At 44.1% G+C, this 72,089-nt stretch overlaps 1 protein-coding gene across 2 annotated transcripts; it reads right to left on the reverse strand.

Annotated features, from left to right (window-relative positions):
- Positions 1–5,639: 5,639 nt before the first annotated feature.
- LOC144599932 (coiled-coil domain-containing protein 69-like) lies at positions 5,640–53,500 on the reverse strand. Of its 2 annotated transcripts, XM_078411199.1 has the most exons (9): positions 53,400–53,500; positions 38,468–38,531; positions 21,070–21,281; positions 17,075–17,174; positions 12,929–13,002; positions 11,104–11,205; positions 8,544–8,663; positions 8,308–8,405; positions 5,640–6,260 (listed from the first exon to the last, which is right to left on the reverse strand). In XM_078411199.1, exons 1-9 carry the CDS (start codon positions 53,445–53,447, stop codon positions 6,077–6,079), a joined length of 1,002 nt encoding a protein of 333 aa, XP_078267325.1. In that variant the 5' UTR covers positions 53,448–53,500; the 3' UTR covers positions 5,640–6,076. The 2 variants fall into 2 exon arrangements, with proteins under 2 accessions (XP_078267325.1, XP_078267324.1); XM_078411198.1 differs by having other exon boundaries at positions 8,308–8,663.
- Between the last annotated feature and the right edge of the window lie 18,589 nt (positions 53,501–72,089).

Here is a 72,089-nt window from a genome sequence, read left to right on the forward strand (position 1 = left end):
GTGGATGTATTTCAATTGCAGCTTTCGCACGTTAAAAAAACATGAAAATCAAAAAATCTGAAACATAAAAACAGAAAATTATGGAGTTACTCAACAGGTCAGGTTGCAGTTTAGTTTAGTTTAGAGATACAGCATGGAAACAAGCCCTTGGAAACCGAGTCCAAGCAGGACCATTGATCACCCATTCACACTTTCTCACCCACTCACTGCACAATAGGGGAAATTTTACAGAGGCCAATTAACCGCACATCTTTGGGATTTGGGAGCATTTGGAGGAAACCCATGGAATCACAGGGAGAATGTGTGGGAGAATCACAGGGAGAACCACATAGACAGTACGCAAGGTCAGGATCGAACCCGGATCTCTGGCGCTGTGAGGCAGCAGCTCTACTAGCTGCCACAGTTGTGGGAAGAGAACCAGAATTAACGTTTCAGGTTGGAGACAACTTCATCAGCATAATAGCCCTTTTAACAATACAGCTCTGTCTGTACATTTTACTCAAGTATCATCACAATAACAAACTTAGGCACAAAGAACTGTAGATACTTTGTTACTTTGTCAGCACCCTTTATGTGGTGACTATTTGCATATCTTGGGTATGCAAACAAAGAATTTCACTGTGACTTGTCATATGTGACAATAAAGTATTCATTCATTCGTTCATGCTGGAATCTTGAGCAAAATAACAAAGGTTTGGATAACCCTGTGGATCAGACAGCATCCCAAAAAACATGGATATGCGCTTTTTTGTGTCATACAACATGGGAACAGGCCCTTCAGCCCAACTTGCCTATGCCGACCAACATGTACCATCTACACTAGTTCCACTAGCCTGCATTTGACCCATATCCCTCTGAACCTGTCCTATCCATGTACCTGACTAAATGTTTCTTAAATTTTGCAGGACCCTTCTCCAGACTATGTTCCCCCGAGATGCTGTCTGACCTGCTGAATTACTCCAAGACTTTGTTCTTTGCTCAAGTAAGGAGCTGGTCAGGTTTTGAATCGCGTGGCCTCTTGATTCAAGACTACCATGTACACTGACCATCTGTGAGCGATTATGGTTTCTGCTTTATTAGACCATAATTACATTTCATGAATCAATTTTGATATCTGAAGTATGAAAAATGCCCATGATTACATTCAAAGGAAGGGCTAACCACCGAGCCCCTGAAACCTGGCCTATCCTACAATTAGGTCATAGCTAGTCTGTATTTAAATCCCTAGCTAAAGAACACAGGAAGCATCAGAAGTGAAAACCAGAAGGTCTATCCCAATCTCTTCTGCAATCTTGGAAGTAACATATTTCAAAGATCGTGGAGTTTCTGACTAATTAGAGCAACCTTCATCCCTTTATCAATTATTGCAGAATAGAACCAAAGAATTTTAGTTTTCTCAACTGGGTCTTATTTGATAATTGGATGCAGCATCGCTGGAGAACATGGATACTTGGCCTTTCATAATCGAGACCCTTCTTCACACAAATAACAGTTGACACTTAACAGTTAGCTGAAGCAAGTTAGTTTGCTCTTACATAACTGACTTTTTTTTTCAATAGTCTGATGTTTCTTTCATAATTTTATGACAAGAATTTGCAAATACAACTTTGTGGCACCGCCTGAGTGTTTGGCCACTCCCTGATCGAACCCTCGGCACGGAGATTACGAGGGGCGGGTTTTGGTGATAAGGTGACAAGGTCACGAGAAGTGTGTGAGGAGAGAGGGTGCTTTGGGTTTGCTGTTCGTTTGCTGTGAAAATAAAACCTTCCTAACCACTAACCATTCAATAGACAATAGGTGCAGGAGGAGGCCATTCGGCCCTTCGAGCCAGCACCGCCATTCAATGTGATCATGGCTGATCATTCTCAATCAGTACCCCGTTCCTGCCTTCTCCCCACACCCCCTGACTCCGCTATCCTTAAGAGCTCTATCCAGCTCTCTCTTGAATGCAATCAAGGCGTCTAGCTTAATTCTGAGCTGGACCGTACCGAGTCCCGCCACAACTTTTGATTTAAGGTGCCTGAGGTAATGAGACACTGTTTGTAACAAAAAAAATGTATATGCCATGAACTAAAATCAGAAGAATTGATATTCTCAGCGGCCATACGAGACCCTTCATGGGATAATACCGACTGGCGACATATGAAAGAGAAGCAGAAGTAATGGCACCCTATGCCTTTTCTGCCATTTGGTTCGATCATAGTTCAGCTTTTCTTTGGATTCCAAACAAAATTTCATAGCCAATCCTCATACCAATTCCCATTCCGTCCAGTAACTTACTGCAGTCATGGGGTGTGGTAGGGGAGATCCCACACCAGACACGTGCTCCATACAGTCCCCTCTTTTTGCTGCTCTACCATTCCCCTTGATGGCCATTACAGCCAACATCACTGAACCTTTCATAACTAATTGGAGTGAACGACCTTGCCCCGAGGTAATGCTATTGGGATTATAAAATGTTCAAGCACATTTAACCACTGGATAAATAAAAATTAAATACAATCAAACCAGTTGCTGCTAGCAGTGAACTTTATCTTTGAATTGTTTTGGCATTCAAATATTTTAAATATGCATCATAGAAACATAGAAAATAGGTGCAGGAGTAGGCCATTCGGCCCTTCGAGCCTGCACCGCCATTCAATATGATCATGGCTGATCATCCAACTCAGTATCCCGTACCTGCCTTCTCTCCATACCCCCTGATCCCTTTAGCCACAAGGGCCACATCTAACTCCCTCTTAAATATAGCAAATGAACTGGCCTCAACTACCTTCTGTGGCAGAGAATTCCACAGATTCATCACTCTCTGTGTGAAAAAAACGTTCTCATCTCGGTCCTAAAAGACTTCCCCCTTATCCTTAAACTGTGACCCCTTGTTCTGGACTTCCCCAACATCGGGAACAATCTTCCTGCATCTAGCATGTGCAACCCCTTAAGAATTTTGTAAGTTTCTATCAGTGACAATCAAAATTGAATATCATGTTCTTCGGTTCACAAGGCAATAAAGTGCAATTATTTCAAATGTATCTGTTACATTAGTTTTACTGAGACATCCCTGTACCTTTTTGACTGTCAGTTACCTTACTGAATGGTGCTGTGGTATCTGAGAGTTGCCAGTCAGCATTCAGTTTGAATATTGTGCTAGGCAACTGCAGCACCATTTGTGTAGGAATATCTGAAGGGTCCCGACCCGAAACGTCAGCCATTCCTTCTCTCCAGAGATGCTGCCTGTCCCGCTGAGTTACTCCAGCATTTTGTGTCTATCTGCAGCACCATTTGCTCTGGTGTGAGTTTTTTTCTTAATAAACGTCAATACATTTTTTACGATAAAGCTCATGGAAGAGTCAAGGGACATTTACACTTCAGACTGCAGACGGTATAAAAGTTGAAAGTCACATTTTGTATTTCGCAGATAGACTGAGAGGATGTTTGCAACTTCAATTGATATCACAATCCACACACTGGATAATTGCACTGTTTTATGAATGAAGCTGATGGTTTGGGTTGTTCAGGACTCGCAAATACATAAGCTCACAGCACTCTCTCTCGAGTTTGTTCCCTACAAGCTTAAATTGTTTCCTTGGACCCAAAATATTCTTATTATATCCCAATACATGGGGAAAATGTAAAGTGTGGATGTCTTTTGGAAATTGAGCTACCTGAGCAAAATGTTTATTGTAAAAAAAATTGTGATAACTGGGTTTTGAGGAACCCACCTGAAGTCACACATTATGCGGAATACCGTGTATAAGTCTCGTCTCCATACCCAAGGAACGATACATTTGTGACAGTAGGACTGCAACAAACGTTTAGCAGATTCATGCCTGCAATGTGGGGATAGCCCACTGAAGAAAGATAAGACAGACCTGACCTCTATTCTCCAGATTAGTTTAGTTTACAGATACAGCCCATAAGCAGGCCCTTCGGTCCACGTCGACCAGCAATCCCCCAGCACTAGCACTATCTGACACACTAGGGACAGTTTACAAATTTTACCGAAGCCAATTAACCTACAAAGCGTTAGGCTTTTGGAGCGTGGGAGGAAACCGGAGCACCCGGGGAAAACCCACGCAGATCATGGGGATAATGTACAAACCTATACAGACCACACCCGTTGTCAGGATTGTACCCAGTCTCTACCACTGTGTCACCATGCCACCCAAATTTAGCAGAATGAGAGATTGAAATATGTACTTTTTTAATGACAGCGTAGATGCAGCGTTAATAGTCCCCTGCCTCAATGCAACAGGTTACCCATTCAACACTGAGATCAAGAGAAATTTCTTCCTCCAGATAGTGGTGTAGCTTTGAAATTCTCTACTAAATCAACTGCAAGAAAGGATTTCATTGTTATAGACAATAGGTGCAGGAGGAGGCCATTCGGCCCTTCGAGCTAGCACCGCCATTCAATGTGATCATGGCTGATCATTCTCAATCAGTACCCCGTTCCTGCCTTCTCCCCATAACCCCTAACTCCGCTATCCTTAAGAGCTCTATCTAGCTCTCTCTTGAATGCATTCAGAGAATTGGCCTCCACTGCCTTCTGAGGCAGAGAATTCCACAGATTCACAACTCTCTGACTGAAAAGGTTCTTCCTCATCTCAGGTCTAAATGGCCTACCCCTTATTCTTAAACTGTGGCCCCTTGTTCTGGACTCCCCCAACATTGGGAACATGTTTCCTGCCTCTAACCTGTCCAACCCCTTAATAATCTTATACGTTTCGATAAGATGTCCTCTCATCCTTCTAAATTCCAGTGTATACAAGCCAGATTGTTCTATCTGGGACATGACAATAAAACACTCTCGACCCTCACCACCAGTAGGTACTAGGGCAGGATGATCCTCACCACCAGTAGGTACAAGGGCAGCATGATCATGTGCCCACCACTGGCTGCAGACTTCCCTCCATAATCACACATTATTTTGATTCAGAAATAAATTACTGTTTCTTCACCGTCATCGAGTCAAAATTGGGGAACTCTCCACCCAACAAAATTGCAGGCATATCAAGGATAAGGGCAGTGAGAGACCAGTAATGAATATTGAGTTTGCCCATATATCACAAAATACTGAAAATTGAATAGGTAAATAAACAACCCAGAGGGCTGTGGAGACTTTGCCACTGAATTGACCGATATTTGTAAATGAAGGGGACTGAGGGATACGGCCTTAGTATAAGAAAGTGGCACAGAGGGAAAGGATCTTCTATGATCTGACTGCATGGCAGAGGAGGTGCAAGGGGTTGAATTGCCTACTCTTGCTTCTATTTCTTATGTTCATATAAATAACACTTCTGATGCATCATGATTTGGCCTATTCTACAAATTGTGTTTTTCTTCCAAATGAAATCTGTTTATTACATTTTATATTGTGCTTGTGGATAATGCCAGTTTTCACTTTATAATATTTTAAGATATTAATATACAATATTTCACATATGGATATCATTTTCTCCACAGCCAATGAATAGACAACCTAGAGGATGTTTATTGAATACTCCTGCAGTCAGAATGCACGAATCACTAAACTATTGTCATGATCTATTCCATTGTTGTCGGTCCCAGAACCTAACTGGTCTGAATAATAAACAAAAGTAAACTCAGGTTGTTTTTTTTTAATGTCAGAATGACAGCTTGTGTCAGGGAAGACAAATCGCACAAAATAGCACAGATGTTGCCATTTTGATGAAACCAAGAAATCTTTCCAGCATAATTATGAAGAAACAAAACAACACCTTTTAATAAGTCATTTCAGAGGCAAGATCCACAGCACTTTCTTCAACAAACATCGGTTCCTGAACGTGGACCATGTTGGATCCATTTCAACTCTTCTCTCTTCCAACTCTGTCTTTCCAAAACTTCATCAGAAAAATGCCGATACATTAGTAATGTATTCTTTAAAGATACAGTGCAGCTTCACTTCTAAAGTTCAACTCTGGCCTTTAGTTAGCTCAGCTCCCAAATCCGCTGACCCAAGAGACCAAGCAAGCTGAGGTAGACGCTTCCAGCTCCTCTCAGACAATACAAAAGGCGATCGAGTTCTGTCTAAACGTTCCTGTTCTTCCATTGATTACTGTCACGTTAATGATGTTTCCATCGACTCGGAGTGAAGCTGCCTCCATGGAGCTTCCCCAGTCGGCGAGCCATCTCCATTCTGCAGTTTCCAGACCAACTCTTCTTTCTCGTGAAAAAGTCTATCCTTCATCATAGCTTCCTTCTCCAAAGTGTGCTGCAGGCTCTCGTGTTCCATTGATAATTGCCTAAAGAATAACATATGCAATCATTTAAGGCACATTTTAATTACATGCATTTCAGATTATTAGTCCGAGGTTAAATGTACTTTTTAAACCATCCACGCACATGCATTCACAAGGAATACCCTTTTTATGCTTCCTTTGCTTTTCCCATTTCGTTCACAGAGTCATAGAGTGATACAGTGTGGAAATAGGCCCTTCGTCCCAACTTGCCCACACCGGCCAACTTGTCCCAACTACTCTAGTTCCACCTGCTCGCGTTTGATCCATATCCCTCCAAACCTGTCCTATCCATCCACCGATTCCTGAAGTTTCATTGGTGCCACTAGCTTTCTGCTATCCTTGATAAACATATTACAGTTTTGCTGCCAAGGCACGGAACAATAACAGGCCATCATTTAAGGCGGCATTTACGGGCAGCACGGTGATCGAGTTGCTGCCTTACAGCGCCAGAGATCCGGGTTCAATCCTCACTATGCTGACGTGTCTGTACGTTCTCCGTATGAATTCGGTTTTCTCGTGGATCTCCAGTTTCCTCCCACACTCCAAAGAGTGGGGCAGCGGTAGAGTTGCTGCCTTACAGCGCTTGCAGCGCCAGAAACCCGGGTTCTATCCCGACTACGGGTGTTGCCTGTACGTTCTCCCCATGACCTGCGTGGGTTTTCTCCGAGATGTTCAGTTTCCTCCCACACTCCAAAGACATGCAGGTTTGTAGGTTAATTGGCTTGATATAAATGTAAATTGTCCCTAGTGTGTGTAGGATGGTGTTAATATGCGGGGATCGCTGGTCGGCATGGACCCAGTGGGCCGAACGGCCTATTTTCACACTGTATCTCTAAACTAAACTAAAACATACTGGTTTACAGGTTAATTGGCTTGGTATAATTTTAAATCGTCTCTAGTGTGTGTAGGATAATGTTAGTGTGTGGGGATCGCTGGTCGGCGTGGACTCAAACGGCCCATTTTCACACTATCTCTAAACTAAACTAAAAGGGAAAGATAATAAAAAGCCCTAATCTGACCTCTGACTCCACACATACACTTTGCAGCAGAAGTTACTAGATAGCAATTGGGGGCAGGAAATCTCCTAGGATAGCTTCTAAAAATCTCCATGGTGTAACATCTGTGATTACTTACTGCAGACAGTAAAACAGTTATTGCATTCCCAGCAGCTATAGTCCACTCCCTCATATGTTTGTATTATCCCCAGAACCTCAATATTCCCTCTCCACACCACCCTCCCCAAGTCCTACTTCAGCTTGTGGTACAGAGACTGCTTACTAGAATTACCAGCAGCAAAAGCTAATTTAACAGAATCCTTACTCTGCAGCTTAACAATTTGCAACTCTTCAATCCTTTCATCGCACAACTTCCGTCTTTTCATCTCTGGCCTTCGTCCACAATCTGCCTTTAAAAAAACCCTCAACTGTATCAATCTTTTACATGTGTAGAAAGGAACTGCAGATGCTGGTTTAAACCGAAGACAGACACAAATTGCTGGAGTAATTCAGCGGGACAGACAGCATCTCTGGAGAGAAGGAAAGAAAGGGTGACGTTTCAGGTCAAGACCCTTCTTCAGACTCGAAGTTTCGGGTCGAGACCCTTCTTCAAATGAGCTTTTGCTACTGGTAATTCCAGTCTGATGAAGGGTCTCGACCCGAAACATCAACTCCTTCTCTCCAGAGATGCTGCCTGAGTTACTCAAGCATTTTGAAACTATCTTCAATCTATTACCTGCTTGGGCTTGTCCTGCGCCGCCTGTTTTCCGGCTTTCTTTACTCTTCCCACCCCCACAATCAGTCTGAAGAAGGGTTTCAACCCGAAACGTCACCTATCTATTCCCTCTAGAGATGCTGCCTGATCTGCTGAGTTACCCCAGCACTGTGTATTTCTTTTGCATCTGCAGATTCTTGTATCCACCTCAAAATGTATCATGTGCTGTTGCATAGTTTTCATCGCCTTGGATGCTGCATCAAATCCCATCCTACACCTCCAGAGTGCCCACATGCCCATCCAACAGAGACATTCTGTTACCAATGAACAATGCCAGTACCTTGAAAAGGCCTGTTGATTTTGCAGGCGAGCTTTCAAGTCTTCATTTTCTTGCTGAAGGGTTTTAACTCTCTCCTGAAGTACGATATTCACTTCAACCTGGCAGGAGAGGCAAGGGAGAGAAGAGATAAATCTTTGTTTTAGTAATAAAATTGAACCACAGCAAAAACTAAATATTAAACTCAGGGCTCGGGTCAAACCGTAATTGTGCCAGTATTGATGGACAGCCGAATGTACCAGATTCTTCATCTGCAACACTTGCTTATCCAGATGGTGAATCCTTTCATTCTTCATCTCCACCACAAAGTGTAAGCTCTCCAGCTCCTGCTCCCAGAACAGTGTTGGCGGGCGCGAATTCTGCAATATAAAGCACAAAGAACAAGGTCACCTGTTTTTAAATAATTCAAAGGAAACCATGAGGCAGTTTTGTTTCCTGGGTGTACGTCACTTTAGAGAATCCCAAAAAGCCTTTACTACTCTGGTCTCCCTGCATCTTCCTACATTTGGAGAGAATTCTCCCGCAGTTTTTCCACCCTCGGACTATCCTTGATCGGACTTTGTTTAGGAAGGAACTGCAGATGCTGGTTTACGCTGACGGAAGACTATTGCTATTGAGGGCGTGCAGCGTAGGTTTACTAGGTTAATTCCCGGAATGGCAGGACTGTCATATGTTGAAAGACTGGAGCGACTAGGCTGGTATACACTGGAATTTAGAAGGATGAGAGGAGATCTTATCGAAACGTATAAGATTATTAAGGGGTTGGACACGTTAGAGGCAGGAAACATGTTCCCAATGTTGGGGGAGTCCAGAACAAGGGGCCACAGTTTAAGAATAAGGGGTAGGCCATTTAGAACTGAGATGAGGAAAAACTTTTTCAGTCAGAGAGTTGTGAATCTGTGGAATTCTCTGCCTCAGAAGGCAGTGGAGGCCAATTCTCTGAATGCATTCAAGAGAGAGCTAGATAGAGCTCTTAAGGATAGCGGGGTCAGGGGGTATGGGGAGAAGGCAGGAACGGGGTACTGATCGAGCATGATCAGCCATGATCACATTGAATGGCGGTGCTGGCTCGAAGGGCCGAATGGCCTCCTCCTGCACCTATTGTCTATAAGACACAAAATGCTGGAGTAACTCAGCAGGACAGGCAGCATCTCTGGAAAGAAGGAATGGGTGACGTTTCGGGTCGAGACCCTTCTTCAGACTGAGAGTCAGGGGAGAGGGAGACACAGAGATAAGGAAAGATAAGGTGTGAAAACAAGACAAAGGGGATGGGGTTCAAGGAAAAGGTAGAATAGATCATTGTTAACTCGAGCAAAATTAATCCAGCATTTTGAGTCCATCTTGATCAGACTTTGCTGGCTTTACCTTACACTAAACGTTATTCCCTTATACACAGTAAATGGCTCGATTGTAATCATGTATTGTCTTTCTGCTGACACCGGTTAGCACGCAACAAAAGCTTTTTACTGTACCTCAGTACAAGTGACAATCAACTAAATGGACTACATACTACACAATCAATTTTTCACTGATTCCTATGAGGCAGCATAGCCAGAGAATGGAGACACAAAAAAGACGGAAATGCTGGATTTTTTTTAACAAATCAACTGCTGGAGGAACTTGGAGGTCAGGCAGCCTCTATGGAGGATGGCCAATATTTTGGGTCAAAGTCCTGCAGCCAGAGAATTATTAAGCATCACCTCAACAGCGTTTCCTTTCCAAATCCTATTGCAAGGAACATTCCATAGATGAGAATGGATTTACTTGCATGTTGGGAATAGTGATATGAACAAAGGAAATACTGGAAAAAGATGACACAAACATAATTTCTAATTCATGTTAGTCAGAAGATACAATAATAATATTGGTGATTCATTGCAATCAATCCCTCTCAACTTGTCTAAGTGGAGCAAATGCATGTCAGAAATGGACAAACTTCATTGCTAAGGACAGGCACAGAAGTGCAGCTGGTAGTGCCTGACCTCGCATGCTGTCTATATGGAGTCTGCACGTTCTACTTGTGACCACGTGGGTTTCCTCTGGGTGCTCTGGTTTCCTCTCATATCCAAGGAATTTGTGTAGGTTTATAGGTTAATTGGCTGCTGTAATTGCCAGAGTGTGAATGTAAAAGTCAGATAACATAGAACTAGTGTGAACTTGCGGCATGCTGGAATTATATTTCACCACACCTTCCTGCTTCTGGTGAGAAGACCAGAATGATACTCGCAAATTTTTTGGAAACATAAAGTTAAATTAATGTAAGCAAAATGAGTGTGTAATGGTGGTAATATAATGTTACACTTTTGTACAGGATTGGAGCATTTAGCGTTATAAAAGCAGAGAACGTGACATTGGGTCAGATGGAATTTTTTCACCCAGAGTATCGTTGGAGTCTGGAGCACACTGCCTGAAGGAGAGTGGAGGCAGGTACTCTGATGAATCACCAAGGCATTGAAGCTACAACCCACAGTGGACAAATGGGATTAGTGTACACAGGTGCAATGGATAGCATGGACATATTTTAAATAGGCACACGTATGTGTGGGGAATAAGGAATGTGGATCTCACACAGGCAGAGATTTGTTTAATTTGTTATCATGTTCAGTGTAGACATTGTGGGCCAAATGGCCTGTTCCTGTGCTGTACTGTTCTATGTTCCATGACATGCAGTGGGCCCAAAAGCCAATTTCTGTGCTACACAGTTCTAAGACGTTAAAGTTTGCTAATTAGAAGTTAGACCCCGAGATATAACAGGTTTTAGTCAGATCTACCAATTTAGGCATTAATAACTCTAAGTACCTTATTGTCCCGGTGGAGATCTCTTCTTAAAATTGCATCTTCAATTTTCTTGGTCTTCATTTGAAATGAGTTGACTTGGGTAGTAAGTTCCTCTATTCTTTCCTTATAGGAATATTAATAGTAAATTAGAGCACCATATCGTCTTAGTAAAGAACAAACACCAGACAAGATTATTTCAGATATTCAAACTAAAGTGAATTTAAAATTGTTTTTTATAATTTAAAATAATCCTGTTCAGGTGTATCATGAAGTGAAAGCCCAGGAGGAACTAACAAGGAGCAGAAGAATAGATAGGGTAAATACACAGTCTTTTACCCAGAGTAGGGGAAATCATTACCAGAGGTTTAAGGTGAGGGGGGGGGGGGGGGGGGGGAGATTTAATAGGAACATGACAGGCATCTTTTATTATTATTATTTTTTTAATACACAAAGGGTGGTGTGTATATGGAACAAGCTAACAGAGGAGATGGTTGAGGCAGGTACTATAACCATGTTTAAAAGACATTTGGACAGGTACATAGATAGGATAAATTTAGAAGAATTTGGGCCAAATGCAGGCAGGTGGGACTAGTGTAGATGAGGCACATTAGCCAACATTGACAAGTTGGGCTGAAGGCCTGTTTCCATGCAGTATCATTCTCGCCAACAGTCTGTCTGTCCCTTCCTCTGTTGTTTTTTAGTATGTGTTAAGTGTATGTTTTAGTGTTCTTTAGCTTGTTTTATGTGGGGGCGTGTGGGGGGGGGGGAAGTTGGGGGAAACTTTTTTAAATCTCTTGCCTCGATGGAGATGCAATTTTTTCCTGTATCGTATCTCCAGCCGCACTGCGGCCAAACATCGAGGAGTTGGCGGCATCGGCTGAAGACCAACTTTGGGGACTCCAACCGCGGGAGCCTGCGGACTTACCATCGTGCAGTTTGCGACCCGTCGGGGACCGACCTCTGAGCTCCAACTGCGGGAGCCTGCGGACTTTAACATTGTGGAGCTCGCAGTCCCCGAGATCGACTTCGGGAGCTCCAAGCTGCAGGAGCTTCGATCGCCCCGACTGCAGATGGTTCAACTGCCCCAACCGCGGGAGAATGAGGAAGAAGCTTGGACCTTATTGCCTTCCATCACAGTGAGGAATCCACTGTGGTGGATGTTTATGTTAGCTTTTATGTAGTTGTGTGTCGTGTTGCTTTTTTTTAGTATGGCTGTGTGGTAATGAGAGTTTCACTGTACCTTAATTGGTACACGTGACAATAAACTGACCTTTGAAGCAGTCCAACACCATCTTTAGTCCCCTAACCCTCCTTCCTGTCACCCACGTCCTCACAATTTGGTTTAGCAAATTCATCCAGAGGGTGGGTGACTGATGGAAACAGGAAAAATGCCCGTCATCAAATTCCACCTGATCGTAGTCAGATCTAGCAATCAAATCTTTTTTTTCCCCAGGATTTAAAAATGAAATACTAGAGGGCATAGCTTTAAGGTGAGAGGGGCAAAGTTTAAAGGAGAACACACGCATACACAATATTGGTGCATGAAAGCCCAAAGTCCTTAGTGCAACCTTTGATCAATCAGTGATTGGTTTGACTGACAATAGACAATAAGTGCAGGAGTAGGCCATTCGGCCCTTCGAGACAGCACCACTGCTCTGGAAAACACCTGGTCTTTCTGTACTCGCTCCCCAAATTCAACCAAGAATGATAGGAACCACAACAAGCAGCCCACTTTCCCGCAGGGGAATCCCATGAGAAATTAGCTTCTCCAGGAGAGAAAGGCAGGGCAGAGGAAGAGCACATGGGAGAAGAACACTGATGATAGGTAGATGAAACACAAACCTACCTTAAGGCACATGCTGGCTTTCTCAAAGGATTCAGTCAACGACTCTTGCTCCTGTTTGTGCTGTTTTACAAGTCCTGGTGAAGGAAAACACAGCCCCTCAGTTTGGAGAGTAGGAGTGCAATTAAACATGTGCATTAGACACGCCGAGTTCTTCCAGCACTGGTTTTTTGCTCAGAATTCTGCAGCCTTTTGCGGCTCCACCAAAGGAACTCTGTTTTAACATTTCATGCAAGAAATAGCTTCAAGGGTGCTGCACTGAAGTGACTATCAGATAGGGAGCTTGAACCCACAATTCTGGTGTTAAATGATCACTGAGCCTAGACTGGCACCTAAATGGTCAACACTTAATAGTTTGGCATATTTATAAGCATAGAAAGTAATACAGTGCAATTTATTGTGCATTTCATATGTACTATTATGAAATAGTTCATATATATGTTCTGTTGCAAAACCTCTTTTATTAGCAAGTGTCCTTCAGCTTTGAGCCAGGTCTTGTTTTGGTGTGACTATTTTAAGCTCTCGTGTCCATTTTCAACTTGTGTTTAAAGGGTCTGTGACTCCTGGCATTCCACAGTTTAATTCAGCCACTTGGTGTGAGTGATGGAGTGCTTGAGGATTATAGTGTCCCCAGTTGTTTCATTCTGTACTTTGTCTGTGCCTCTCTTTTAACATATTTTGCCGCATTGGGTTGCGTCACTATGCTACCTGTTTCAGCTGTCTTTGGTTCCCAGAGTTTTATCATGAGAAGCACTTGCCATTGAGGTAATTTTTACAGGTGCTTTTAAATTGCTCATTACAGAACTCATCTAAGACCTGTTCACTAATTTCATCTGTTTTGCAAAGTGCTGGGAACATCGATTACAATAAATGGTGTTCAAAGTCAATTCTTTCCCACTCTTTCCTTAACTTTTTCTTTGATTACGCTGATCTTGCTGGGATTCAATGGCTATTTTTTCCCCTCTTGGTGTGCGGATGTAAACCACACGATTCAAGAACGCAGAGTAAAGAGAATGAAAGTCCTGCAATTTTTCTGTGCATTTCTATGCATGACTGGGAAGTGTAGCGAGCTGAATTAATTTTGTTACCACCCATCCCTAATTGTGCTCTTTAAACTGGTTCTGATTTTCCCAACGGTGATATGATGTCAATCCATTGTGTGTTTTGGGTTATTACCTTGTATTAGTTGTTTAATAGTCACTGAGAATCCGCTCTGGGGCTTATTTTGCTATTTTACTCCAGGGAAAACTGGCAAAAACAAATCTCCTCTTGGAGCTGAGCCCAAGAGGGCAGAAATCCCCGTGATTCAATTGCTAATTTAGGCATTATACATAGAGTAAGGCATGTGGTCTATAAATGACCCATTACTTTATGGTATGCAGCAGAAGAGTCTACAAAGTTTGTTGTTTCTCTTTGCTATCTTTAGATCCCTGCACGTGCGTGCATTGATGTTGAGAGATTCGTACTCATTCATCCTACCTCGGCTTTTACAGTAGCCTGCTGCTTCATACTGTATGTGGAACTACGAGGGCAAAGTGCTGGAGGATGTCTGATGCTCACGAATTTGGATCCCAGTAATTTATTTATTCCTTTCATCACACAACTGTTTGCCAATAGTGAGCAAATTTTAGTGCCACGTCGTTGGCCTCTGCAAGATCCTTTACAGTGCATGTGTCATGCAGCATGTCACAGCTCAGGAGATGTTCCATAGTCTGGAGGCCCCGTCTGCACTCGCAGTCTGCCGCATCGTCAGTATATCCCCACTTCAGCATGTTCGATTTGCTCCTCCCCAAGCCTGTCCAGGTTATCCACGGTTGGTCGGAACCTGGTGGGAGTTTCTCAGAGGGATCGATTGCCATGTGAAAGTCTTCCGGAGATTTCTCTAGTCTCCCTTCCCAGAGTTTGAGCCTTCTGGACGATGCACAGCGTCTGTTTTCGACCAGTCTCTTCACCAGGTTGGTTCGATGCAGGTTGTGTGACAAATTAAGTACTTTGTGTAACAGTCGGCGATGGTTTACTGTATCATAAGCGGCTGAAAGGTCCACAAAAACAGCACCCGTGATAAAACCTTCCTGAAAGCCATCCTCTATGTGTTGGGTAAGATTGAGAAGCTGACCTGTGCAGGACTTCCCAGGCCAGAACCCTGCCTGCTCCTTTATTAGGGATGGCTCAATCATCTGGCTGAGGCAAGTCAAGACGAGTCGCTCAAACAGCTTGTAGGTGTGGCAAAGAAGTGATATTGGCCTGTAGCTCTTTGTTGCTGAATCATCTTTGCCTGCCTTCAGCAATGCTCTGACATGTGCTTGACACCAGATCTTTGGGATGTGACATCTCTCCAAGCAGGTGTTAAACATGGTCATCAACCACTGTTTTGCAGTTGGTCCAAGGTGCTTGATCTGTTCAGTCATGATGTTATCCAGACCTGCAGCTTTACCTATTTTGGCTTTGCAGATAGCATCTAGTTCTTTCATTGTGAAAGGCTGACACAGTTGTGGGTTATCAGAGTTACCTTCATAGCACTGCTGGGGTTTCTGCTTTGTCACTGGTGAGTCAGTTTTGCCATTGAGTAGGAGTTGGTGTGCTACTTGATTAGCAGTAGGCCGGTCTGTATGGACCCTTCTTTGGGTCCTTGTTAATCCAATTGAGAGTGGCCCAAGCCTTGCTGCTGTGTGTCATATCCATGGATTCAATCAGATCCTGCCACGACTTGCTCCGATCAGATGCGATAGCTGCAGTAAGAGCTTCTCCGGTGGCTATAGTATCAGCAGAAAAGAGGTCGGCTTCATACTTCTCAATAGACAATAGGTGCAGGAGGAGGCCATTCGGCCCTTCCAGCCAGCACCCCCATTCAATGTGATCATGGCTGAACTGTAAATGGAGCCAAATATTTCATTTGGTGATTTTTAAAAATTGATTTTAATACAGCAACAGCTCATAGAAAGCAAGTGTTTCTGATTGCTGATGAATCTCAACATCAAGTTTTATTTAAAGACAGACAGGTCAGTGTTTAGCGTCAGTGAAATCATTCAAGTTGGTAGCATTACTGGATAGATTCTATTTAAAAAATCTCTTGAAACCTGCAGGAATGAGCGGGGACAGGGCTCTGGGCAAGATGGGACTGACCTTTTCCTCAGCCAGGCAAGGGTCATATAATCATTGAGTCCTACAACATGGAAACAGGCCCTTTGGGCCAACTTGCCCACACCGGCCAACATGTCCTATCTACACTAGTCCCATCTGCCTGTGTATGACCCATATCCCTCTGAACCTGTCCTATGCATGTATCTGTCCAAATGTTTCTTAAACAATGTGATAGTACTTGCCTCAACTACCTTCACCGGCAGCTCGTTCAATACACCCACCACCTTTTTTGTGAAAAAGCTACCCCCGAGGTTCCTATTAAATCGTTCCCCCCTCACCATAAACCCATGTCCTCTTGTTCTCGATTCCCCTACTCTAGGCAAGAGACACTGCTTCTACCCGATCTATTCCTCTCATGATTTTGTACACAAAGTAGAATGCAAGTCCGATTCAGAGGAACTGGGATGAAAAATAGATCTGCTGAGAATGGTGGGATATGGATCAGGTATAGGCAGATGAGATTAGTTAATCATGGCATTATGTTCAGCACAGTCAATGTGGGCCACAGGGCATGTTCCTGTGCAGTGCAATGCCTTTCTATGTACGATGTATTGGATGCAAGTGGATAATAATGTTGGCTCAGGTTCTGTAAAAACAACAAGAATCTATGCCAAATTATTCCAATCAGAAAGCTTCTTTGAAAATCTGTGTAGGCATGGCTTGTTGGTGAACAGAAAATGAAAGATTAACAGATTTCTATTACTAAGGAAACGGTTGCTAAATCCGTTTTGGTAATCCAGGATTATCGGAGTAGGTGTTTGCATTTCACAGCTAATATGAAGCTATCCTTTTTCAGTTTATTCCACATGAAGATAGTCTCTTGTATTTATTAAACTGACACGACATACCTTCATGTCTATCTTTGTTCAAGTTATCAACATAGTGTAAATATTTACTATTACTGATTGCCAATATGTCTTTAGTTTGTGAGAAGATAAGACACCAAGTGAAGACTCTCATATTTAGAGCTAATTTGTGTTATTCAAAAAGACTTTGAATGTGCATTACCTGCCAATGCAATCTCGCTTTCCCCCTTGAGAACGTTGATGTATTCGGAGTGTCTGGCTTTCAGTTCCACTATTCTGGAGTCCGATAGATCTACTTCTTTCTAACAAAAAAAAAACTTTATTTTGGTAAAGGTAAAATAAGGAGGCCGCCTTCATCATAGCCAAGGACTTCAACCAGGCCAACCTCAAGTGTGCTACCAACCTACCTCCAACACATCTCCTATACCACAAGTAGCTCAAACGCTGCTACACAACCATCAAAGACACCAACCATCCACCCCATCCCCATTTTGACCCACGTGCTCTTGCTCACAAGCAGAAACCAAGGCATGAGAGTGTGGCACGGAAACTCATATCTCCCTAGCCTGAGGGAACAGATGAGATTCAAGTGGTGAACTAGTCCATATTTGCAACCAACATAAATGTGTGCCATTGTTCATTTGTAAGTAACTTTACTTTAAAGTAACTTTACTTTAAACTTGAGATACAGCGTGGAAACAGGCCCTTCGGCCCATCGAGTTGGCGCTGATCAGTGATCACCCAGTAAACAAACACTATCCTGTACACTAGGGACAATATACAATTTTACAGAAGCCAATTAACCTACAAACCTGTACATCTTTGGAGTGTGGGAGGAAACTAGAGATCTTGAAGAAAACCCACGCAGGTCTGTCTCCGTACAGACAGCACCCGTAATCAGGGTCAAACCCGGGTCGCTGTGCTGTAAGGCGGCAACTCGACCGCTAAGGCACTATGCTGCCCCATAAGTGCCACATAAAGAGTGCAGAGGGCTGCGTGCCAAAGAGACCATAGTTGAATTGCGTGATCCACTCCTTGCAGTCCAAGTTTGTGGCATTCAAGTCGGATGACCCTAATCTGTACAGGAAATCTAGGTACAAGCTTCACAAAGCCATCAGAGTCAGCAACAGACAATTCTAAGTCCCAGAATAACCACATTGACATCTGTTGATTGTGGCAAGGCTTGCATGCTATAATGGACTACAAAGCGAAGTCAGGCAGTATTTCTGGCAACAGTGTATATCCCCACACCCAGATGAGCTTGATGCACTATGTTTATGTTGTATAGAATGGCGTCACCCATCCCAACAACCTGCGTGCGCCTGTACCTACAGTCACTGCCACAGACATCCGATTGACCTTTCTGGGAGCGAACCCACGGAAAGTGACTGGCCTGAACAGAGACCCCAGCCGTACTCTCAGAACCTGCACAGACCAGCTAACAGGCATATTCGTAGTCATCTTTAAACTCTCCCCACTCCAATCTGTGGTTCCCATCTGCTTAAGTCATCTTAGTGCCACAGACAGCCAAGGTAGTTTACCTTAATGACTGTCTTCCAGTGGCTTGGACATTCACCATTGTGAAGCACTTCACAGCACTGGTTACAGCGCACATAAACTCAAGCCTCCCAGTCTAGATCCACTGCAATTCTCTTACCACCATAATAGATCCATGGCTGAAGCAACCTCCCTGCCCCTACACTAGTGCTAGGAAGATCTGAATCACACCCATGATAGACTCCTACTTATTGATCTGAGCTCAGTCTTCAAAACTATACTTCCAACCAAACACATCTCCAAACTCCTGGGCCTAAGACTCAGCAACTGGTTCCTTGACTTCCTGACCCATAGACTGCAATCAGTGAGGTGACAAAATATCCCACACTAAAATTCTCAACATTGGTGCCGCACAAAACGGCATCCTTGGCCCTTCCAGCCTAACAAATGATCCTGACCTGAATAGCTAACATTAGAACTGGGAAAGACTTTAAAATGAAATGGTAAATGTACAGGGATTGTGGTGGGAGGAATGGATAAGACAAAAGGGAATATCTAGGATTGGGTGAGACCAGGTCAAATGGGTTAATGGGGTATTTAGGGAGAGATTCTACAGCTTTGTGTTATGTTTTGCTAATAGCAGATATGTGGGACGTGCCTCATACATTAGGCTGTGCTAATGGGAGAAACTCAGAACCAAATGCAGAGATGACTTGCAGAAGTGATTCGTTTTGGTACGGACTGAAATACAGTCCAGATTCAATAGCCTCCATTTTGGTCGCTCATTTTCTGTCACAGTCCAAATCAGGTAGGAAACCCCTCTAGACTTGGCCAATAGTCACATTTGATGCAACTAAGCCAATCTCGATGATGGTCATTAAAATCCCCTACCAGAGTGTAACTGTTTCCTTATGACTTTGAGCGCTTCTTCCAAGCAAGGAGCACTGATTCATCAGCTTAGACAGAACAAGCGTATCTTGGTCAAGTGTGACCCAGTGCCATGAGGCGTCAATGTTGAAGCCTCCTAGTCCCAGTCACTCCAGACTATGTAGTACTATTACAATGGAGACGAGGAGGGATTCCTTCAGCCAGAGGGTGGTGATCTGTGGAACATATTTCCACAGACAACTGTGGAGGGCAAGTTTTAAAGCAGAGATTGATAGGTTTTTGGTTAGTAAGGGCATCAAAGGTTACAGTGAGAAGGCTGGAGAATGGGATTGAGGGAGAAGAAAGGGACAGCCACGATCGAATGGTGGAGTAGGCTCAATGGGCCTAATGACCTAATTCTGCTCCTATCACCTTATGTATTACCAGTGGGGTCAATCCTGCTGCTGTGTGTGGACATGACCAAGGATGGTCTTGATAGAGTCCAGCGCACTAAGGTATAATTCTGTGAGTGTGACAATGTGAGGGTATTGCCGCTGTACTTTTCTTTAGAGATACAGCGTGGAAACAGGTCCTATGGCCCACCGAGTCTGCGCCAACTAACGATCACCCCGTACACTAGCACGATCCTACACACTCGGGACAATTTACAAAGCTAATTAACCGACAAATCTGCACGTCTTTGTAATGTGGGGGGAAACCAGAGCATCAAGAAAAAACCCACAAGGTCACTGGGAGAACATACAAAGTCCATGCAGACAGCATTAAAATTAATCGAATGGTGAAAGGCTTGGATAGAGTGGATGTGGAGAAAATGTTTCCACTAGTGGGAGAGTCTAGGACTAGAGGTGATAGTCTCAGAATTAAAGGATGTTCTTTTAGGAAGGAGACGAGGAGAAATTTCTTTAGTCAGAGGGTGGTGAATCTGTGGAATTCTTTGCCACAGAAGGCTGTGGAGGCCAAGTCAATGGATATATTTAAGGCAGAGATAGATAGATTCTTGATTAGTACGGGTGTCAAGGATTAGGGGGGGGGGGGAGGCAGAACAATGGGGGAGGCAGGACAATGGGAATAGGAGGGAGAGATAGATCAGCCATGATTGAATGGCGGAGTAGACTTGAGCTGACTAGCCTAATTCTGCTCCTATCACATGACCTCATGACCGATAGTCAGGGGCCAGCCCAGGTCTCTCGAGCTGTAAGGCAGCAACTCTACCACTGCTCCGCTGTGTCCGACTACAGATATAATTTCCCAGTGAAGAGCCTTGTGCTCACCAGCAAACCAAACCCAAGTGCAAACTCCATCTCTGGAATGGCAGATCTTTTATCAAATCTTGAACGAGCCATAATTTAACTAATAGAAACATCTGATTAAACTGAATACAGGAGGTAGACACAAAATGCTGGAGTAACTCAGCGGGTCAGGCAGCATCTCGGGAAGAAGTAATGGGTGACATTTTACGGGTCGACACCCTTCTTCAGACTGAAGGGTCTCGACCCGAAACGTCACCCACTACTTCTCTCCCGAGATGCTGCCTGACCCGCTGAGTTACTCCAGCATTTTGTGTCTACCTTCGATTTAAACCAACATCTGCAGGTTTTTTTTCCTAAACTGAATACAGATGCCATCGTGCTTAATTTGCATTGCACCCAATTTTCTGCTCATCCTAAGGACAAAAATTAAATTTTCCTTGTTTGAGACTGGGCAGAGGACACACGCTTTCCTGTCCTCCGTGGGCCATTTGCACGTTCAGCTACAAAATATACAACAAAATGAAATTATTTGCCATAGTTAATCTCTATTCATAGTTCAAACCTTTTGCTGTTCCCGCTTCAGTTTCTCGAAGTAGTCTGCGTGTTGATACTGAAGTTGCTGCTTCTCCACATTGTGTGTTGAACGCAGGTCCTCACGGAGTCGTGCAAGTTCCTGCTCATGCTCCTCTCTGACCGTTTGCAGCTCTTTCTCGTGACACTCCAGAAGGGAAACATCTGCCTTCTGTAGCCGTTTGCAAGCAGCTCCAGGTAAATCTGAAAGAGGGAAGCAACACAATTATCGAGCACGCGAACGTGTAAGAAGCAGATATTTTAATGGATAGAAAGTCAATCTTTAGTTGTGTTTCTATTAAAAACGATGCAGCATGCAAACAGGCCTTTCAGCTCACCGACGCCATGCTGGCCAACGACCACTCATCAGGTACTTCTATGTCATCCGACTTTCACATCCACTCCCTACACATTAGGGACAATTTACACAGACCAATTAACCTACGTCTTTGGGATGTGGGTGGACACTGGAGCAGTAAATGTAGAAACAATGAACTGCTGATGCTGTTTTTACAATAAAAAACACCAGCATTTTATAACTTTTTAGGAAATTGGAGCACCCGGAGGAACCCCACAGTCACAGGGAGAACATGCAGACTCCACACAGACAGCACCCAAAGTCAGGATCAACCCTGGCACTCAGGCAGCAGCTCTACCTGCTGCAACACTGTTTGGTTTAGTTTAGTATTCCAAATATGCTGAGGTGTCCAAGAGGAATATTTTCTTGTGCATTAAGAGTTAGATTTCTTGTTGAACATGGTGGCGCAGCGGTAGAGTTGCTGCCTTACAGCGAATGCAGCGCCGGAGACTCGGGTTCGATCCTGACTACGGGCACTGTCTGTACGGAGTTTGTACGTTCTCCCCGTGACCTGCGTGGGTTTTCTCCGAGACCTTCGGTTTACCGACTGGGTAATATGTAAAAATTGTCCCTAGTGTGTGTAGGATAGTGTTAATGTGCGGGGATCGCTGGGCGGCGCGGACTCGGTGGGCCGAAGGGCCTGTTTCCGCGCTGTATCTCTAAATCTAAATCTAAAAAGGCCTAACAGGAATGGCCTTAAATAAAAATATCAGTTATATATTCAAACCAGTTTGCAGATGTTATTATCCAAGCTAGAAACTTGTTGACGATCACATAGCCCCCGAAGCAGAAAGGATTAAGGCATGCTATGAATTTTTAAAACAGTACAGCCAAAAGGTTCAGTCATATTCCCACATGGCTGAGATCAGTTCTTGGACACAGATTCAAACACTTGTCATCCATTAAGGATTGAATGTCACAGACCATTAACTAACACTGAGATGCAATGGGTGTTTTGCCAGTAAAGATCTATACTTGGATGAGCTAAACCCTCCAGATGTCAGCTGGTTGTTTGCGCATAACTCCAGAGACTAGAGCTCAAAAATCTATGCTGACCTTCTGGAGTTGAAACAGTGCAGTGTATTGTAGGTCATAGTGTACGGATGAGACAATATGCCAAGAACCACCACCACACAATCCACCCACCCTTTGTTCTGTAAGAGAGCAATTTAAGAGGGTTATCCATGGTAGCCAAGGTAATTTTATTCCCTCAGTCAACTTCACTCATTCTGATCTGGTCTTTAGCACTTTTGTCAGCGATTACTTTGAACACTTTTTTTTAGTTTCGAGATACAGCACAGAAGCAGGCCCTTCAGCCTACTGAGTCGACACCGACCAGCGATCCCCAAGCACTAACACTACCCTACACACACTAGGGACAATTTACAATTATACCAAGCTAATTAACCAACAAACTTGTATGTCTTTGGAGCTTGTGAGGAAACCGGAAAAAACCCACGCTGGTCACGGGGAGAACATACAAACACCGTACAGACAGCACCCGTATCAGGATCGAAAACGGGTCTCTGGCGCTGCAAGGCAGCAACTCGACCGCGGTACCTTCATCTCCTGCATTGCAAGAGTGACTGCCCGTAAAAACAAAAAGTGCCAGAGTAACTCAGTCAGATTAGCAGCATCTCTGGAAGACAGGGATAGGCCACGTTTTGGGTCAGGACCCTTCTTCAGACTGATTGTAGTAATAGGGAAGAAAGCTGGAAAGGAGGTGGGAGTGAGACAAAGACTGGCAAGTGATAGGTGGATGCAGTTGATTGGGGGGGGGGGGGCTGATTGGCAGATGGGTGGACAAAGGCTAGAGATAAAAGGGTGTCAGGTAAGGAGAGAAGAGTGAAATGTGAAGCCAGAGGAGGGGATTTATGTGGAAGAGGACGGAGTGGTGGGGTAGGGATAGTTGGCGTAATGGGTGTGCACCTAGGTGGGGTACAGGGAAGACGGGGGTGTCCAATAGTCATCGACCTTCAGGTTGTTCCCTCGGTAACTACACTTCACTGGCCAAGAAGCACCAAGGACATCCTGAAGGTCTCGGTAGCAATGAAATAGAGAGTTAATGCAAGGGAAAAGGTGTAGGAAAGAACTGCTGATGCTGGTTTACACCAAAGACAGACATAAAATGCTGGGGTAACTCAGCGAGACAGGCAGCATCTCTGGATAGAAGGAATAGGTGACTATTCTGGTCGAGACCCCTCTTTAGACTGCAAAGAAACAGCAGCCAACTTGTTGGACTGATCATCCCCCTTGCTGTTGTAGCAATCCTACAGTTCAGCAGGCCGAGCTTGTTCATCCCTCCAGTTACAGCTCAGCCTTGGTCCTCTTTTGTACTGATTTTAGCTACATTGCTCTATGGCGTTGCATAACCCCCCCCCACTATCATTAGCAGTCGCCTCCATTATGTCCCGAGGCCTACTCGGCATGTTTGGATTAGCGATGCATGAGGAGAGAACAGAGTCTGCAGTTGTCGTGATAAAGGGAGTGTAAATGTAAACAAGTGTCAGCTGCCCTTGCTCGCAGGCTGTACATAACCTCCATGCACATCTTCAACCTTGTGAAACTGCTTCACTTTTACTTCTTTTTAAAAACTACGCAAATTTAATCTAAAAATACAACGCGATGCAGATTCAAAGTAGTCAGTTATTTAATGCAAACTGTATTGATTGATCTTTTCTCAATCTCCAAGGTCCAGCAAGTCTGAAGGGAATTATCATATCATATATATACAGCCGGAAACAGGCCTTTTCGGCCCTCCAAGTCCGTGCCGCCCAGCGATCCCCGCACATTAACACTATCCTACACCCACTAGGGACAATTTTTACATTTACCCAGCCAATTTTGAAGAAGGGAAAAGAGGAGAGATAGCAGAGAAACAGAAATAAGATTTTGTACAGGCAACAGGGGAGAGCAAATGGTCAAGAGGAAACTTTGTAAAAACAACCATGATCTAGAGTCTTATTGTCCATCTGAAAATAAGTTTGGAAAAATAAGTAGGAAAATGGAAAATAAACCGCTTAGAAAATAACTATGGTAAAACAGAAGGATTTATCGCATTGAAGGAGTTGTCATATGAATTAATTAATGCTTCTGTTATTTGATTCGATGCCCTAAACAATCTCTCAAGTTTAACTTACTGATGTTTTTAATACAACGTTCTCTGCACATTTTACTGACTTGATTTTATCTCTGCAATTTAGAATTAAATGATCTTCTCATGCATTTAAGCAGAATAATAGTTGCGTTAGAATAAGTACTTACTTTAGAAAACAGGATAAGCAGTCACATGATTTAAAAGCCTCAAGCTAAAATTAAAACACGCGACTTCATGATAGAGAAAACGACTTTGATTATTCAAGATTGGGGCAATTCAGGTAAAGGACACTGGAAATACTAATCTGACTCACTGGAATGATTCCATATTCAATGTAATAATCTGTCATTTTCAGTGTTAATTGACTATTTAATGTTGTTTGAGACAATTTCTAGAATAGTATGTTTTCATTCTTTTGTTATTGAAGTCACTTTATTGCAAAACTGCCAAATCAAAGTTCACCGAGAATAATGTTTCTCAGAAGATAAAAGTAATTAGGGACGCAAGAACCTCAGATGCAGGAATCTTGAGTTAAGTACTGGAGTAACTTAGTGGGGCAGACAGCATCTCTGTAGGACATGGATAGGCAATGGTTTTGATTGGGACCAGTCTTCAGACAAGTTCAAATGGCACAGTGGTGCAAGTGGAAGGGCCGCTGCACCACAGCTCCAGAGATCAGAGTTTGATCCTGACCTCGAGTGCGGTCTGTGTGGAGTTTGCACATTCTCCCTGCGGCCGTGTGGGTTTGCTCCAGTTTACTCTCACATCCCAAAAGCTTGTGGGTTTGTAGGTTGATTGGCGTCTATAAATTGCCCTTAGTGTATAGGCAGTGGGCCCAAAAGTGGAATAACATAGAACTTATGTGAGCAGGTGATCGATAGTCAGCGTGGACTTGGTGGGCTCAAGGATCTGATTCCATGCTGTATCTTTCATTGAGTAAATCGAAGAGAGACACAAAAAGCTGGAGTAACTCAGCTAGACAGGCAGCATCTCCGGAGAGAAGGAATGTGTGACGTTTTGGGTCGAGACTCTTCTTCAGACTGGTTAGGGATAAGGGAAACGAGAGATATAGATGGTGATGTGGAGAGAGAGAGATAAAGAACAATGAATGAAAGATATGCAAAAAAAGTAATGATGATAAAGGAAACAAATGTGTAAGCCATTTGTAAGGTGAAAATGAGAAGCTAGTGCGACTTGGGTGGGGGAGGGATAGAGAGAGAGAGAGAGAGAGAGGGAATGCCGGGGCTACCTGAAGTGAGAGAAATCAATATTCATACCACTGGGCTGTAAGCTGCCCAAGCGAAATATGAGATGCTGTTCCTCTAATTTGCTTCTAGCCTCACTCTGACAATGGAGGAGACCGAGGACAGAAAGGTTGTGTAGGAATGGGAAAGAGAATTAAAGTGTCCAGCAACCGGGAGATCAGGTTGGTTCAGGTGGGCTGAGCAAAGGTGTTCCGCGAAATGATCGCCCAGTCTACATTTGGTCTCGCCGATGTACAAGATTCCACATCTTGAACAACGGATACAGTAGATGAGGTTGGAGGAGGTGCAAGTGAACCTGAAAGGACGGTCGGGGTCCCTGGACAGAGTCGAGGGAGGAGGTATAGCGACAGGTGTTGCAATCGAGTCAGCTTCAATTTGACAGCGGTAGTTTATATAGAATGCAAGTAGTGCTGTCTGTAGTATGGCAACGGACAGGAGACTAGATGAAAGCAACCACACCAATGCAGTCGACATTTTGGAAACATTCACTGTGGCAAATTAATTCTCAGGCAATTCTCTGCTGCCAGCTGTCACGCATGCATCTACACCAACAGCCTGGATGAAATGCTGCCAGCTTCCAACACGTCAGAGGCAATTTAATAGTTTACACTTTTGTTTTTGAAAAGTGTATACACAGTTCTGAAGAATAAGGGGTAGGCCATTTAGAACTGAGATGAGGAAAAACGTTTCCAGTCAGAGAGTTGTGAATCTGTGGAATTCTCTGCCTCAGAAGGCAGTGGAGGCCAATTCTCTGAATGCATTCAAGAGAGAGCTGGATAGAGCTCTTAAGGATAGCGGGGGTATGGGGAGAAGGCAGGAACGGGGTACTGATTGAGAATGATCAGCCATGATCACATTGAATGGCGGTGCTGGCTCGAAGGGCCGAATGGCCTCCCCCTGCACCTATTGTCTTATTGAGAAAAGAAACAGAGCCAGTTTTATCTATACAATTGATTCTGATGCTTTAACAAATTGGTGCAAAAATCAGTCATTAAATTTGCAAGTGTCAGTGAATGGATTTCCCCGAAATAGTGAGCGAGAAAATTCTTCTGGTTATTCTCCGTAATAAGATGAACATGTTTAGGATTTTGTTACAACTGGTGATTTGATTAATTCTTCTTTTAAATACCAGTCCCTGTATAAGCTGTGCTCTTGTAAGCAATTTACAGTCTGGCCAAATGCCAAAAAAGGGCCAAATTTGCCGCCTTTCTCTCTACATATATATACAGCTTTCAAAACACAAGGTATGGACTGAAAATTTGCCCCAGGGCTCGTATGGGTTTGGTTTCAGAGGTTCAATGCAGCCAATTTGTGGACGAGTACAACATATATTTACTGTGCCGTCAATTGAAGATTAATTTTAGCCACATTGTCTTCACGCATCAACGAAAGATGCCGACGGAAAGAGGCAGAGACTCTGTACATTGTAACTCAAATTTTGTTTTTATTACAAATTTAGTAAGTGGAACATGTTACCCAGCACCCTATGGTCATGTACAATTGTGGAGTCAGCTCCTTCTCACCATGAATTGCTGTCATGTTTTTACATTGATAACATCATATGTCAATTGGCACACTTAAACATGTTACCTCAGTGTATTACACACCACAAACAAATGAGAGGATAATGTGTTGTTGTTTGTCCTTCGGGTTCGAAGATGACCATGACTTCACTTTCAGTTGGAGGATTGGTGACTGTGGGTCCGGAAGTGACTGGTGAGGCCAATCCGGGCCCGGAAGGCACGCCCACACGTAGATGGCTGCTGCAGTGGAAGTGGAGGTAGCCTGGGCCTTGCGCGCAGTGCATTTCCTCTGGGCCTCTGCAGCGCGTCTGTTCTCTGCTGCACGGGCTCCTGTGGTGAGCTTGCTACGCCAGGTTGGACGGTCCTGAGCAAGTGACTCCCAAGTGCTGAGGTTGATGTCCAAGTCTTTGAGGGACACTTTGAGGCAGTCCTTAAACCGTTTCTTCTGTCCTCCTACTGAGCGCTTGCCCTGCCACAGTTCTCCATACAGAAGCTGTTTTGGCAGTCGACTCTCGGGCATTCTGACGACATGGCCTGCCCATCTGGCTTGGGCTTTCCGTAGGAGGGTGTGGACGCTGGGGATTCCGGCCTGTTCCAAGACCTCTGTGTCGGGAATTTTGTCCTGCCACCTGATGTGAAGGAGTCTACGTAGGCAGCTCAAGTGAAAGTAGTTGAGCTGTTTGGCATGTCTGCTGTAGACAGTCCAGGCCTCACTGGCATAGAGGATTATGTATGTGTATGTATGTATATTCCATAATTAATACAAAACTCATGGCTGTATCCTGCCTTATGCATGTGCTGCACTATAATATATATATATATGACAACATATAACAACTACAGCATGGAAACAGGCCTGTCCGGCCCTACCAGTCCACGCCGACCATTCTCCCTGACCTAGTCTCATCTACCTGCACTCAGACCATAACCCTCCAATCCCCTCCTATCCATATACCTATCCAATTTACTCTTAAATAATAAAATCGAGCCAGCCTCCACCACTTCCACCGGAAGCCCATTCCATACAGCCACAACCCTCTGAGTAAAGAAGTTCCCCCTTATGTTACCCCTAAACCTTTGTCCCTCAATTCTGAAGCTATGTCCCCTTGTTGGAATCTTCCCCACTCTCAAAGGGAAAAGCCTACCCACGTCAACTCTGTCCATCCCTCTCAAAATTTTAAAAACCTCTATCAAGTCCCCCCTCAACCTTCTACGCTCCAAAGAATAAAGACCCAACCTGTTCAACCTCTCTCTGTCGCCTAAGTGCTGAAACCCAGGCAACATTCTAGTAAATCTCCTCTGTACCCTCTCCATTTTGTCGACATCCTTCCTATAATTTGGCGACCAGAACTGCACACCATACTCCAGATTTGGCCTCACCAATGCCCTGTACAATTTCAACATTACATCCCAACTTCTATACTCGATGCTCTGATTTATAAAGGCAAGCATACCAAACGCCTTCTTCACCACCCTATCCACATGAGATTCCACCTTCAGGGAACAATGCACAGTTATTCCCAGATCCCTCTGTTCCACTGCATTCCTCAATTCCCTACCATTTACCCTGTACGTCCTATTTTGATTTGTCCTACCAAAATGCAGCACCTCACACTTATCAGCATTAAACTCCATCTGCCATCTTTCAGCCCACCCTTCCAAAAGGCCCAAGTCTCTCTGTAGACTTTGAAAATCTACCTCACTATCCAGTTAGTTTTGTTTAGATACAGCGTGGCAAATGGTCCACCGACTCACGCCAACGATCGATCACCCGCACACTAGTTCCATGTTATCTCACGTTTGCATCCTACACACCAGGGACAATTTACCGAAGCCAATTAACCTACACGTCTTTGTAATGTGGAAGGAAACCAGAACACCCGAAGAAAACCCACACGCTCACAGGGAAAACTTATAAACTCCGCACGGACAGTGCATGTGGTCAGGATCGAACAGCTCTACCACTGCGCCACTGTTGAAAGGAGGGATTTTGAGGAGAAAAAGCCATGCAATTGCGGAGGGAAAAAAAAGGTAGCAGAGCAAATCATGGCATCAATACAGAACACGAGATTGTCATTTGGTCATTGTGGGACAATCTTTTCAGTCTCATTGAAAGTTGGCATAGAATGATTTAGTTAATGCTTGTAAACAAATTATATGAGCTAAATATAAAGATAGAATGCACACGGACCAGATAAAAGCTTCCAATTTGTAACACACCAGTCTTTAAATATCAACAGATCTGTTTCTTAAATGTTGAGATAATTCACTTATGGACCAGCTGTCTCACATAACTTCAATAAACACACAAGATACAACATATAAATACCACTCAGATAACTTGTTCATATTTTGGCATGGATAGAATATTGGTTGCCCAACTGAGAACAGAGTCGGCATGAACTGGAGTCTTCACAAGAACGCAAGATATAATTCTCTGCCACAAAAGGCAGTGGAGGCCAATTCACTGGATGTTTTCAAGTGAGAGTTAGATATAGCTCCAAGGACTAACGGAATCTAGGGATATGGGGAGAAAGCAGGAACGGGGTACTGATTTTGGATGGTCAGCCATGATCATATTGAATGGCTCGAAGGGCCAAATGGCCTACTTCTGCACCTATTTTCTGTGTTTCCATCATGAGTGGGGGGCTAGAAAAGACCGGGATCGACCAGGGGCAACTATTTCTCTCTAAGATGGGGAAATTGCCTTACAAGGAATGGTTAAACAGGCTGGGGAAGTTTAGATGAGTGAGAATAGACTGTTGAGATGAGTGTGGGAATTAATCCTGATGTCCTCACCAATATTTATGTTCACTGCGGTTATCTTCCTGAACTAGCAATACAGAAGCTTGAAATGAAACAAGCCCAAAGCATGCAGAGACAACTAGAAAGTTAAATTTACTTAAATAAATAAATCTGGAAATAACACTAACATCGAATTGATAAAAAGAGCTCATGAAACTACCCAACTGTAGCGAGGACCGACCTGGTCAAACAAGGACCTCAGGGAAGGATACCCTCCATTCTTCCTTGTCTGTTACAGCTCTGGCACAGCAACTGGCCAGTTGGGGATGGGCAGTTATAGCCACACCCTCAGCATTGGGCAAAGATTTGCCTTTCATTTCCTTCCATCCTTTCCATTAGGAGAGAGCCACCAAGCAACTCCTTCAAATCTTCCCACAAATTCAATGGTGAAGTGAAGAGTCAAGGGCAAGACACCAACTTTACTCTATTCTGCTATGTTGGCATTGACATTTCCCCATCACCTCTGAGGCTCTTTACTTTGTTCTCTTTTGAAACCCATAATTTTTTACTCCATACACTCATCCAAATCTACAACAGGGCATTGTGTACAAAGGTCAGGGATTTGGAGCATGGAGTAGAAACGTCAGCAAGTCATGCTGCTGCTGTACCAGTCTGTGGTAAGGCCACATTTGGAGCATTGTGTGCAGTTCTGGTTTCCACAGTACAGGAAGGATTTGGGGACACTGGAGAAGGTGCAGGTTTGCCAGGATGCTGCCTGGAATTAAGAGTATTAGCAAGAAGGAGGAGGTGGACAACTTGGATTGTTTTTTTCCGATGCTGAGGAGAGAGGTTTCTAAAATTATATGGGGCATTGATGGGGCAGAGAGTCAGAGTCTTTTTCTCAGCTTAGAGATTTTGGCGTGGAGTCGGCATTGGAAGGCCCTGGAGATGAGAGGCTGCGCTTGGTGGGGGTGTCAGGAGCCCCAAGGGAAGGAAAGGTCCTCAAATTAAGACGGACCGCCCGTGGCCATGTGTGGCAGTAGGCCGGGCTTGCCACCGTGAAGGACCCAGTGGGCCGCTGCCTGCAAGGGAAGCTGGGATGCCACTGAGCTCTGCCCTGAAGACTGGAGATTTGAGGGGGAGTGGGCCAGGAGGAGAGGGACTGGGGTATTGCCTCCAGTGCCTTCAAGGTCGGCTGCAGGAGGTGCCCTTTGGTACACCAAGACTGCTGAGCGATGAAAGGGAGGTCGGTTTACGGGCCGAGCGCAACAGAGGAGGCCCTGCTACAGCTCCTGGATCGAGGGCACTCCAGTATATCCAGCATGTGGACCTGACGGATTTTTTCCTTCGTGTAAATGGCTCCAAAATATGGGGACCTGTGCATGTGAAAGCTAGGCGAAAATAATTTCACTGTGCAGTGCATACATGACAATAAAGAACCATTTAAATAGCAACTACTAGGCGGCATGGCTTTAAGGTGAGAGGAGGAAATTTTAAATGGACATGTGGGAGTCAAGATTTGTTAAACACAAAGAGCGACGGGGCCTGGAAAGTGTAAAAAAAAATAAAAAAATTAAAGATTTTTTTTATTTAAAAAAAAATAATTTAAAAAAAAGACAGGGTGGTTAAAGCCATCAGGAAGGATGCGAGCATAAGAGGAGTGACATTGCCAGGCAGTGGGGGCACTCAGGTCAAGGCCTCCCTGTACATGGACGATGTCGCCGTCTTCTGCTTGGATCCAGGGTCGGTCCGCAGACTGATCAGCATCTGCGACCAGTTTGAGTTGGCCACTGGGGCCAGGGTAAACCGCAGGAAGAGCAAGGCCATGCTCTTTTGCAACTGGCCCGACCGATCTTCCATCCCTTCACCATCAAGCCTGACTTCATGAAGGTGCTGGGGATCTGGTTCGGAGGGGCCGAGGCGTGTGACAAGAATTGGCTGGAGTGGATAGCCAAGGTGGGGAAGAAGCTGGAGCTGTGGAAGCAGCGCTCCCTCTCCTTCACAGGGAAACATCTGGTCATCAGGTGTGAGGTGCTCTCGGGGCTGCTGAACTTGGCGCAAGTGTGGCCCGTCCCTCCCTACTACGCCACGGGGATCACCCGGGCCGTCTTCCCCTTCATCTGGGGGTCGACGATAGATCGGGTGCGACGGGCCACAATGTACAAGTCGGCAGACAACGGGGGTAAAAGCGTGCCCAACGTCTCCCTCATCCTGATGGCCATCTTCGTGTGTGGCTGCATCAGGCGGAGCATAGAGCCAAGGCACGTGGGCATCAAGGGCCACTTCCTGCTGAGGTTCTACCTGTCCCTGGTGTTGCGAAGGATGGGCCTGGCGCAGATGCCACGCAATGTGCCAGTCAGCTGGACATTGCCGCATCATCTGTCCCTCGTGGAAAGGTTCTTCTGGACCAACACCTTTGACCACAAGTCCATCAGGCAGTGGTCAGCACGGAACGTCCTGCAGGCACTGCAGGGGAATGACTCCATGGAACCTGTGGCGTGGTTCACAGAGCAGACTGCCCAGCTTGTCTGGCAAAATGCCTCATCGCCAGAACTCACCAACAAGCACCAAGACCTGGCTTGGCTGGCGGTGAGGGGGGCCCTCTCAGTCAGATCTTTCCTGCACCGCCGGAACCTCACTACCAGCGCACACTGCCCTCGCGACGGCTGCTATGGAGAGGAGACGGTGGCCCACCTCTTCACAGAGTGTGGATTTGCCAAGAGAGTCTGGAGAGGTCTGCAGGGGTCCCTGTCACAATTTATTCCGAGCAGCTCCGTCACAGAGGACTCTGTGATCTACGGACCGTTCCCAGGGACGCATTCAGAGATTGGCATCGAGTGCTGCTGGAAGGTCATCAACTCGGTGAAAGACGCTCTTTGGTCTGCCCGAGCTTTGTTGACCTCCCAGCGGAGCAAGCTGTCCGTCGGGGAATGTTGCCGACTGGCCCGCTGCAGACTGCAGGAGTACGTGCTGAGGGACGCACTGAAGCTTGGTGCAGCCAACGCCAAGGCCCTGTGGGAGAGGACCACAGTCTAGGGTCCTTCCGCTGCTGGACATGGGGGGGCAAGGTGTGGTGGAGACGCCCCTCCAAATAAGGGAAGGGATTCTGTGTAAATCTGGCAATGAATATCTGTATTGAATGCATAACCTCCGGGAATGTCGGATGGAGTTTTTGAAAAGAAAATGTTTTGTAAATATTTATTACTGGAATAAAGTATATTCTGATTTTTTTTAAAAGACAGGGTGGTAAAAGCAGACAAGAGTGGTGTTTAAGTGGCACTTGGACAGACTCATGAACATGCAGGGAATGGAATGATATGGATAATGTGCAGGCAGAGGTGGTTAATTTAATTTGTCATTATGATCGGCACAGGCAATGTGGGCCAAAGGGCCTCTGCCTATGCTGTACTGGTCTATGTTCTATGTTCAAATCTTTAACGCACTCTTTATCAAACCTGCCGACATTTATTTTAATTTCATAATCACAACAATTATAAATTTTTCTCATACGTATTTAAGTTCAGATAACTGCGGCAATTGGTTTGTGGCTGTATTGTTACTTGAGTGGATATCACTGGCTTAGAGGGTAACTACTGTGAAACATTACTGCAAGCTGCACATGCAATGAGTTTGATGCAATGTTGCAATCCATTATGATAGTGAGAGAAAGAATGAGTGACAAAGGCTTACATGTCTAACATGGTACTGCTACAGGCTCAACGCTCCGCTACAATACTGTTTGGCGCTGCAGTCAGTCAGCTATGAAATACATTGCTTTGCAAAGTGAATGAAGTGACTGTCAGTCAGCACAATGGGGCTATCTGATACTAATTATCCCCTGGTAATAATCTGACATGCCTTTCTCCTGCCCCTTCATTGAATTGGACCATTTAGTGGAAGCTCAGAGGCTGAAGTTACTGCCAGGAATTGCTCGCTGGTCAGGAGGAGGCCTGATGGGCAGAGTGGCTTATCAGTTGCTGAGATTGTCCACCGGAGACAGTACCTGATCATTCCACTGGAAAACAGCATCTCCTGATGTTTCCACCAGTGGGAGGTCATAGCCTCAGAATTAAAGGACATTCCTTTAGGAAGATGAAGAGGAATTTCTTTAGTCCCTCTGGTGAATCTGAGGAATTCTTTGCCACAGAAGACTGTGGAGGCCAAGTCAGTGGATATTTTTAAGGCAGAGATTCTTGATTAGTACAGGTGGCAAAGGTTGTGGGGGGAAGACAGGTGAATGGACTTAGGAGGGAGAGATGGATGAGCCATGATTGAATGGCAGAGCAGACTTGATGGGCCGAATAGCCTAATTCAGCTCCTATCATTTATGAATTATACCGTATATGATACCCCACACCATTCACTGATCCAGCTCCTGCTATTTGTACTTTGAAGTAACTGCTTGGAGGCCTCAAACTGAAGGTGACCTTGGACTTCCCTCGGGTCCCTGGATCAGTCTGGAGCTGGTGCAGAGGGATGGGGTTAAATGAATTAATATAACTATTAATGGATTATTTCCTCAAAATACCAGCCATCAAGGCAGAGATAGTTTGGGTAAGCAATTAAAAGACTGTAAGATTCTCAAAGTGCTGGAGTAACTCAGGAGGTCAGCCAGCATCTCTGGAGCACACGAGTGGGTGATGTCTTAGGTCGGGATCCTTGTTCACTAGAGCCAACATCTGCAGTTCCAGGTTTCTACAAATTAAAACTGTAGCTGGTCCCAATTATTTTGAAAAAAAACGTAAACATTTATAAACATCCATTCTTTTCCTCCCCAGAGTTGGTTGGAAAGGAAACCCCCTGGTGACGTCTCTGAGCCGTTTCCTTTTTTGGAGTGGGGAGAGGATCACTGTGAGGGCAGCACTGAGGAAGATACACACAATCTCCCAAATGTTCTAGGGGCCGGAGAACCTAGGGTGATGGAGGAACTGAAGGAAATCCACATTAGGCAGGAAATGGTTTTGGGTAGACTGATGGGACTGAAGGCTGATAAATCCCCAGGGCCTGATGGTCTGCATCCCAGAGTACTTAAGGAGGTGGCTCTAGAAATAGTGGAAGCATTGGAGATCATTTTTCAATGTTCTATAGATTCAGGATCAGTTCCTGTGGATTGGAGGATAGCAAATGTTATCCCACTTTTTAAGAAAGGAGGGAGAGAGAAAATGGGTAATTATAGACCAGTTAGTCTGACATCAGTGGTGGGGAAGATGCTGGAGTCAATTATAAAAGACGAAATCGCTGAGCATTTGGATAGCAGTAACGGGATCATTCCGAGTCAGCATGGATTTACGAAGGGGAAATCATGCTTGACAAATCTACTGGAATTTTTTGAGGATGTAACTAGGAAAATTGACAAGGGAGAGTCAGTGGATGTGGTGTACCTCGACTTTCAGAAAGCCTTCGACAAGGTCCCACATAGGAGATTAGTGGGCAAAATTAGGGCACATGGTATTGGGGGTAGGGTACTGACATGGATAGAAAATTGGTTGACAGACAGAAAGCAAAGAGTGGGGATAAATGGGTCCCTTTCGGAATGGCAGGCAGTGACCAGTGGGGTACCGCAAGGTTCGGTGCTGGGACCCCAGCTATTTACGATATACATTAATGACTTAGACGAAGGGATTAAAAGTACCATTAGCAAATTTGCAGATGATACTAAGTTGGGGGGTAGTGTGAAATGTGAGGAAGATGCAATAAGGCTGCAGGGTGACTTGGACAGGTTGTGTGAGTGGGCGGATACATGGCAGATGCAGTTTAATGTAGATAAGTGTGAGGTTATTCACTTTGGAAGTAAGAATAGAAAGGCAGATTATTATCTGAATGGTGTCAAGTTAGGAGGAGGGGGAGTTCAACGAGATCTGGGTGTCCTAGTGCATCAGTCAATGAAAGGAAGCATGCAGGTACAGCAGGCAGTGAAGAAAGCCAATGGAATGTTGGCCTTCGTAACAAGAGGAGTTGAGTATAGGAGCAAAGAGGTCCTTCTACAGTTGTACCAGGCCCTGGTGAGACCGCACCTGGAGTACTGTGTGCAGTTTTGGTCTCCAAATTTGAGGAAGGATATTCTTGCTATGGAGGGCGTGCAGCGTAGGTTCACTAGGTTAATTCCCGGAATGTCGGGATTGTCGTATGTTGAAAGGCTGGAGCGATTGGGCTTGTATACACTGGAATTTAGAAGGATGAGGGGGGATCTTATTGAAACATATAAGATAATTAGGGGATTGGACACATTAGAGGCAGATAACATGTTCCCAATGTTGGGGGAGTCCAGAACAAGGGGCCACAGTTTAAGAATAAGGGGTAGGCCATTTAGAACGGAGATGAGGAAGAACTTTTTCAGTCAGAGAGTGGTGAAGGTGTGGAATTCTCTGCCTCAGAAGGCAGTGGAGGCCAGTTCGTTGGATGCTTTCAAGAGAGAACTGGATAGAGCTCTTAAGGATAGCGGAGTGAGGGGGTATGGGGAGAAGGCAGGAACGGGGTACTGATTGAGAGTGATCAGCCATGATCGCATTGAATGGCGGTGCTGGCTCGAAGGGCTGAATGGCCTACTCCTGCACCTATTGTCTATTGTCTATTGTCACAGTGATGCTGAGTGAGGCACAGTGGTTCAATGGCAGCGCTGGGTTCAATCCTGACTACGGGTGCTGTCTGTACAGAGTTTGTACGTGCTCCCTGTGGGTTTTGTAGGGAAAACAAAACTGCAGATGCTGGTTTAAATCAAAGGTAGACACAAAATGCTGGAGTAACTCAGCGGGTCAGGCAGCATCTCAGGAGAGAAGGAATGGGTGACGTTTCGGGTCGAGACCCTTCTTCAGACTGAAGGGTCTTGACCTGAAACGTCACCCATTCCTTCTCTCCCGAGATGCTGCCTGACCCGCTGAGTTACTCCAGCATTTTGTGTCTACCTCCCTGTGGGTTTTCACGGGGTGCTCCGGTTTCCCCCTCGCACTCCAAAGACAAAAAGGTTTATAGGTTAACTGGCTTCTGTAAATTGTTGCTCGCCTATAGGATAGTGCAAGTGTATGGGGTGATTGCGGACTCATTGGGCCGAAGGGCCTGTTTTCGCACCGTGTCTCTAAAGTCTAAAGGCACCACCTCCTCACCCCAAAAAAGGGACAAAGCTGAGCGAGGTTAAAGGTTGTCCAAGGGCAAAGGCTGGTCACATGGCCACTGATTGCCGAGGCATTGGGGAGGGTTGGCCTGTCCAACATAGTCAGGAGTTTGACAGGCCCATTGTACAGTTAGCAGCATACAATGCAGCCTCAAACTACGGGGAAGTCATGGGTGGACATCTAACTGTGTGATCTGGCTCACCGTTTCTAATTCCTTAGACAGATAAATAATTCATCTTCACAATATTACTTTGTATGGATCTCCCGTGTACTGACAAAGGAGGGGTCTGTCTGTCTTCTGCTGAGCAACACAAGGAGTCTACTGAAGATAGACGCATAATGCTGGAGTAACTCAGCGGGTCAGACAGCGTCTATGGAGAAAAGGAACAGGCGATGTTTCGGGTCTAAGAAAGATCTCGACCTGAGACGTCACGTATTCCATCTCTCCAGAGATGCTGCCTGACCTGTTGAGTTCCTCCAATTTTTTGTGTCTTTCTTTGGTAGAATCCTTGTGTGGCACATCTTCAGTTCATCTATCTTCAGTTCAGTCTTTGCTGTTCCTTCCTGCACAAGGAGTCTACCCACCTGTACTGAACCAGGATTGCCCAGCCAGTTTAGACTGCAAGGGAAATGGTGGAGTCAGTACCATGTGCACAAAACTCTGGAAACATGTGTAATCTGACATTACAGTAGAGTGCATTCGTAATCTAACACCAGGGAGGGGCAGGGAAGGATGTACTGAGGCTCTGCTGAACGCAAGACAAACTATTTTAGTATTATCTATGTGAAAAAGGCGGCAATGTAATCTAACTGGCTTAAAAGGGACAAATGTTAATACTGCAACACAGACCAACAGCACAAGGGCCGACATAGAGTAGTGTAATACATGGACAGTTCAATCCAGACCTAAGATACACACAAAATGATGGAGTAACTAAGCAGGTCAGGCAGCATCTCTGGAGTAAAGGAATAGGTGACGTTTTAGGTCGGAAACCCTTCTTCAGACTCCATCTAGACCCATTTTGTTTCATTGGGCAATATTTTACAAACAACATAATTGAATCAGTTTCAATCAAAAAATAAATAAAAAATCACAAGGTCACCAATTATCATCATTTGACTAGTCAAATGAGTCTTAAATCAGATTCAATTTTACTGTTAGAGATACGGTTTATCAAATTAAAAGCATGAAGTATAATAATCAGAACAAGGTCACTCAGCCCTTCAAACCTATTCCACCACACTACATCACAATGACACCATCAATTGTCTTAATTGTCATTGGTTTCTTACCACCATCGCTTTGAAGTGCTGCTAATTCTTGAGAAACCTCCTTGTTTTCTGGTGAAGCTTCTTTCTGTTCAGATCAAAAATAAAAAGGGTTTACTCATCCCATGCACATTGCAATATCTGAAAGAATAATTTGCTCAGAGAATTATCTGCAACAGGCGGCAAGAGTCAGCAATGAACAATAATAAGAACAAGAATTAGGAGCAGGAGCAGGTCATCTGGCCCTTTTAGGCTTCACCACATTGAAATCATGACTGATCTACCATAGTTCTGTTTTCCTGCAATATCTCAAGATTCTCATAATACCCAGAAATCTATTGATTTCTATCGCATACTATTGCAATGGTCCTCTGAATTAGAGAATTCAAAGGGTTCACCAAACATTGGATGAAGAAATGCCTGCATATTTCTGTCCCAATTACCTCGTCCTTTAATTCTGAGATAATGAACTCTGGTTCAATGTTTTTCATCCAGGGGTAAGCATTGTCCCTGTATTGAGACCCATGAGAATTATCTTCCTCACTACAGACCATTTCCCTCTCTTTGTAACTGCAATCTACCATCTTGCCTTTGATATTTATATCACTATTCTCCAATGTATAAAGCATTTAAAAACATTTAAAAGACAGTTCGACAGGTACATGGATAGGAAAGGTTTAAAAAAGGGATATGGGCAAAACACCAGCATGCAGGACTAGTGCAAATAGAAACATAGAAAAAAATAGGTGCAGGAATAGGCCATTCAGCCCTTCGACCCAGCACCGCCATTCAATATGATCATGGCTGATCATTCAAATTCAGTACCCTGTTCCTGCTTTTCATTCGTCCCAAGCGCTAAATGGGACATCTTGGTCAGCATGGGCAAGATGGGCTGAAGGGACCCACTTCCATGCAGAATGACTCTATGATACAATCCCTCTGCTTGCCTGCAAGGGTAGAATGGGTGTGCAGTGGTTAAATGCCACATCAGGGAAGGCTCAATTCTCCATATTTATCAGACTTGCAGATAAATCAATTCCTATTATAAAGAAGTGTGGGATGATGGCCAAGAAAACACTTCAACCTTCAAAATATTTCTTTACTTTATGCATGACCACATGATGAATCTCAATATTATCATGACTGAAGGTTGAGCCAAGCGAATGCCTTGAATTCCTTGAACTGCTTAACACATCGCCAGTGGCCAAGGTCCCCGCATACGATGAAGCTGCGGTGCGCTCCATCCAACCCAAACAGGATAACCACTAAACCTACGGCATTCGCATTAAAAACCACCAGGCACCAACGCTGTGAAAAATCAAAACAGAGGAGAAAAGTAGCAGCAACTCCTGGTAACCTTCACAACCCCAGCTGCTCGACTGAATCCACTCTCTGCTCTGTTGCACTGTGAACTCTAAACAACGGGTCAAATTGTAACCTCTTCTGCCTCCCCCCCCTCCTCCCCAAAAGGAAAAGGCTAGTTAGGAATAAAGGTTACCTGCCAGTTTGGAATTTGACCTTTTTGCACCCGCCTGATATTTATCAGCAGATGGACAAGCCTAAGTGCATGCATCTTGTGGCTTTATGTTAAAAGATCACCCAGAAAACATTTAAAGTGTGAGCGTGTAGCAACTGGTTTGGGAACCAGGTCAACAGGTTCTTTGAAGAGGTCTCTGGGCAATCAAAACAATGCCCCCTTGTGACCAGGAGGGCCAAGTGTATTACTTGGGGCCCCATCTGCCCATTATCCCTACATTGTTTCATAACAACCTGATGTTTGAGTGTGGCTAGCTCTTCTATACCCCTTAACACAACCTTTAGAGTACTGTGTGTTCAAGGATAAAGGGTGATGGATTCATGGACGAGGACCTAGAGGCAGGCACAATAATTATTATTTCTTCCAGAAACAAATTTAATTCAGAATAAAAAATAAATAGAGTGCAGAATATAGTGCTTACAGCGTTTCGCCATTACAGTTACAAAGAAAGTGCAGATAAAAAGAAAAATGCAAGCTTCGCAATAAGGTAGGTTGGGAGATCGGATCTGCACCCCAGCCTTTGCAAGGACTGTTTAGTTGGCTGATAAACACAGGGAAGAAGGAGTTCATGATTGTACGAGCTTTCAAACTTTTTTAGCGCCTGCCTGAGGGAGAATAACCAGGTTGCGAGAGAACCTTGACTATGTTGGCTGCTTTCCCCAGGCAGCTTGAAGTGCAGATGGAGTCAATGGGCGGGGGTTGGTCGAGAGACGTGTGTGTGTGTGTGTGTGTGTGCGTGCGCGCGTGTGTGTGTGTGTGTGTTCCTCTTGTGGCCTTCTATGTTCCTGCGGACTCAGTGTGTACTAACTGGCATTCCCCAATAATAATAATAATAATAATAAATTTATCAGAAATGATGTGAAGCTGAAAAGCTCTTCATTTGGTGGTGGTGGTGGTGGGGGGGGGGGGGGGTGGGGACAGTAAACACAAAAAGGTGGTGCTAGAACATGGAACATATGACCGGTTCAGCACAGGAACAGGGACCTTTCAGCCCGCAATGTCTATGCTGAATATGCTGCCAAGATAAACTAATCTCATCTGCCTGCACATGATTCATGTCCCTCCATTCCCTGCATACAAAAGCCTCTTGAACACCACCACCTTATCTGCTTCCACCACCACCACCGAAGGCACAGTGGTCCAGGCACCCACCACCCTCTGTAAAAATGAAACCTGCCCTGCACATCTCCTTTACATTTTGCCTTTCACTTTAATCCTACACATTGGAGTCTTTGACGTTTCCTTGTATCTACATATATTTTATGTATTTAAAATATTAACATTCCATAATTTTAATACTTCTACCAGCTCTTCAAAATGTCTGGTGTTCCAGAGAAAACAATGCACAGCCAATACCCTCTGATCCAGGCAGCGTTCTGCGAGTGGCATCATTGGCATGTGGCAGCATCATGCTAAACCTGCCAGTGGGTCAGATTGTTGAATTCCATTTGGACAAGATCAGTGAGGACATGGCACGAGTCCAGTGGAACAGCTTTAACTTGGAAGGTGCATGCCCGGCCAATGGTAGGTTTTAAGCCGCGGGCAGTTACGGTCAGTAAGAAGCACTCTCCTGCCAAGTGTAAATTCATGAGTGATATTCACTTCTGACAACTAGTCCTGCCTGTCAACACTATTCCATGTATAAAAAGGGCCTGTGAAATCGCTAGTGGAAATGTATGAGCAAATTCTAAATGTCCAGGGAGTATTAATTTGCATTAAGTCAACAACCATAACCATGCAGACATGAGGCAATGCAGATACTGGAAATCCTGAGCAGGTCAGAAGTCGGCAGGGGAAGAGAAAATACATTCTGGCCTTCCATCACAGTGAGGTGACTGGAGGAGACTCACTGTGATGGATGTTTCATTTTTTGTTTTGTGTTGGGTTGTGATTGTGCGTGTTATTGCTTATCTTTATTGCTCTTATTGTTGGACTGTGGGGGGGGGGGGGGGGAAGAAAGGTGGAAGAGAGGAGGGAGTTGGACAAAGGCTGGCTGGTTAATGATGGGGTGACATACTCGGAGGAAGTTTTGCAGCAGAGCAGATATCACTTGCCAAGCTTTGTCCTGCCCCCATCTCTTTTCCAGCTTTCTCCCCCTTACTACAATCCTTTTCATTGAAGTAACAGAGAGGGATGTTGAGGGAAATATTGTTAACTGCGTAAAATATATGGGATGTAAAATGTGTTTTACAGCGTGGCTTCCGAATGATTTGTCGTGAAGATTTCCAGATTTGCATTTGACTCAAAACTGAGGTGCGGTGCACTGCGTGGAACACAACGATAGACTGTAAGGAGATTTAGAAGCACAAGACTTCCTGGAGGTACAAGCTAGCTGGTGGAATGGACGGACTGGGGCAGATGAAATGTAAAGCCAAGAAATGCAGCGTGTTATACAACGGGAGAAATGGGAAAGGTGATATGAATAGATGGCACAATCGACAATCGGTGCAAGAGTAGGCCATTCGGCCCTTCGAGCCAGCACCACCATTCAATGTGATCATGGCTGATCATTCTCAATCAGTACCCCATTCCTGCCTTCTCCCCATACCCCCTGACTCCGCTATCCTTAAGAGCTCTATCTAGCTCTCTCTTGAATGCATTCAGAGAATTGGCCTCCACTGCCTTCTGAAGCAGAGAATTCCACAGATTCACAACTCTGACTGAAAAAGTGTTTCCTCATCTCCGTTCTAAATGGCCTACCCCTTATTAGTAAACTGTGGCCCCTGGTTCTGGATTCCCCCAACATTGGGAACATGCTTCCTGCCTCTAACGTGTCCAACCCCTTAGTAATCTTATATGTTTCGATAAGATCCCCTCTCATCCTTCTAAATTCCAGTGTATACAAGCCTAGTCTCTCCAGTCTTTCAACATACGACAGTCTGAAATGAGTGCAAGAAAGGAGAGATCTAGTGGTATATGTACATGGGTCCTCAAATGTGACAGGGGAGGCTACTGGAACATGGGTCATAAATAGAGATATTTAGTATAACAGCAGGAAATTCTGCCAAATCTTTATGATCACAATATTTTTACTGCAATCGTAATATTGCAATCCATTCAGCGCATCATGTTTTGATAGATTGACTGAGATACTGCATAGAAATAGGCCCTTCGGCCCATCAAGTCCACATTGACCATTGACCACCCATTCACACTAATTCCATGTTATCCCACTTTGGCATCCATTCCCTCCACTCCGGAAGCAGGTTGCAGAGGCCAATTCACCTAAAATCCTGCAAGTTTTTGGGACGTGGGAGGAAGCTGGAGCACCCGGAGGAAACCCACGCAGTCCCAAGGAGAATGCGCAAACTCCACCCAGACAGCACCCGAGGACAGGATTGAACTCGAGTCTCTGGCACTGTGAGGCAGCGGCTCGACCAGCCTCACCACCGTGCTGTTCAGGGAGTTCACTATATATGATTCACTCTAAGGGTTCAGGGAGGGTGCAAGAGTTTTACTAAAACTATTTCAAAAATGAGTGACTTTGCATGTGAAAATCGACAGGAAGAACCGAGGAACAGATGAGGCAAATAAGGCATTTGATAAAATAAACTTAAAATCATAAAAGGTATATTTCAAACAGAGAAGGGAAGTGTTTCCAGTCACAGAAGGGTCAAAAACCAGGGGACATGGAATAAAGATGATTGGCAAAAGAACCAGGAGGGACAGGAGCAAAATCTTGTGCAGCAAGTGTTTAGATTATTGTCAGGGACAAATAGGAATTCAATTGTGATAATCAAAGGGGGATGGATGAGTAGCTGAAAGGAAAGAATGGGGCTGGGGATTACATGGAGTGTGACCAGCTAGACTAGTCTTACATTGGACTGTAATGGACTTAACAGACCAAGTGTCCTACAAACAGGCTGAAATCCAGTTATCAATGCAATCACTTTCTCATGAAAATGAATTGGTCTCTATTTTGCCTGATTCATGAACTGGTTTGTCACCACCACGTCCCTACCTTTCCTCATTTTATGAACTGCAACGAAACTCTACAAAAATTAGATATACGTTAATCTACAACAATAGGAAATGAGGAAATAGATGGCAGGGAATTATATAGAAAAAGACCGTCTGGGAGAGACATGACCACCGCAATGCTGTGACCAGGTTTGTCAATGACCATGGAGAGATTATAAATACATCCCAATGTTAACTTGAATCAGCACAAAACTAGTTTGAATCCACTAGTTGCTCAAGGTCACTGGCTTGGTCGAGGATGGATAGAGATGTTGACATTAGTTACTCAGAATCCTACAGCAGGGAAACACGTCCTTCAGTCCAATGCCGACTAAGATGTCCCATCTAAACTTGTCCCGTTTCCCTCTAAACCTTTCCTAGTTGATCTACAGTTGCAAATCTAAGGTATTTGCACACCAAAAATAAAAAATAAACCATGCTCCTGATGGCTGTGCAGTCATACTGATGACAATGGAGGTTTTACACTGCAGTGAACTTTATCATCCTATGATTTATTTTCTCATGCTGGCAAATATTCAGACCTCTTTAGAGAAGTTGCTATTATTAAAACTGCTTCGTTCTTCATTAAAGCAGAGCAGAAACTCTGCTTCATGACTAAAAAAGGATCTTTAAAAGGCCTTTTGAAGAAGTACCACTGGTTTGCTTAATACAACATAATTTACTACTGAGAGCTCGAAAACACCCACACAGAGTAAGTTGCTTGAACTCATCTTATTACTATGCAGAATAGTGTAGAGTCACAAGAATATTGCATAGTCAGATAGCCAGTAAGACTGGTGGACTCTGAATTGAGGTCAACCATATTAGATAATCCAGCAGTTCCAGTTTTTACATTTTTATTATTTGTAAGTTCCTTGTGGTAATTAGAAATCATTAGTCTTCCTCCACTATTTTGGCCATCTCCAAATTCATCTTATTTCATTACATTGACCCACTGAGTCTATGCTACCCTTCAGAGTATTTCCTTTATCCCACTAAATTGTCAGTGCCCCATTCCTTTTCACATGCCCACACCTACTTTTTCTTATTCACTATTCCTTCACTGCCCTTTTCCATCATGGCCAATCATCTCTTGCATTATTTAATCTCTGCTCTCTTCCACCCAGTTGCTGGATTCCCCAGCGCTCTCTTCCACCCAATTGTTTGATTCCACAGTGCTCTGTTCCACCCAGTTGCTTGATTCCCCAGCACACTCTTCCACCCAGTTGTTTAATTCCCCAGCGCTCTCTTCCACAATCCCTTTCTCCATCACAACACTGGTTTTAACTCCCAGCTCTGAAGAAAGATCAACCTAAAACTTTGACAGCTTCTCTCCACGGATGCAACCTGATCAACGGAATATTTCCAGCATACGTGTTAATTTTGCTTCTCCAACATCTTGATTTTTTCACTTTGAGATTTATAACATTAACTTCCTTGCCACAAAGGTACCCGATATGCTGAATATTTTAAAACTATTTCTGTTTAATTTCTTCACACTGGTTCCACTATTCAGTACCATATTTAACACCTGGCTGACCAATTTAATGCTCAAGTTGTATAAAGTGCATCAGGATCAAGCTCCACCAATCCACATGGGCTATCTGTCAAAACCTTTGTGGCCCCACTAACTCTCCCATGCCCACAAGCATTGACTCTGTCACTAAGATGCCATGGGTTGTTCCCCAAATTCTCTGCTAAGCTCCTTTATTTCTATTGATACCCTATATTACATGCACTTCAACTGCAATGTGTGCCAAGCCTTTATCCCATATGGCTTGGATACAAACAATGAGAACGTACATTACAAAGTTACCAAGACCCAGTGTAAATAAAAGTTTGTGTACATAATCATAAGAGGAATAGATTGGGTAGAAACACAGAGGCTCTTGCCCAGAGTAGGGGAAATTAAGAATCAGAGGACATAGGTTTAAGGTGAGGGGGGGGGGGGGGGCATTAAATAGGAACCTGAGGGGTAACGTTTTGACACAAAGAGTGGTGGATGTATAGTATTACCCTCAGAAGGATACCATGCATTCAATTCTCAATGTTTGCCACTCAGGTATCTATAGTAACAGGAATCTTCAGTTGATTGCTAAAGTAATGATAGCTGGGTGTTTGTAAGAGGCAAGATGGCATTAAAGGAGGACAGCAAAAGAGGATGACAAAGTTAAGGAGGATTCTTGAACAGGGCCTCCAAGGAGGATGGGCAGCACAGTGGGTAAAGCTGCTGTCTCACAGCTCCAGAGACTAGGTCCAATCCTGCCCTGGAGTGCCATTTACATGGAGTTTACACATTCTCCTTGTGACCGTGTGGGTTTCTATCAAGTGCTCCAATTTCCTCCCACATCCCATAGACATTGGAGTTTGTAGGTTAATTAGCCTCTGTAAATTGCCACTGGTGGTCAGGGAATGGATGTGAAAGTGGGAACTCGTGTGAACAGGTGATTAATGATCAGTGGGAGGTGGAGGAGGCTGATATGATAAATGCCTTTAAGAGACTTTTCAATAGGCACATGGATATACAAGGAATGGAAGGATATGGAATATGTGCAGGTAGACAAGAGTTGGTCTTGGCATCATATTCAGCACAGATATCTTGCACTGAAGGACCTGTTCCTGTGCTGTACTGTTCTCTGTTCTATGCAAGTCTAGTGGGGTCAAACTCGTGCTCTCTTCATGCCCCACAACTATACCATGTCAAAGCTTTGACACAGATTTCCAAATTTCCACTGTACATTATAATCTTTTTGCACTCTTCTGGAGCCGAAGCCTCAGCAATGGATCTGCATCCATGACTACTGCAGACCAGGAAAACTCAAACGCTACCGAGGATGGGATCTGCTGATTTAATCTTGCATGAAGTTGCCAAGGACTCGAAGAACTAAACTGGCCCCTTCCACGCTGTGACATTCTTTTGGTTCCAGATGATGTTAGACATCAAGTCAGTGGCTTCTGCTCTTTTCTGGAGAGAAGCCCAGGACCAAGTCTCCGTGGAATTACAAAAGGTGCCAATTTCCACCAACGGAAAAGCCATTACTATAGGGCCCTTGACATAATTCCAATGCACCAACTGAATCGCAAAGCAGAAATGTGCAAAAACATGATAAGAACTCAATAGAAGCAATAGAAAAGTCATTGCCTGGAAACCAAAAAAATATTGACACATGTGGTTTTATGGAGTGTGGTATTGCTTCATATGCAGTTAGCACAGCTCCAGTTTAAAACATTTGTAATGACAAATTATTCATTCTGCCTTCCAACCACCACTGTATTAGCTGGAAAGACAACGCGAAGTCTGAGGCAATATTCATGAAAACCAGTTCTACCACCAACAAGTAGATTGTTTCTCTAAGCTGGGACATGATGTTCTGATATCTTGGATGTAAAACTGTGGAAATTGAATCTGGTCAGGTGAGAAATCCATTTCTGATTTTGTACTAGATGTCAGCTTCAATTGCAGTAACTTTTGATGCAGAGTTTGAGTGGGAGGACATGTATTTTTTGTTAAACGTGTAGGCAAATCAGGCAATGTATCAGAGAAATCAAAGGTTTAGTTCAAGGCCTGCTTCCTGCTTTATAACTTCTTAAGAAACGATTATACAAGATTTATTAAAGTCTGTACCCTTGATTTTCAATCAGTTGTGATGTAATAAGAGTTGGAGCTGGTTTGATGGCTGTAACGCCTACTTCTGTTCCCTTAACTGACCACAGCCCTGCTGCAGTTAAAACATTAGCTTACAACATTAACTACACGCTTTCAGCATATACAACCACCTGCAGGAAATCTGTTAATATTAAAATACACCAATTTTTTTGTGTGTGTTAAGGAATTGTCCAGTGTGCTAAGCAGGTTTCACTTTATTGTGTACATATAGTGGCTTCATATTTGAAGTATACCCGAGCTCTTTGTCAAGGTCCTTCTGCAGTTGTACAGGGCCCTAGTGAGACCGTACCTGGAGTACTGTGTGCAGTTTTGGTCTCCAAATTTGAGGAAGGATATTCTTGCTATTGAGGGCGTGCAGCATAGGTTTACTAGGTTAATTCCCGGAATGGCGGGACTGTCATATGTTGAAAGACTGGAGCAACTAGGCTTGTATACACTGGAATTTGGAAGGATGAGAGGAGATCTTATCGAAACGTATAAGATTATTAAGGGGTTGGACACGTTAGAGGCAGGGAACATGTTCCCAATGTTGGGGGAGTCCAGAACAAGGGGCCACAGTTTAAGAATAAGGGGTAGGCCATTTAGAACTGAGATGAGGAAAAACTTTTTCAGTCAGAGAGTTGTGAATCTGTGGAATTCTCTGCCTCAGAAGGCAGTGGAGGCCAATTCTCTGAATGCATTCAAGAGAGAGCTGGATAGAGCTCTGAAGGATAGCGGAGTCAGGGGGTATGGGGAGAAGGCAGGAACGGGGTACTGATTGAGAATGATCATTGAATGGCGGTGCTGGCTCGAAGGGCCGAATGGCCTCCTCCTGCACCTATTGTCTATTGTCCAAGGTGTCTGGTTCTCTGTGGCTGCTTTATAAAAGATTTTCATCTCCACCCCTGGGCAGGTTGCCCTGACACAAGGAATCCCAAGTCACTGAATTATACTTTCCATTAATGCTTGGATTGCACAAGATGAACAGGAAGGTCGTAGACATTTTCAGCAATCTGCTGTCTAGTGGAAAAATGGGGGTCCGAGCTCAACTTTATCAAAAAAACAAGGGCCCCGAACAGAAACGCCACCCATGCATTTCCTCCACAGATGGTAAAATGACCCGATGAGTTACTCCAGCACTTTGTGATTGCCTCAAAATTCCAACATCTACAATTTCCTGCATCTCCATTTATCTTAAATTTTTTCCCCTTTAAATTAAGGCTGGGTTCTGATCCAAATATCACAGCTCGTTTTCATACTCAGAATGGTACAATTGGACCCAGTATAACAAAATTAAGAGTGTCATTCGTAGAGGCAAATAGTAGAGATGTTATGAGAACAGCAGTGGAAGCTAGTTAAGGAATTGAACGATAGATTTGCTATCATGAAACAAGAGCGAGATAAAGGAAATTAAGTGGAAGGATACTCGTGTGGAGTATTGACACCTACTTTGGTATTCGGTTTATTTCCCCATAGGACAACATTTTCTGTCAACCGAAGCTACGCCGTTTATCTTGTACAAACCAAGTTTTAATAGAAGACACGATAGGGTGGCACAGCGGTAGAATTGCTGCCTTACAGCGAATGCAGCGCCGGAGACTCAGGTTCGATCCTGACTACGGGCGCCGTCTGTACGGAGTTTGTACGTTCTCCCCATGACCTGCGTGGGTTTTCTCCGAGATCTTCGGTTTCCTCCCACTCTCCAAAGACGTACAGGTATGTAGGTTAATTGGCTGGGCAAATGTAAAAATTGTCCCTAGTGGGTGTAGGATAGTGATAGTGTGCGGGGATCGCTGGGCGGCGTGGACCCGGTGGGCCGAAGGGCCTGTTTCTGCGCTGTATCTCTAAATCTAAAAATAAAAGTGCTAGAGTAACTCAGTGGATCAGGCAGCATCCCTGGAGCAAACTAGTATCTGCAGTCCCCCCCTACACATAAGAACAGCAGAGTTTTCCAGTCATGTCAAACTTTACGGAGGAGGCCCTGGACAAAAAGGTCAGTATGGGATTGGGAAGGGAAGTTAAAGTGTTTGGCAACCGGGAGATCAGGTAGGCCAAGCCAGAAAGAGGGAGGGTGGCCACAAAAATATTCAGAAGAGGCACGATACCATCGAGATGAGGAAACACAGGCTAGCTTAAAACTATGCTGGGTTCTCACACCATTGGGCCAATGCTGTTGCATGCAACCAGTCAATTACACTGAAAGTATCAGGTACACGAGATCGAGAGTCATAAAGTCATAGGTCCCATAGCACTGAAACAAGCTCTTTGGCTGCTTATTTTTCACTATCACATTTATTTTAACATCTCATTTATTGCTCCCTATATTCCCCATCAACTACCCTCTCCTCCGATTCTGCCACTCGCTTGCACACTAACAGCTACATACAATAGCATATTAACCTACGTGGACATGGAACACGGGAGGAAATCAACGCAACTGTGGAATGTATTCAGAAAAGAACGTGCAATCTTCATGTAGACAGTTCCAAGGTTCAGAATTGAAAGCAGGTCGCTCGAACCGTTAGACAGCAACTACTACGGCAATGTCGTGGTGCTGTTCTATAGAATCAATGGATGCTAAAAGGTGAGAGTCTAGACAAGAGAGCCCAGTGACAACAGCTTCAAATTTAGAGATGTTCACTAGAGCATTAATTGTCAAACAAACTGGTACAGTGCTATATTGGGAGTTATCAGAGTGAATAATGTAAACTTGGGTAAAAACATCGAAGCAAGAAAGAGAGGGGGAGAGACATGAGGAGAGGATTAGGGCATAACCCTGAATAGAGTAAAGATTAAACTTGGGAATTTAGCACAATGATATCCAAGAGGGTAAAACACCTAAATATGTTCAGAGAAACGGAAGGACCATCGAGAATTTTTTTTAAATAGTGCGAGAATTTAAAAATTGACCATTACTTAACTGGTAAACAATGGAAATTAGCAAGCACAAGGATGACAGGTGCAAGTTTGGACACTGGCAGTTCTGCCCTTCAAGCTTACAAAGAGAGGATTGATGCTAGCCTGCAGCAGTTTGAACTAGAGCCAAATATGTATTGAGTTACAGCATGCAATCAGGCTCTTCAGACCAACATGTCCACGCTGACCCAGATTCCCCATCCAAATTAGTCTCATTTGCCTACAACTGCCATGTACCTCAAAACCACTCCAATCCAAATGTCTTTTAAATGTTGTTATTGAACCTGCCTCAACCACTTCCTCTGGAAGCTCGTTCTATACACCAACTGCCATCTGTGTGCAAAAAGGTGTTGCTCAGGTTCCTATTAAACCTATTCACCCTCATCTTAAACTTATGCTGTCTAGTTCTTGATTCCCCTACGCTGGGAAAAGGACTTTGCACATTTATCCTATCTATTCCCTGAACTAGTCATTTGGAGGTAACAGGGTTTCACTGGAAAATAAGCTGCAGGGCAGGGTTTGGACAACATGATGGAGGTAGAAATAGAAGATCTTCGTGGATGATACAATCATGTGACCCAAACTAATATATTGCCAGATCTGTGAGCTGTCCGAATCTGCTTGAGGTATCTGCTTGCGAATGGAATTGTTGCCTGGAAATTGTGCTTTCAGGCTCAAAGGCAATGGTTTTAGTTTTTTGAACATTAAGCACTTTAGCAGCCTGGAACCCACACTTCTGTGCACATTCCCTGGCAAGCTCAATTTTTCCAACACTTTCTGTTTGCATTTGAACAACTTCTTAACTTTAGAGAACTCAGAGAGGAGTAAATAACATTGAAACGACCAATTGGTAAAGTGAGGTTGACAAGGAGCAACGGGCAAACACTTGCCGGGGCCAGAAAGTCCAAAAGTAAAAGAAAAATAAGCACACCAGCAAAATTGCTTCTGCACAAAGTTATATCTTTATACAATATCTTTGGTTTATATTGAATCGTTGGATGGAATCATTGGTTCAAGCTTGGGATTACAAATGCAAAATTGTTGCTTTATCTCCATAGGTTTCCAGAGGTTACCAAAGCAACTCTCTTTCTTGATCCCATTTGCTTCAGATACTACACCCCATCATTCTCTATTTTTCAGTCAATCATTTTCTTCCCACTTATGAAAAGCATAAGAGATTTATTTGTACATAGAAAAGTATAGCACAGGAACAGGCACTTCAGTCCACAATGCCTGTGCCAAATATGATGCCAAGTTAAATTAATCTTATTTTAGTTCAGAAGTTCCAGATGCAGAATTAGGCCATTCGGCCCATCAAGTCTACCCTGCCATTCAATCATGGCTGATCTGTCTTTCCCTCTCAACCCCATTCTCCTGCCTTCTTTTCATAACCCCTGACACCCATACTAATCAAGAATCTAGCAATCTCCCCCTTAAAAAAAATCCATTGACTTGACCTCCACAGCCCTCTGTAGCAATGAATTCCAGATTCACCACCCTCTGACTGAACAAAGGCATTGTTATTTTTAGTTTAGAGAAACCTGCCCTTCAGCCCACCGAGTCCACACCAACCAGCAGTCACCTGCACACAGCTCTATCCTACACACTATGGACAATTTACAGAAGCCAATTAACCCACAAACCTGCACATCTTTGGGATGTGGGAGGAAATTGGAGCACCTGAAGATAACCCATGCAGTCGCAGGGAGAACATGGAAACACCATACAGACAGCACCCGTAGTCAGGATCGAACCAGGGTGTCTGACACAAAGGCAGCAACTCTACCACCGCACCACTGTGCCTCACTTCTGCTGCTGTGCCACAGTGCTAACCTACACATGATCCATATCCTTCCATATCCATGTGCCTATCTGCCTCCACCACTACCCCTGACGGTATGTTCCAGAAACCCACCATCCTCTCCAAAAAAAATCACCATGCACATTTCCTATAAACCTTGTTCCTCTCACCTTAAAGCTATGCCCTCTTTGACATTTCCACCTTGGGGAAAAGGAACTAACTGTCTACCCTATCTATGCCTCCAATAATTTTATGAGCCATGACCTAAATACTTAGTATGATGAAGCTCCTTTTTGATCCAGTTACTAACTATCCCGATGTCTGTGACTACACTGTGGACGGTTGGATTGTAATCATTTATAGCCTTTTTGTTGACTGGATAGCATGCAAGAAAAACCTTTTCACTGTACCTCAGGACATGTGACAATAATACACTAAACATCTCCATGCAAGAAACATCTCAATGACAGTTCAACACTGAAAAAGGAACTACATTTCAGTCACTATATCAACCGTTGTTAGGCACTTTCCACTTCAGCAATACACGTGCTTTTCTTTTGATCTGTTTGTGGAGTTTGGTGCATTCGGCCCCTCTAGTCATACTCGGCGCGCCCGGGTTGCCCATCTGCACACTTAACCACGTTTTGCAAACAGAAACCTGAACAGCCAATTTTTGACTCACATTAAAAATCCCTTCAACTGTCAGTAACTAGTCTAAGTGGGAGTGAAGCAGAATTAAATTACACCCCCAAAAAATGCATTTCAGATGAATGAAAAACAACGTTGTAGTTTTCAACTTGTGGTTTACTTTTAGAAAATCGACATTACATTCAGCAGCCAGCACACTATATCCTTTTGTGTGTATGGCCCTCAAAAGTAGGGCGGGTGGGTCTACACATTTACTCGGACAGATAACAGCCAGGCAGAAGTGAGTTTTAAAAAACTTGTCAGAAGTTTCCCCACTCGCTAGCCAAGCACTGAATTCGGAGAAGTGAAAACGAGAGGTGCGTTCTACTAAAAGAACAACACAATTGTTTGTCTTTTTGCTTCCTCAACTGGTATAAAGTTCCCAGAGCAAAAGGGGCTTGGAGCTTACCTTCTTTCTCGGCTTACTGCAGCACAACTTACTGCTGTTGCTGCCCATTCTCCAGCCTAGCTGACAGGGGTCTGCCTGTGAAAAGCCTGCTCACTGTAACGCTGGAGGCGAAACATTAAACCTTCAGCACTTAGTCACCCAATTGGTTTGAACTGAACCCCGGCTCTGCTGTGTGCACTTGTGGTTTGCAGTTAAGGGTTACCGTATTTGTCGTAAACAGCACGCCATCTAAAACTGCAAGACCACTGATTTTCCTCTCCACACAACTGTCATTCGATCTGCAGATTTCCATCATACAAATAAGGGGAACAACAGTCATTAATTATTAAGGCAGATACTTAAATGTGAGTCAAACATTGGCTGTTCAAGTAGAATTTCTAAATGCATTTTAAATTTACTTTTATGTCAATTTAGTTGGAAACAATTGCACAGACTCCAACTTCCTGCACTGTGGTGTAGCTAGCTGGTAGAGCTGCTGCCTCACAGACACAGCACCAGAGACCCAGGTTCGATCCTGACCTTGGCCGGTGTCTGTCTTTGTGGAGTTTGCACGTTCTTGCTGTGACCGCACGGGTTTTCTCCGGGTGCTCCGCTTTCCTGCCATATTCCAAAGACGTGCAGGTCTGCACGTTAATTGACCTCTCTAAATTGCCCCTAGCGTGTCGTGGATGAGAATGTCGGGTAACATAGAACTAGTGTGAACGGGTGATTGACGGTCAGTGTGGACTTGGTGAACCATAAAGGCCTGTTCCCATGCTGCAACTGTAAACTAATCTAAACTCCCCGTAACCATGTGGTGGGGTCAAGGAAAGAGTGTTCACGTTGCGGCCCTGTTTCCACCAATCTTTCCACAAGAAGCCCAAGAAGTGCAGGATGCCATTGCATGCAGATGCCGAGAAGTGTGTTCAGCTCTGAACACATTAGAACAATTTCTAATCTTGTAATGTGGACTCGATAAGAAGACCACGTGGGTTTCCTCTGGGTGATCCAGTTTCCTCTCACATGCAGGTTTGTAGGTCAATTCGCCTCTGTAAAAACGGCCCTGTGTGTAGGGAATGGATGAGAACGTGGGATAACATAGAACTGGTGTGAGCGGTGATTGATGATCGGCATGGACTTGGTGGGCCGAAGGGCCTGTTTTCCTGCTGTAACTCGAAACTAAATTGTATGAGGGAGCCTTTCAGATCTAAGAAAGAGTTTGTCAGAAGAGAAATGTAGTGAGCAACATCAGGCACTGGGGCAAGAAATAGCAATTTATAGATTAAAACCGATCAAGAGAGAAGAAATTATTATGATTGACTTCTCTTGCTTCTGGGAAGTCACTTAAGCGAACAATGGCTGTGAAAAGACCAGCGTGCACGAGAGTGGGATAAGATTTAGCAAAGGATCCTCAGAGAGATAGATAGTTGCTGGCTATTAATGGACAAAAGTTGTAATTAGAGATCGGGGAGGAATAGCGAAAATGAGCAGGGGATTTGGAAGGAATGGTGGGGGTGATAAGGGGGGAGGAAAATGTGGGCGTGAAGAAAGCTGTAACCTGAGAGACGTTCTCTGACCACAAATACCACTGAGAGTGAGAGAGACGTCAGACTGATGACAGAGCGGCTGCAGGTGAAGGCCGACTAGAGCAGGAAACACGGCAGGAAATGTGAGTTGAAGGGGGGAAAAAAGGTGCTTCCTGTTGTAGAGACTAGATGTCGGTGACGGGCTGTGAGGAAGAGCAGTTTAGTTTAGTTCAGAGATTCGGCCCATCGGGTCTACGGCGACCATCAATCACCCTCTTACACTAGTTCAATGTTGCCTTACTTTAGCATCCACTCCATACACATTACCCACCACACTCCATGTGAAGCTTTTCTAGGGCAGAGCAGGTTCCTTGACAATTAGTATTAGAAAATAACTGCAGATGCTGGTACAAATCGATTTATTCACAAAATGCTGGAGTAACTCAGCAGGTCAGGCAGCATCTCGGGAGAGAAGGAATGGGTGACGTATCGGGTCTGAAGAAGGGTCTCGACCCGAAACGTCACCCATTCCTTCTCTCCCGAGATGCTGCCTGACCTGCTGAGTTACTCCAGCATTTTGTGAATAAAAAGGTTCCTTGACAAGCCTGGTACATGAATTCCATTCTCAATTGTTAGATAGAGAGTTTAAATTCAAAAATATGAATAAAATCTGGAATTGACATTGTCCTGAAGCTAAGAATTGCCCTAAGATCTTATTTTGCTTCTTTGATGTACTTCAGGGAAGTACATCATCTACTATTCTGATCCAATGTGAAATGTATGTGATTCCTGGCCCAATGCATGATTCAATATTAACTGTCCCATCATTCCAGGAGCACTTACAGATGAGAATAAATCCAGTCAAAAGAACATAAGATAAAAAGAACTTGAAGCAGAAGAAGGCGAATCAGCCCCTCATCCCCGTGCCACCGTTTATTATAACAATGGGTGAAATTTAAGCTAGGCACCACAAACCTCATATCTCTTAATACTCTTAAGAAATCAACACTCCCAATGAATGTGTAGGAAGTTACTGCAGATGCTGCTTTATACAGAAGTTTGACAGAAAATGCTGGAGTAACTCAGAGGGTCAGGCAGCATCTCTGGAGAAATGGGAATCGGTGGTGTTTCGGGTCGAGACCCTTCTTCAGATTGAGATCCCTTCGTTATCATCTCTTTCACAGACAACAATTGACCCTTGTGGGCTCCACCTTTCTTGAGTCATCGGTGTCTGCTGTGATTTGCTCTGTACCTTTCCATACCTCTAGCTTCCTTCTCCCCCGACTCTCGGTCTGAAGAAGGGTCTTGACCCGAAAAGTCACCAATTCCTTTTATCCAGAGGTGCTGCCTGACACATTAAGTTACTCCATTTGGTGCCTAAGTCCAAGAATGAATACATGTTTTGTAAAAATGACCGCCGTAACGTGCGCTTTCTTCCCCATCAGTGTTCCATGGCTACTCCATATACCACCTACAAATGCACTGGGCAACCCCTCAAGGCATCCTCAGTAGCAATCCCCAAGTTATCCAGAGGAGCAAAGGTAGAAGGTGACTGGGAGCACACCATCACTTGCAGATTGCCTTCCACGTCACATCATCCTGGCATGATATATTGTTATCACCGCTGTGATCCTTCCCACCTTTGACAGCTCTGTGGATGTATCTAAACCACAGGGTTTACGATGGCTGATAGAGATGGTCCAACACCTTCAGCTCAAGGATAATTGGATAAGGCAAACAAACATTGCTGTTGCCAGGAGTGTCCACATCCTTACCAATGTTTACTGTGAATTTACTCTGAAACCTATTAGGCCAATCTGTGCTTGCACAACTCAGCAAACCTTTTTTATTAACTCATTCATTGATGGGTGTTGATATCATTGGAAATGCACAAAACATCGAACATAGAACAGTACAGCACTGGAATTGGCCCTTTGGCCCACAATTCTTAAGCTGAACACGATCCACATCCTTCTATTCACTGCACTTCCACGTGCCTATCCAAAAGCCTCTTAAATGGCGCAATTGTATCTGCCTCCACCATCACCCCTGGCAGTGTGTTCCAGGCCTCCATCACTCTCTGTGTAAAAAACTTGCCCCAAACATCTCCACTAAACTTTCTCCTTCTCACTTGAGAGGCATCCCCTCTAGTGTTGGACATTTCCACCCTGGGGAAAAAGGTTCTGACTATCTACCCTATCTATGTCATAGAATGTTATACACTTCCATCAAGTCTCCCCCCAACCTTTGGCAATGTCAGCATTTATTGTGCGTCCCTAATAATAAATGCACTGAAGCATTGAATCATTTAACTGAGGCTGTTAAAAAGTCCATTAAATTGATGGGATAGGAATCACTTTAGGTAAGACAGAAGACTTCTTTCCTTGAAGAACATTAGTAAATTGGACGTCTTTATTTTAAAAGACAATCCAGTTGTTTTGTGGTCTCCTTATTTCCAGAATTTTAAAAAATACTCGATTTTAATTTCCAAACCTACAATTCTGGAATTAAATTCTTGCCCTTTAAAACAAAGTTGCTGCTCTTTCAGTGACTTAACTTCTGTGCTACATCTTGGTATATGCAGATCAAAGCAGATCAAGTTTGATTGATTGAATTGATTGAAAGATACAGCATGAAAGCAGGCCCTTTGGTCGACCGACTCCATATTACCTGGGACAAGTTCTACGTTATTACACTTTTGCATCCATTCCCGATACACTTGGGGCATCGATCCATCTGCAAGTGAGGATGATGAAGGGGCAATTTACAGCGGCCAATTCACCTACAAACCTGCAAATCTTTTGGATGTGGGAGAAAACGGCAGCAGCCAAAGAAAAAGTACATGATCGCAACGAGAAGATGCAAATTCCACACAGACAGCGTCCGAGGACAAGATTGTACCCGGGTCTCTGGCGCCGTGAAGCAGCAGCTCGACCAGCTGCATCACTGTGCTGCTGTGCATGGAAACTCAGAAATGTTCATAAATTATGAATGGCATCTCATAAAATCTTAGGTATGCCCTGTGAGAATTTAAAAAAACACAAGCATTTGGATGCTCCTTAATTTTGATATGGAGGTAAGACTCAATATGATTGAGCAATCATAATTTTGCTACCTAGATTCCACTACCAGCCACACCTTAGGCTCCCTTTCCATTCAGCATTCCAAAAGAACTGGTCTTTTCACGGCTCACTGGCTCACACCTATCGTCTTCACCAAACACACCTCAAACACTTTCCCAGGCAGCTGCAAAAGATGTAACACCTGTCGTTTTAACTCTTCCCTTCTCACCATCCAGAGGCTCTGTCTTTCCAGGCGAGGCAAAGATTCACTTGCACTTATTCCAATGGGGCTACCTGCATATGATGCTCACAATGTGCTCTCCTCTAGCTTGGAAAAAAGCAAAAGCAGATTGAGTAACCACTTTGTGGAGTCAATAGTCAATAGTCAATTTATTTATCACATACACATAAATGTGCAGTGAAATGAAAAATTACCCGCAGTTCAACAATAAGACCAATAAAAATAAGCAATAAAAATATGCACTAACACATACAATCATAAACCAACACCAAACAAAAGAAACATCCATCACAGTGAGTCTCCTCCAGTCACCTCCTCACTGTGATGGAAGGCCAGAATGTCTTTTTCTCTTCCCCTGCCGTCTTCTCCCGCGGTCAGGCTGTTGGAGTTGCCACATCGGGGCGGTCGGGGCTCCCGACATTGAAGTGCCGCGCTGGACGGTGAAAGGTCCGCGGCGGGCCGACCCAAGCCCCGCGATTCGGGGCGGGCGAAGACGCTGTCGCAGAGCACTTGCATTCAGTCCACAGGGATTCGAGGTCTTGCTTTGCCTGTCACTTTAATATCCACCCCACTATGACATCTGTCCGTGCCCCCCCTACACTGTAATCAAGAGGCTTGAGGGACAACTTCTTGCTCTTTGGTAGACACAAAATGCTGGAGTAACTCAGCAGGACAGGCAGCATCTCTGGAGAGAAGGAATGGGTGACGTTTCGGGTCGAGACCCTTCTTGCTCTTTGTCTGTCTTTTCAACCTCCTGAACTCAATATCAAATCCTACAAATTCAGGTAACTTGTAATTCAGGTAAGTAGGCAGTTCTGCTCGAGGTCATCCATTTATAATATTGGCTCAGTTTTTCTCTCTCCATTAGCATGACCAGACTTGTTTCGCATTTCCTGGAGCTGTGCATTTCACAACTTCTATTGAATTGATTGATTCAAAGGAACAACTTGGAAACAGGTCCTTCAGCTGAGTCCACACCTACCATTGATCCCCCGTTCACACTAGTTCTATGTTATCCCACTTTCGCACATACATACGAGGGGCAAATTACACAGGCTGATTAACCTACAAAACCCACACGTCTTTGGGATGTGGGTGGGATCCGGAGCACCCGGAGGACACTCCACGCGGTCACAGGGAAAACATGCAAACTCCACACAGACAGCACCCAAGGACAGGATCGAGCCCGGATCTCGTGTGCTGAGAGGCAGCAACTCTCTCAGCTGTGCCACTGTGCCGCCCCCGCCTTATCTTTCCTTCTTTGTGCTCTGTCTCGCTCTCGCTACCTTAGCTTCCTTGATTTTTTATTCGTTTGTTCATGTTCTCTCTATATACCTGCTTCCATTAACCTATCAACTTAATAATCATAGAGTCATACATTTCGGAAACAGGTCTTTAGGCCCAACTCATCCTTGCCAACCAAGGTAGCCCATCTAAACTAGTTTCATTTACATGATTTCACTTACAGATTACACCCTCAACAACTCTGCTTAGAAACACCCTTCATCCTCCCCATCACTTCCCCCAACATTTCTGCAACTTAAAACTAATCTGTTCAGATCAATCTGAAGAAGGGCCCTGATTTGAAACATCACCTATCCATTTACTCCAGAGATGCTGCCTGACCTCCTAAGTTACTCCAGCACTTTGCGTCCTTTTTCGTAAACCAGCATCTGCAGTTCCTTGTTTCTATACACCTGTTTTCTTTCTTTCCCAGTGCTAACAATGGATCTTCGATCTGAACCATTAATTATTTTTCTCTTTCCACAGTTCCTGCAGAGAATTTTGTTTTTATTTCATAGTATCATTAACTGATTTTATTCGGTGTTCAAGCACAATTATTCCCTCTGCCTACAAAAAACATTGTTTTTTCAAAGTGCGAGTAATTTCAATGTACTAAATACGAATTCCATGGCATGCATTCTTCAGGAAGTCTCAATGATCCCCATTACTCTGAAGGTGATTTCTTCTACTCACCACACGTTAAATGCAATGCTTAAAATGTCCACTGTACTCAATATGCTTTCCCTAATAGCAAGAGTGGGATGAAATGGTATGTTCATATGTGAATCCAGAGAATCTGTGTCATTTCCAATTTCTTCAATGGTGAAGCATCCCATATTGGGCTGGAGAGCATCCAGGTTTGAGGTACAAAGCATCCAGTAACCTTTGACCCCAGCTGTTGACCATTTTACACTTGAACAGCATTGACCACATCTAAGATAGACACAATATGCTGGAGTAACTAAGCAGGTCAGGCAGCATCGCTGGAGAAAAGGGATCAGGTAACATTTTGGGTTGGAACCCTTCTTCAGACTGAAAAGTGGAGGTGGGTGAAGGTAAGCGGGGTGGAAACTGGAGGTGAGGAAAGGCCAGAGCAAATCAGGGCCGGCAACAGATGACCTCAGGAAGGGTGGAGTCCATAATGGCCCATTGGAAAGATCTGCTCATAAAAAGGATACAAGGATACGAACAGTGGAACTGGTAGGGCGACAAGGGTGCGGGGGTGGGGGGAGATGGCGAGGGAGGGAGGGAGGGAGGGAGGGAATGCAGGAGTTGCTTGACCACATCTATCTTGCCTTTGCTGGATGCCCATCTTCATCATCCTGGGATGGTACAGATGCTGCAGGCATGATAATATTGCAGGTAAGAGAGGAGGGTAGTTACTGATTGAGATCACCAAGAGGATTGACAAAGGCAGAGGATTGCTATTATGTGGGAAGGAACTGCAGATGCTGGTTTAAACCGAAGATAGACACAAAATGCTGGAGTAACTCAGCGGGACAGGCAGCATCTCTGGAGAGAAGGAATGGGTGATGTTTCAGGTCGAGATCCTTCTTCAGAATCTGAATGGTTGAAGGGCTTGTTTCCATGCTGCATGAATGCATGTCTATGGTTCTAGGCATGGTGTGTATGGTAGTGGAGAGGTTGTATTAACTGTATGGTAGCATAATCCTGTTGAAGATTGCCCTCAAGGTTCCAAGAGTCCTGATAGATCACATCCTGACCAATTTCTTTTGTCAGCAAGTATTGCTTAGGTGCTCCACCATAGAGATCATGGGGGGGGGGGGGGGGGGTACAGGATTGGAGACCTTCAAACTATTTTTAATCAGACTTTATTAGACTTTATCTAGTGCTGAACGTTATATCCTGTTGCTTGATACACGTGACAATAATAAACAAAACTAAAACGAAAGCATTTCTGGAGAACGTTCTCCAAAAATCTTGCCTGACCAGCTGATTTACTCCAGCACTTTGTGTTTTTTTAATTTGTAAACCAGCGTCTGCAGTTTCTTCTGTCTCAGGTATTAAAATCTCGTCCACATGAACAATAAATCAACATTATTGGGGACGAGGCAAGTGTGGATTGCCACTTGACCTTTTAAAGGCTTTTTCCATCTGTTCAGTTGCCATCTTTTCTCAATCTACTCCGTGTAATAAACAGGAAGGAATGTGAAGCGAGGAAACTATCTACCTGGGACAGTTGGATTGATCCAGGAATAGTCTCACTTTATTCACCATGATAGAGAAAAAAAAAAGACTGATAAGCATTTCAGTCTGAGAATCAACTTGTTTGTCACAAGAAAGCAACATAATTGACATTGTTGGATAAATACAGTGTTGTTCTTTATTTGCTTGAAAACAATACAGTTGCAACTTCTTAGCATTAAAATCTGAATTTAAATCTTCAGTGGAATCATTGATTTGTTTGGGCTGAATGGCCTCTTTGTGTCACTTGGTTACCCTCACTCAAAATGTAAATCCCGTGTCGGCCGCTGTGAAAAGAGAAGCTGAAAAACACTGCTTCGTGGCCTCTCTTTGATGTCCAAGATGACATAATGGAGAATCCACAACGTCCCATATTGAATTGCTTCCTGCAGGAATAGATCAGAGGCAAAAGGCAACTTGCAGATCTAAATAACTCGAACAAAACAGTAAGCCTAGCCAAAACACACGTGATTATGATTTGATTGTTTCCAGATGGTCAAAGTTGTATCCACCATTTTCCACCCAGAAACCAATTACTTTAGTTAGCTATTAACTGATGATATTTAAAATTTCTAATGGCTTAGCCTAACTTCAAGTGTGGAGACAGAATTTGATAATATCATAACATTTGATTCAGGGTTGAGCTCTCTGTATGTCAAGGCTTCGAATTTCCACAAAAAAACATCAGCTGATCAGTGCAAATGACATCCTTATTTTCTAAGGAGGATCCATCTGGACAGAGCATAGAGCACAAACTTTGCTTCCTGTTTTCTAACCTTGTGTGTTAAGCTTGTAGGAATCTGTTGCTGGCAAGGAAGGATTTTGGCTTGCAGGCTACCTTTGGTAGAAGTTTGCAACAGCAGAATTAGCACCGTCTTATCTTAAATATGTGTAAGTGTGTTTGTAATTAACATTTATAATTTCACATGATAATTTCACATTGTACATCGGTTTGGTACGGTCTATATTAAGTTGAAATCTCTGCACAGAGTGATGCACTGTAAGATTTATGCACACACTTCAGTTCCTTTTCTGGTGCTTAGCAACACTTGGCTGGCTCAATGAGACAACATTCTTATTCATCCTTAAGTGACCTCCCTGTTTATCATCAGGGATTCAGCACCTTGGGAAGTTAGTCATGAAGTGATGGTCACGGTGGTGTTGGCTGTGTGGATGCACATTTTGCTGTTACAATCCCCTTCTCTGCCCCATATTAGTTTGTAGTATTATGCAGTTTCAAGAGAAGTGAAGGATAAATAATAATGGTATATACTTTTGCAGCTCTATTGGACTTTGGTGAGGCAGTATTTGGAGTATTGCATGCAGTACTGGGTGCCCCCATTGTAGGAAGGATATAGAGGCTTTAGAAGGAGTGCACAGGACGTTTATCTGAAGGCTGCATGGATTAGAGGGTATTAGCTACAAGGAGAGATTGGATAAACTTGGATTGTTTTCTCTGGAACACCAAAGATTGAGGGGAGACTCGGCCCGGTGCGGCTCGGCCGCGGGACGTTTCGGTGCCTGGTGCGGCTCGGCCGCTGGACTTAACATCGCCCGGTGCGGCCGCGGGACGTTTCGGTGCCCAGGGCGGCTCGGCCGCGGGGCCTTCCATCCCCTTGCGGGGGCTGTGCGTGTCATTTGCCTCGGTAGGGGTCGAGCTGCCTGTCCGTGGGTGCGAGGGGAAGAGAGGGGAAGTTTTGTTGCCTCCATCACAGTGAGGGGGTGTTTGGAGTCACTGTGATGGATGTTTGTGTTGGGGTCGGGTGTCCTGTGTTCTTTTCTTTTTTGCTGTGTTTTGTGTGACTGCTGAAATTTCGTTCGGTGTAAAAAGCCGAGTGACAATAAAGTGTTGTTATGTTATGTTATGTTATGTTAGAGAAGTATACAAAGTTATGAGAGATATAAAAAGGGTAAACAGTCATTTTTCCGGGCTGGAAATGCCAAAGACTGACGGGCATAGCTTTAAGGTGAAGGGTACAAGGTTTAAAGGAGGTGCAAGGGGGAATTTATTTTATACAGAGGGTAGTGGATGCCTGGACTATGCTGCTGGGGATGGTTATGGAGGCAGATAAATTTAGTAGAGTGGTGTTTAACAGGCTTTTTAATAAGCACATGGATATGCAGGGAATGGCGGGATATGGAACGTGTGCAGACAGGGGAGATTAGCTTATCTTGGCATCGTGTATGGCATAGACATTATGGGCTGAACTGGCTGTTCCTGTGTTGTACTGTTCTACGTCCAATGGTTTATGCATTGCAGTGAGGTAATAATATGGTGCTTTTCAGATAATATGGCTTGCATGTTAACTGACCACATTTACATTAAAGTCATTCTTTAGCATATAAACAATTCTGGTAATAGGACCTAAAAGGTAATTCTATTTTGCTCTTTGTTGATGTCAATCTTACCTAGTAAGCATTTCCAGCACTTCCCCTCTGTTTGATCTATATGGTTCAATGCTTCCAATATTTCCACCATTCTGCCTACCTCTGTTCTGAAGACAGGTGTAAATATTGTCGGGGCCAACACAGGTGACTTATTTTGTCAAAAGATTGAGTTATAACTAGAGGTGGCAGCCTCCATTGTGGGCTGAAGGGGGTGTTCAGCAGGTCAGGGTACTGTGGAGGCAGGACCTGACTAATTAGTGATTCTCGTGTGTCAACGCCATTTGATGGAAACTGCATGGATCAAAGTAAAGCCATTGGATTTACCTTTAAAGGGTTTCCCAGTTGAGCACTTTGCTATGAACTCTTGATTTCCTTGGGAGTGCCCACTAAGGTCTATTCCTGGACTAATATGGAATAAATTCCTCTCTAATGGCACCGAGAACAATGGTATTGTGATGTGTACCTGACACTGAGAATTGAAATAACCCACATTGCACAACCCTTTTTCAAAATATTAGCAGCTGTTCTGTGACTTGTTCAATGTTAAACTTTTCACGTGTAAGCCAAACAAAGTGACGGCAGAGAATTTCGACACAAGTCTCAGCGAAATCCAATCCTGAATTCACCCATATTCAATATGTACGCTGTCAGTAAACAATATGAAACGTAAACGTACACTTAAAAGCCTAGGAGAAAATATTCAGTGAACATTAGTAGATCGTAAGAGCACGAAATTGGCAAGCAAATGTGTCGATGGTTTAGAGAAGCTGATTGAATGATTCACAGAGGTGCTGAGAACTAGCTGCTGCAACATTTGAGATCAGATATGTCAACACTGATCAGAGATTAAAATTGCAGCTTTACTGTACGTCGCTCAGTGCCAAGTTCCCCATTCACCTAGCAAAGAATTTGGGAGATGTTTATTTAATGAATTTTATAGGCTACTGGGCCAAGTGGACCCATTGGGCCAATACCTCTCCTGCATTGGTGCAGCACCCTCTTTTCCTCCCCTCCCCCTCTCTCACCTCCCCTTCCCTCCTCCCCTCCCCCTCCCTCGTCTCTCCCCCCTCCCCTCCTCCTCCCCTCCCCCCACTCCATCCCCCTCAACCCACTTTGTCCTCCCTCCTCCGCCTCCCTCTCCCCCTCCCTCCCTCCCTCCCTCCCTCCCTCCCCCCTCCCTCCCTAGGAGATAGATTTTGACTTTAAAATGTGAATAACTTTTAAAATGTAACACCGATTTCCATGAAACCTCTTCCACTAGCACCAAAGGGACGACGGTGAGTAAGGTGGGCCTAAAATTGTCGCTCTATTGTGTACCATTTTGGCTGCAGTTCAGGAACAAACAAACGAGAGTTTTAGTATATAGATATAAATATCTGAATCCTTACCTTCCTTGCAGTGCACTCAATAATTCAACTTCTTCCATCCTCATGATCTCCTTTCACGAGATAGAACATTCTGCAATAACTCATTCCATTCAAGGTGTTGTACTCCACCTGTTTGTTTGATTTCAATGACAAAGAAATCTCCAAAGAGTTGAATCATGAAATAAAATCAAAACAATTACTGAAATTATAAAGTAAGTCAGTTGTCATCTTTACAGGGGAAAAACAAACCTTGTGATACTGAATCTATTTCAGTAATCTATTTCATTGAGCAAAGAACAGTACAGAATAGTGTAACACTGGGTTTTTAGTGTTGAGTATTACAATCCTCTGGGGTTTGGGTAATAATGGGGCTACATAGAAACATTTAAAAGACAGTTGGACAGGTACATGGATAGGAAAGGTTTAAAAAGGGATATGGGCAAAACACCAGCATGTAGGACTAGTGTAAATAGAAACATAGAAAAAAATAGGTGCAGTAGTAGGCCATTCGGCCCTTCGAGTCAGCACTGCCATTCAAGATGGCTGATCATCCAAAATCAGTACCCCGCTCCTGCTTTTTTCCCATATCCCTTGATTCCGTTAGTCCTAAGAGTTCCAGATCTAACTCTCTCTTGAAAACATCCAGTGAATTGGCCTGCACTGCCTGCTGTGGTGGAGAAGTCCGCAGATTCACAACTCTCTGGGTGAAAAAGGTTTTCCTCATCTCAGTCCTAAATGGCCTACCCCTTATTCTTAAACTGTGGCCCCTGGTTCTGGACTCCGCCAACATGGGGAACATTTTTTCTGTATCTCGCCTGTCCAATCCCTTAAGAATTTTATATGTTTCTATAAGATCCCCTCTCATCCTTCTAAATTTCAGTGAATACAAGTCCAGTCGACCCATTCTTTCATCAATGGTGTCACTTGATGTCTTTACATTTCTTTAGGCACAGGCAATCATAGTAGCAGGTAACCCAACATGCCTGGGGACTTCCTGCGCTACAAAAAATAATTCCCCATATAATAATTGCCGGTAGGAACCAAAATTAATGTAGGACGAGACAAACTCACAAAAATCTTATAATACAACAACAATACAATTAGTAGTTCTATAACAATAAATATAACAAAAATATCAATAATACTGTACAATAAACAACAAAAATGCAATACAATAAACTAAGATTACAATAAGGACAGACCCTTAGGCCCATGATGGCTGTGCTGACCACAATGCTAATTTAAAGTGTAAAATCTACCTGAACAAGTGTTTATATCCCTCTTTTCCCTCCATGTTGATGCCCTTATCAAATGCCTCTGCTTCCAAATCTGCTCCCGCCACTACTCATGATAGCACATTCCAGGCACCTACCACTCTGTGTGTAGAAAACTAGCCACTGAAATCTCCTTTGAACTTTCACTCCCTGTGGGAGGAGAGGTCGACATTGTGCTGGACCTGCTATTCACGAACGTGAGTGAGGCAACGAAACCGAGACCTCTGCTGAGATCATTCAAACCCAGAGAATGGGAGATTGGAAGGGGCAGTGAAAGCACGGCAAGGGGTGGGAAGGGTTGTAACATCTGTTCCTGTGATGTTGGTAGACGGGTGATTAATGACCAGGGCAATGTGAAGTCATTTTTCAAACTATTGCTATGAGAATTTTTATGTGTAATTGAGAGGGACCCAGTTCAATGTCTTTTGCCAAAAAGATCACTTCTGATTGAACTTTACTTCTCTTAATGCTGTGATGTATTGTGGGTTCTTTTGTGTTCTACAAAGATTGAGGTTTAGATAAATTCAGACACAAGGAACTGCAGATGCTGGCATCTTGAGCAAAACAAAAAGTGCTGCAGTAACTCATCTGTTCAGGCAGCATCTATGGAGGGAAGGAACAGGTGATGTCTTGCATCTGAAGAAGGATCCTGATCCAAAACGTCACAAATCTATTTCCTCCATGGATGCTCCCTGACCGGCTGAGATCCTCCAGCATTCTGTATTTTGCACTGCACAAACTCAGTAAGACCCAGAGCCTTAAGTAAATACAACTTTAATTGTTGGCAGTCAGTCTTCAACTGAATAGCAAGCATTGTACAAATAACCACTTACATTAGTAATAAACTATTGACTTTTAGACTTTACACTTTAAAGATACAGCACGGAAATAGGCCCTTCGGCCCACCAAGTCTGCGCCAACCAGCAGTCACCCCATACACTAGCACACTATCCTACACTCGAGAGACTATTTATAATTTTACCAAAGCCAATGAACCTATAAACCTGTACGTCTTTGGAGTGTGGGAGGAAACTGCAGCACCCTGAGAAAACCCACATGTTCACGGGGAGAGCGTACAAACTCCCCACAGATAGCACCCTTGGTCAGGATCAAACCCGGGTCTCAGGGACCGTGAGGCAGCAATTTTATTGCTGCACCACTGTGACCGGAAGGTAACTTTTCCCAAGCAGTTAACAGAGAACTGGAACTGTCATCTCTAATGCGCTTGTCTCTATTGTGGGATTTCTGCATTGGAAGTGGGAGTGTTAGTTTCAAGCCAGTGAGAAGTCAGGGGCTGGTGCTGCGGTTTTGGATTTTGATGTAAATAACTTATAGGAGCAAGAGATGCAAAGCAAATATTTTGTTTGACTTCACGTTGCTTCATCAGACGTGGACAGTGCCCCCTGGCTGGAGTTACAGCTTGGAAAGGCAACTATTTTTAAATTTTAAAAATAGCTTTAAACGACAGGAATCTCTGTAATTATCTAACCTTGTTCCACTTCAGCAGCTGGAGTCATGGAGCTAATATATATATTTCTGGCAGTTTACTGCAGTTGCTTGTTTACAAATAGGTCACAAAGTGCTGGAGTTACTCAAAGTGACAGGCAGCATCTTTGGAGAACATGGATAGGCGACATTTTGAGTTGGGGCCCTTCTTCCGACTAATGGTGGTGGAGGCAGGGAAAGCTGGAAGAGAGGAGAGGGCGGGACAGAGGCTAGCAAGAGATAGGTGGATACAGGTGAGGGGGGTTTTGGGTGGCAGATAGGTGGACAAAGGCCAGAGACGGGAAGAAGACTGAAGGCTGTGAGATAAGGAGAAAAGAGATGGAAAATGTGAAGCCGGAGGAACGAATATAGGAGGAAGGGGAAGGAGGAAGCTGAAAGGGCAGTGAGCTAGAGGGAGAAATAGGTGCACATTCATGGGGTACAATGGAGAAAGGAGTACCCATTCAGATAAAATGTTTAGGATGGAACTGCAGATGCTGGTTTACACTGAAGATAGACAGCTGGGAAATTCCTGTCAGTAGAGACTTAAAAGTCAAAACCTTGCTGTTGACTGGACTTCACCATAAGAAAAGTATCTGGATAGGTACAAAATGGTGGAGTAACTCCTGCAGGGGCAGGCAGGATCACTGGTGAAAAGGAAGAGGTGACATCTCAGGTCGAGACCCTTCTTCAGATTGAGGGTGAACAGCAAGATTTTGACTTTTAAGCTTCTACTGACAGGAATGCCCCAGCTGTTCCTCACAGCTGGACTCCCAAATAAACCTGAGAGATGCAGACTTCCATCCGGTTAAGTAGTGAGAGCCAGAAATCTGCTGTCTTTAAGTACATGGTACAGAAAATAAACCTTATTCCTTGACAATATTAAATAATAGACAATAGACAATAGACAATAGGTGCAGGAGTAGGCCATTCAGCCCTTCGAGCCATCACCGCCATTCAATGCGATCATGGCTGATCACTCTCAATCAGTACCCTGTTCCTGCCTTCTCCCCATACCCCCTCACTCCGCTATCCTTAAGAGCTCTATCCAGCTCTCTCTTGAAAGCATCCAACGAACTGGCCTCCACTGCCTTCTGAGGCAGAGAATTCCACACCTTCACCACTCTCTGACTGAAAAAGTTCTTCCTCATCTCCGTTCTAAATGGCCTACCCCTTATTCTTAAACTGTGGCCCCTTGTTCTGGACTCCCCCAACATTGGGAACATGTTTCCTGCCTCTAATGTGTCCAATCCCCTAATTATCTTATATGTTTCAATAAGATCCCCCCTCATCCTTCTAAATTCCAGTGTAATACACTTACTATTTGCCAGCTGGTTATTAAGGAGAATATGGGAGTAAGCAATATCAGTATCAGAGCTGGCACGTTCTGACCTTTGGGTTGCCTTGCTTAGCATGCCTGCAGAGACTGATGGTTTGTGCTACTGAGATTAAAGTTTTGAAATCATGAATTGTTCAGTGTAACATTGTGAGCCAGCAAAATAGAGAAACTCTGTTTCTCAAAATGGGCTTATTTAAACTTGATTCTTGCAGTAAAATAACATAGACCATTATAACCAAGAGCCTGGTGTTAACAGAAATATAATTTTACCTCAGTTGATGTCTCAGCAAGTGTTTCAGTCACACGAGGCAGAATTGTCCATCGCAGGCATTGATGTCGGGTCCATCACCGGTACTGACATTCCCACCGTCGAAGCAATCTATACGAAGTACTGTTTCAAAGATGCAGCCGGTATCAACAAAGACAGGACTGTGGTAGAGTTGCTGCCTTACACCACCAGAGACCCGGGTTCGATTCAGGCCACGGGTGCTGTCTGTACAGAGTCCGTACGTTCTCCCTGTGACCGCGTGATTTTCCCCGTGTGCTCTGGTTTCCTCCCACACCCCAAAGACGAACAGCTTTGTAGGGATTGGCTTTGGTGAAATTATAAATTGGCTTTGGTGAAATTATAAATTATAAATTGTCCCTAGTGTGTGTGTAAGATAGTATTCGTGTGCGGGGATCGCTGGTCGGCATGGACTCAGTGGGCCGAAGGGCCTGTTTCCTTGCTGTATCTCTAAACTAAACTAAACTAAATTAAACTAAACCCATATCGCCCTGGTCCTTCTCTGATATCACAACTACCATTGGGAAGCAGATATTGGAATGTGAAAACCGTGCCCACCAGGTTCAAGGCTAGCTTCTTCCCAACAACCATCAGGCTATTGAAGACTGCACACCACTGACCTCAACTATGAACTATGGACTGTCTTTGGGTGCATTGAGGACTTTGGGTTTGTTTTCCACTAGTATTGGAATTGTTAACTTATTGAATTTTTGTTTATTATATAAGGTGGCACAGTGGCACAGCTGGCAGAGCAGGTTCCTCATACAGCTAGAGACCCAGGTTCGATTCTGACCTTGAGTGCTATTTGTGTTTGTACGTCCTCCCTGTGACCACATAGGTCTCCTCCAGGTGATCTGGTTTCCTCCTACATTCCAAAGACGTTCAGGGTTATAGGTGATTTGGCTTCTGTAAATTGGCTCTAATGTATAGGGAGCGGATGAGAAAGTGGGATAACATAGAACTAGTGTGAGCGGGTGAACGATGGTTGGTGTAAACGTGATGGGCCAAAAGCACTGTTTCCATGCTGTATCTCTAAACTACGCAAAACTAAATATATTTATTATCATATGTTGTGTTACTGGCCTATTATGCTGCTTCAGGTAAGAATTTCGTTGATCAGTTGTCAGTACAGATAACACTCTTGACTCTTGTGGTGTCCACTCTTGGTCAATGAATCAATTAACCTGCTGAGTGCATTCACCAGGGCACTGCAGAATGCAGGACGATGGCCCAATAGTTCATGAGATATGAGTTGTTACCAATAAGTTTGGATCAAGTGACTGTCTCCAAGTGCTTCCCTTATCATTTGCATTACGTTTCCTGTTATTTCTAACGGAAATTCATGATTGTTTGGACTTAGCTCATTTTTATTTGAATTCTGTAATTATCCCTGATAATTCCAGGAATCATTACTCATTATGGCGTTAATCACCACTCCAGGACAATGCACACAATCGCACTAACTGCTGTGAGAGTGGCGACAGTCACATCCGATTCACAGGTATGTGGCACGTGACTTCTGAGAAGCAGACAATGAAAAGGAAAATTTGACATGATTTGGGAACATCTCCATCCAAGACTGCAAGGAATTGCAGAGAATTGCGGGCACAGCCCAGACCATCAACCTCCCTTCCATCGACTTCAACCACACTTTACACTGCCTCCGCAAGGCCACCAGCATAATCAAGGATGAGTCTCATCCCAGACACTCCCTCTTCTCCCCTCTCCCATCAGGCAAGAGGTGCAGAAGTGTGAAAAGGCACACCTCCAGATTCAGGGGCAGTTTCTTCCCAGCTGTTATCAGGCAACTAAACCATCCTACCAACAACTAGAGAGTCGTTCTGACATACCATCTTCCACCCTGGTGATCCTCGGGCTATCTTTAATCGGAGTCGCTGCCTCAAAAAGGCAGCCAGCATCATCAGAGACCCACACCACCCTGGCCACACACTCATTTCACCCCTGCCATTGGGAAGAAGGTACAGGAGCCTGAAAAATGTAACGCCCAGGTTCAGGAACAGCTTCTTCCCTACAGCCATCAGGCTATTAAACACGACAACCTCAAATAAGCTCTGAACTACAATAAACTATTATTATTATTACTATTATTTTTGCACTACTATTGTTTGTTTTTTGTATATATATATATATATATATATAATATATACTTCTCCAACTTCAGATAGCTCCTCTGTCCCTCCCTTCCCCTCCTCCTTCCCAGATCTCCCTCTATCTTCCTGTCTCCACCTATATC

Source organism: Rhinoraja longicauda, chromosome 14, assembly GCF_053455715.1.
Source record: "Rhinoraja longicauda isolate Sanriku21f chromosome 14, sRhiLon1.1, whole genome shotgun sequence".
In the NCBI taxonomy this organism is placed as follows: Eukaryota; Metazoa; Chordata; class Chondrichthyes; order Rajiformes; family Arhynchobatidae; genus Rhinoraja; species Rhinoraja longicauda.

Coding starts and splice junctions, on each gene's coding strand:
- LOC144599932 (XM_078411198.1), bottom strand. CDS start 53,447: ATGGGCAGCAACAGCAGTAAGTTGTGCTGCAGTAAGCCGAGAAAGAAG. Junction 38,532..53,399: donor GCAGTAAGCCGAGAAAGAAG/GTAAGCTCCAAG, acceptor TGATCTGAACAG/AAAGAAGCTTCACCAGAAAA. Junction 6,261..8,307: donor AATCAACAGGCCTTTTCAAG/GTACTGGCATTG, acceptor GTTATTCTTTAG/GCAATTATCAATGGAACACG.